This window comes from Erigeron canadensis, chromosome 2 (assembly GCF_010389155.1).
Source record: "Erigeron canadensis isolate Cc75 chromosome 2, C_canadensis_v1, whole genome shotgun sequence".
Classification (NCBI taxonomy): domain Eukaryota; kingdom Viridiplantae; phylum Streptophyta; class Magnoliopsida; order Asterales; family Asteraceae; genus Erigeron; species Erigeron canadensis.
The window spans coordinates 38,215,567-38,287,655 of NC_057762.1; the positions used below are offsets into that span (position 1 = coordinate 38,215,567).

The following is a 72,089-nucleotide window of genomic DNA, read 5'->3' on the forward strand; positions in this document are numbered from 1 at the left end:
CTGTTAACCCAAGATCAGACAAGACATTGGAAATCCAAATGATTTCACATGTAGCTGAAGCCATGCATCTATATTCAGCCTCTGTAGAGGACCTTGAAATAGTTGCTTGCTTCTTGCTTTTCCAAGAAATTAAAGAACTTCCAAGATAAACACAAAATCCAGAAACAGATTTCTGGTACTGGGGCATTTTGCCCAGTCAGCATCTGCATACACACTGAGTTTCAAGTTACTACTTTTATCAATTTGAATCCCAAAACTGGGACTGTTTTTTTAAGTATCTAAGAACTCTTAAAGCAGTTTTAACATGAGATTGTAATGGTGCATGCATATGTTGACTGAGACAGTGGACTGCATAGGAGATATCAGGTCTAGTGTTGGTTAGATAGATGAGTTTACCAACCAACTTCTGATAATGAGTGACATCCTTAAGGTACTTATCATCATACCTTTCTTTGTTATTCATGACAGAATTGGCAGGCAGAGGAGTAGCAATGGGTTTGGCTGCCAATAAGCCAAACTCATGTAAAAGTTCCAAGCAATACTTTCTCTGAGTCATACACACCCCTTTACTGTTTTCTAAGACTTCTATTCCCAAAAAAATATTTTAAAAAACCCAAGTCTTTGATTAAAAACTTTTGACTCAAGAAAAGTTTAAACTTCTCAATTTCATCAATATTGTTACCAGTAATGACAATGTCATCAACATACACTAATAAAGCAATGAAAACAGTTTCTGTTTTCTTGGTGTATAAAGAATAATCATACTTACTTTGACTGAAGCCATGCTCAACCAAGGCACTGGTAAGTTTAGCATTCCATTGCCTTGGGGCTTGCTTGAGACCATACAGAGATTTAACAAGTTTACAGACTTTGTTAGAACCATAATCAGAACAGCCAGGAGGTAAATCCATATATACCTCTTCTTCCAAGTCACCATACAAAAAAGCATTGTTGACATCAAGTTGATACAAAAGTCAAATACAAGGAAAATGGAGCAAGATCAGGAGAACCACCAAGCTGTTTGGAGAAATCTTGAAGAGATTGCAAGATCAAGGCCGACAGAGCGAGGCAGATGACAGACAAATGTATAAGGCTGCTCATGAAATCTATGACAGAACCATGGGCCAACCCGATTTCCATATGAGGAGTGTTATAACGTGCTGAAAGATTGTCCCGCATTTTGGCAAGACCATAGTATTGCCAAACGAACTACAGCTGATTTTGTTGATTTGGGTGAGGATGAGGGACAGGTTGGGGCTGGTCCGAGTGTGGAACCGGATGTGGCTTTGAACCAGTTGTTTGGAGACGACCCAATTAGGAAACCACCGGGCCGTAATGTTAGCCGAAAAATGTCTAGTGGCTCAGATGCAACTTCTAGTCGTGGTGGTTCGAGTGGGTCAGAACAGGCCTTGGGCAAGCTTGATCAAATGCTCTTGATGCAACAAGAGCAGATGTTAAAATGAGGAGGATAGGAGGAGAATAGAAGATGACCGTAAGATGAGACAGGATGATCGCTTCCGAAAGCAGGTCAGGGGGGCGTTTAAGCTTTTGCAACAGCCAATTCCAACAGGCATAGACGAAGACGGGTTGGAGCAGATCCGGAGTACGCGCAAAAACCTCATGGAGAAGTATGGAACATATTTGAAGGATATCTAATTGTAGTACTAGTGTTTTCCGATTAAATGTGTTTTAATTATTAGATTTAATATGTGTTTTTAGGATGTAATGTTTAATTTGTAAGTATTGTTTTGTGTTTATGAATAAAAATGTGTTTGTTTTAAAAAATTGAATGTGTTTTATAATTTTTTTTTTAAAAAAAATGAAATAATAAATTAATAAATAAATAGTGGAAAAAGTGGGGAAGAAGTGGTAGTATAAGACCATCCCATCGATGGGTTTTTTGGTTCGGTTGGTTGGAGATAATGGGGAATTTATGGTAGGGTCCATGCAATGTCTCACCCACCCGTTGGATGAACCAACTATAAGTTGGTCGTTACTTTATTACTTATTTATAGAATTTATTTGTTAAGTTACTTGTTACTGCATTATACTTTGATTTATATGATGATGATGGTGCCATCTGTTACCACGTGTTCAATTGAGAATGTACTGTTACAATGCAATGTTACGAGTTATGAATATTTTGTTAAATATATATGATGAAACTCAAATATTTTTTTAATCCATATTTTTAATTATGATGATAAATACCTTATTTTATTTTAAAGCAAAATGTTTTTTAACTTTTTTTTATAACTATTTTGAATATAGTAAAGTTAATTAGATAAAATTATTATTTATTAAAAATATAGTTTGGTTTGATTGTTGTACTTGTTGATGCGAGTGTAAAAATTAGATTTAGTTGGGTTGGATAAATATAAGAGAGAGAAATTAGTTTTTTAATGAATAGTATCAGTTGGTTGGTTTGTGAATGAGGATGGTCTAAGGAGTGAGGTGTTCTTGGGGTGTTCTAGGAGAGAGAAACTGATGAATAGTGAAAGAAGTGGATAAGAAATAGAGAAGAAGTAGAGTGTATAAGGAGTGGCCTTACACCTCATATATATCTATCTATAGGTTTGTATGTATATATGTATATGTTTTTCAAGTGATTGTGATTATAGAGAGACAAAAGAGTTTTTTTGTTTTGTAATTGAGGATGAAAACAGATTGTTGAAAGAGAATCTATCACTGCATTTTTGAGTTTTTTTTCCAATAGAAAGGGAAAGGAAAAGAAAAACCGTAAAAATCTATTCTTGAGTTTTATTTATCAAGAGAAAGGAAAAGATTTGATAAGAAAACCCACCTCTTTTTTGATGCTAAATTTTCTGGCCAAAATAGCCTGATTCCAAAGGAAAACTTTATCATTCTTGCAAAATGACTAATCTATCCTCATCTTCTTCCAAACAGTTTTCTCTTGCACTTGATAACCTGTGTTTTCCTTTTGCTTTTCGGCCCATTTTGGCTGCTGGTTTTGGGAAGGATTATGTTGTTGGGATATTTTAAAGTGTAGGGTTTATAGTGAAAGGACGATGAAGGGTAGGTTTTTTTCGACCCATCCGGCGGCTTTGATTCTACCGGTCATGGTGCTGAACTGCTGATGATGACGCCGCCATCTGAAACGGCTGGAGAACATCCGTGTAACCAGATCGTAATATAGATACAGATATATATATATATATATATATATATATATATATATATATATATATATATATATATATATAGGGTAACACTCCAGTAAAACAGTCTTAAAATAAGAACGGTGAGAACACTTAAAAAACATCATTTTGATGCATTAAAAGTCCATAAAACTAACATAGTGCATAACTAATTATCATTATTTAAGTGTATAACAACACATTGGCCTGTCAAAATCAAGAAAATCATGTTTTTTGTTTTGTGCATCCATCTTGGATGCATATTCTTCAAAATAATGCATCCACCAAAAAACGTGATTTTTTCGATTTTGACGGATCAATGTGTTGTTAAACACTTAAATAATGATAAATAGTTAAGCACTATGTTAGTTTTATGGACTTTAAATGCATCAAAATGATGTTTTTCAAGTGTTCTCACCGTTCTTATTTTAAAACTGTTCTTATTTGTTATAGCAGGTCATCAGGTCAACAGTCGGTCAACCATGTAAAAAATTGAAAAGTATATAGGTGATGCACATCAATAATCCAGTTCAATGGACAACATGTGAATGAGAAAAAGTACATTGTTTATCTAGTGACTTAACCCTTTATTTTTAAGTGTAATATACATGACAATACCTTAAGTTGGATTCTTTCCGAAACATGATAAACAAGCAAATGGTCTGGTGAGCCCGTAAAAAAGCGACCCATAAAATTATGTGGACCGAGACCAACCAACTGAAACATGGGTCGGTCATATGATAGTTAATGGTTCTCTGTCCAGGCTGGGCTAAGGACTGGCCGGGTTAAGGCCCATAGTATATGCCTATATATGATTATAAGTTCATATATTGCAATATTATTGTAATTCTTTAAATCATGGTTATTTTAGAAGGCCATAAAGTTTTCAAATACATTCTGGGTAACTACTAAATTGATTTGCTTTAGATGGATTAGGTTGTTACACGTCGAAATGGGTTTGCTTTGGGTTTAGAATGCTTCAATATGAAATTATATTTTATATTAGAGGTGGCAAAATAGATGGTATGAATGAGTTGACTTTTGTATTTGTCAATGGGTGGCCTGCCAAGTCCTAATTAGTCTAGATGATATGACTATAAAATGTGCATGGTTTGAGGGCTTGGTATGCGTTTTGAGATGACGGAATAACGGGTCACGAGTTTGGACTCAAAAATGTTCGAATGTATATTATGTTCAATGTGTATGAAATGTTCGTATGTATAGTAAAGTCATCTGAGTAGTTAGTAAGTTAAAAGGGCAAGTTGGCCTGTTTGGTCTAAATCTGGATCTACGTACGATTTGATATCCACTGTTGGGTATCCTGAATTACAAAAATGGGCCAATGTCTATAATAATGTGGTTGTAAAAATTGTATGTGCAATAATGTGGTCAGATTATGAGTTTTTGAGTTCTAATAGGGTTATGTGTAAAGGTAGAAATCTGCATATTCTCACATAGTAATCATGAGTTAGTGAGTCGGAAATGTAAGTTTAGTAGTATTTGTAGTTAAAAGTGAGTCTTGGATCAAATGAATAGTTAGCCTGCTATCCCATGTTTTTAACAAACCAGGTACTTACGGGGTCTTCACAGGTTACAGAAAAAAGCTAGATCGTTAATGTTGGAATTGTTTTTAACAAACCAGGTACATATTAATGTTGGAATCTTCACCAAACACACCACTATTCTTGTTGGCCTTATTTTTTGGAATTGTCTTTGACTTAGTATTTTGACTTGGGCCACATGAACTACGTGGCTTATTCTTTTTTGGGCCCGTAGACTTACTTGGCCCATCTTTAACAGGCCCAACAGACTCATCATTCTGTGGCACAATTCCTGAACCCATTGGATCAAACACTGACAGCCTTCCTTCACATATAACTCTCACCCTCTCATTATCATTTTTGATTATTTTCAACTGTCTTCTACTCTCAATTTGCATGCCTCTTAACCCTCTCTAAAACCTCCGCCTAGTTCCCTAATGTTTGAGTAACATGAAATCCTGCTTTAAAATTGTTTGCATCTCTAATTGGTCTATTTTTCCCAATTGATTTTAGCATTCTATTCCTATCTCTACTCACATCATCTTCAGGATCAGAACCACTTTCAAATTCATCATTGTCTATTACCTCAATGTCTTCATCTCCACCAGTTTCTACACCAGGTTCTGGACCCATATACTCCACATTGGGATCAACATGCAGATCAAAGTCTCTCATATCCACTTCTACCTCTTGTATTTCATTCTCCTCATCTACAATGTAGTCACTATCCTCACTGGCCTCATTGTCTGCAAAACAACTATCATTATTATGATCTTGCACTTCATCATCATCCTCACTGGCCTCATTGTCTGCAAAACAACTATCAACCTCTACTGCATTACCATCATCCACTACATGATCATCTTCTTCAAACATTGTATTTCCATCAACTCTATCATCTTCCACTAAAGGTTCTTTACCCTTGTCATTTGAATCATTTTGTTGGTTATTGGGAGTTAAAACTGGTTCCTCATCCCAACCAAGCAACAATTGCCTAAATCCACTTTTATTCTTTGGTTTCGGTTTAGGCTTAGGCTTGATTGGTTCACTATCAATTTCTTCAATTACCAATTTCTTACTTAAGGTTGGACTAAAATTAAATACCCTATATTCTTTGACTTTCCATGTTTAATATAAACAGATATAAGTCTATTATTACCAACATATTCAGACAATTTAATCACATCTTGGTCACTGGATAGAGGGTGAAGACCATCATCTAATTCAAACCCAGGTTTTAGGAAAAAATACAACATGACCTGCCTCCCTGTATACCCTAAATCCTCCATTATAGAATCCATTTCATGCACAGAAAATAAATCAATATTAACACAATCTGCATGGTCTATCTTACCCTCCATATAATTAATACCTGGCTTAGGAGTAAAAAACCCTCCATGATGAATCTTGAATGAGAACAACCCCTCATAAGGTGCTACATTAAAAAAAAAAAACAATAGATCAATATAAGAAGTATTTATTTAGTGAAAACAGAAAAAAAAAATTAAATAAATAAATAAAATATCCATAAATCTTTACACTCACCATAAATATTATCGAGATCGTCCCATCTTTCATCAGCTTCACGAATAGAGTATAAAGGATTGTTTGACATTGTTAGTACTTAGTTGCTTATTGTTGATGATGATCGGAGCATTACTTAGCAGACATTATTTTTGATGGTGGTAGTTTAGGTTAGGTTAAAAGGATTTATGGGGGATTAAATAGATTTTATAGGGATTCGATTGATTATATAAAGAAAAGAAGGGAAGAAAGAGATAAAAAAAAAAAAAAGCAGGTGGCAAATGCCATAAATACCCTCACGTGGGTTTCTCGTGTGGTAGTTGACGGAAGGGTGAAAACGGACGTTTGCATAAAGGATTGTATTTGAACCTTATCTTTCCCCAAAGGATTGCCAGTGTCATTTCCAATAGTTAAGGATGAAACTTGATTATTAGGGTGAAACACAAGGACGATTTGGGCCGTTAACTCTAAATATGATAACTGTTTAGTGTGTTTTTTTATCAACACTTTTGATTTTATATTGTTTTATAAAGCTATTATTATTATTATTAATTAATTAATCCCGGACAAAGTACGGGTATGATATTAGTTTTTATTATTTTTTTTCCCTTTTTTTGTATGTTTCGATCTGCACTTCGTGAAAAAAATGGTGTACCATCTTTTAGTTTTGCAACGGCCGGCTTTTTCTAAAACTTTTATACAGTACTCCGTATTATTTATAGTTAAAATATACTGTTTCAATTAATTATTAATAGTGATGTAGTGCTTTAAAATTTAATTTTGATATATATGAATGGTTAGAAATTACTCGTAAAATATTTTAGTGTGTAAACTACAAAAGTCCCATTAAATTTTATTTTTTTTCACGAAACCATTTAGATACGAGAACACCACTAAACGACAAAAGCGCACTTTTTAACTTAAACTTTTTTTTTTTTACAAGTTTTTCGTCATAAAAAGAAAACTTATATTTTTTGTTTAATATTTAATCTTTTTTCAACCAAAGTATTGGACTTAAATTTTTTCCCGACATTTTCTCTATCATTATAGGCTATGAACCCAATGGTATAACTAAATCGTTTACTTAAATATTCTAATTTAATAATATTATAGATTTAGACACGTATCAAATACGATTGTTTACGACATATTTAAGTTAGATTATATATATCTAATCAAAGAAAATATATGAAAAAGCAAATTGATAAATTAAAATGTGATTGAGGGGAAAAAAAGGTTCAAATGTGACCAAAATGTCAATAACTAATTAACTTGGAGGCCCTCTAATATGTATTCAAAATTCGGTAAACTTCTAAATAAGGTCTTGTTATGAAGAGTATCATCACTAAATTTCTATATAAAGAGAAAAAAATAAATAGGAATTGACCAAAATACTAATCGATTATTAGGGGAAGTTAGTAACATCATTATTAGTGTATAATGCTTAGTTGTTTAACATTTGAAGCGGGTTTTTTTCTTTCCCTTTTATTGAATTGGTGTATGTATTCGACTTCATGGTGAACAACTTAGTTGGCTTACCCGATAACGATAATTGATTTTGTAATGTGTTAAAAAAAATAATTAAAAAACCATTTTATTATCGTGATTTTCTCTACACCTAAAAAAAAAAAACACTTAACATACCCAGATTCAGTTATAAGTTGTAGCTTTTTGGTGTAATGCATGGCATGGCATATTAAATCCTCTTTCACCCATCAAAAATTAACATATTTGGTTCATGGGTCTCCGAAGACTACCTACTAATTAAACACGTACAATTCGGAAGCAACAAAAATATTAATTTAATTACACACCCGCGCGTAGATGCGCCCCCGCTTTGTAACGATGATTATAACAAGAAGGCTCATTTGATGACTAGCTACTAAACACGTACAATTCGATTTTCATTTCAAGTGAAATTACAGATGACATTAAGGACTTCATCTTCAATTAGTGACGGGTCATGCCAGTGGTCTCGATCGATCCTTGCCTACTTTTACCACGTACGTACCTCATTTGATATTCTAGAACCTCACAGCAAAGATTCCCACTGAGTTGAGGAAGTTTTTTGACTAGCCATAAAAACTACCATTGGGCCCGACTACTCGGCGATGACGTTAAACTTCTTAATTACTTACCTTTGGATACATAACTAGTGGAATTTTGTAATTGTAAAATTAATAGGGTTGGATATATAGACTTGTGTAGATCAGCTAATAAATTATTTCTCCCTAGCTTAACACAATTGCTAGCTAGCTAGAGTTTGGAAGAGGAAAATGTAAAGTGTTAGATACAAATGCATGTATCCATTTGAACATGCATGCATGACTCTTAAATTTGATTTACTCATAAATTTGTAGTAATTTGTTCTAGTATAATATATATAGTTGTAAATCATTATGATTATGGGACGTACACGTCTTGCAATAAAAAAAAATTGATGAAAATCAAGGATTAAGTCTTACACACTAAATTAGGATTAAAGGTATCAAGTATAATATAAAGCTTTATGTATCTTTCATATACATATATGTTATCATTTTTCAAACATAAGTAGTAAAAAAATAAGGGGAAATTACATGTATGGACAAAATTAAAGGTGTAGTTTTTAGTTTGGACTAATTTTGTAAAAATCTCTGATTTAGACACATTTACCTTGGGAAACAGTAAAACAAAACATGGATTATCTATGGCCAGTAATAAAAAGACACTTGGCTTTTCCTTTTCTCCCTCCCTCCTCTGTGACATTAACCAAGCCACATTCATATCCCGTGAAGCCTTTTTCTTCTTTCTTTCTCTCAAAACTAACAATTACATGAAGCCGACTCTAATAATGTTACACGTACACACCCACGTCCACGTACCCATGTTCTACTTTTCCGATAGTTTAGTTTGTTTAAATAAATTAGATTTCGTTTGTGTAGTTTGTAGCTATTTTCTATGGTCAGTAGTTTGTACTTAAGTCAAGTTGTGTAGTTAGGTTGTCATGTACGTACTCAAAAAATATTAATGATCAATCAGAGATATGATCTCATGCTTTGTATTTGTGTGTTTTTATCATTGTCTCCAACAAGAACAAGTATTACGAGTAATTCACTTGTATTAATGTTATGAGAGCATGCTGTTCATAATACAATTAATATTGGAAGGACCATTCATCAACAAGTATTGAAATATTTGAAGCATTTGATGAAGTATGCAGAAACTTCTTAAACTTCTTTAAAGTAAATCTGTTATGTAACGGTGGAAGAAGAATGAAAAGGTTGGTTTTTGGCTTAGTAATTTGGTATTTTTTGGGTAGGCCACATGAAAAACTATGGAAGGGTTGGTTTTTGGCTTCTTGTTGTGTTGCCACATGGAAAACTATGGAAGAAGGGAAAAAGTCAGATGTCCTTTTTTTACTGATCATAGATTGATCCTTGCTGTTTTTTACTGTTCACCATAATGAGTTTGTTCAAATTGAGAATTTTTATAAAAGTAGTCTAAACCAAGAACTATACCTTTAATTTGTCCATACACGTAATTTTTCCAAAAAATAATCGTGTAGGGCCACTCACTAACCCGGCCCCTGTTTTTATTGGTCCATCCAAATGAAAACAGGCTAAATTAACCACATTTGCACTGAAGTTTTAATTAAGCTAGGTTTTTTTAATGATATCTATATATATATATATATACGCATCTATCTTTAGATCGAATATATACCCATACATATATATACCGGCATCTTTTAAAATATTATGTTATACGTACAATAACTTAAAAGGTTAAGGATTGATATATATATCAACTCGTATATAATACAACTATACAAGTTCATCTTTGAAAAAAGTACGAGTGGTAAATAACTGGTAACATTGATGATATGATTAACTTGTGAACAAGTTTGGTAATAACAATAAAAGAAAACTGAGATAAAACTTAAACAAAAAATTAAAATTAAGAAAACAGATTTTAAACTACGTACAATCCTTGAAAGCTACAATTGGAATGATAACTAATCAACTACCTTTATTTAATCATACATGCATTCTGTTACAATTAATATACATTGAAAAGCTAGAAAATTACAACAGACATGCATGCGTCATCAAAGCACATCATACCCGATGTGATACGCATAGAAGAAATATATAAAATTAAAGAAATAATCCTAGAAATTGATTAAGGACGATTGAGGAAACTACCACCTAACCTAGCTAGTTATTGTAAAACAACTGAAAACAAAAGTAGCTAGCTAGCTAGCAATTGATCGATGGAAAAACATACAAAAACAAATTAATGACCAGTCTCTTAATTTGTCTGATAAAAAGTTAAGTCTAATTAAATATTTTGAAAAATTTGGGTGCCGGATCCTTCTGCTTGGGGATTTGGTTTGGGAAAGAAAGGCTCAAACAAAGTCATGATGGGCTCAAGAAACGTGATATAAGCTACAACTACAGCAGCATGCAGCAACATCTTCGGCTTCTATGATAATGAAGATCATAACAGCAAATCCTAGCACCATCCCCATGCATGAAAGCCGCTGCAGTTATGATAAAGAGCTCTTCGTGTGACTGGAAAACCGTTTCCTTGCCTTTCTTAGCTGGGTGCTTTAATGTAATCATGCTTACAAGCAGTCCGTGTACATCATACTTAGCACACCCTGTAATGCGAATGATAGCATGTACCATGACTTGCTTAAACTGCATCATTTTATATAAGAACATGATTATTAGCTAATTAAACATGCATTATTAATTTATTATATATATATAAGTACACATTATTTGTTTGTTTGTCTATATATATATATATATACACGAGAGCAAGTATCCGCACGTTGCGGCGGTGAGATGGTAGGGGTGATAGATCATAGAGTGTGATAGCCAAATGCCTCAACCGTACGGGCTCCGCCCTCGGATTTAAAAATTCGTCAAAAGTATATCGAATGACATCTCTAATAAAAGAGCATTAAATTTTAAGAACACCCATATAATTTTTATAATTTATCGATGTACGCTTTTTGAGATAAAAGATTTTGAATGAATTGGAAAAAGAAATGATTTATGGAGGAGAAAGAAAAAATGATTGGTTGAGATTTGAGGAAAGAAAAAGGGTGTTTAATAAATATAGAATTGATATATGGACATTTTTAGAAAGTAAATGTTGAAAGTTAAAATGTAAATAGGGGTGATCTGCTTTATAATATAATATAGATATATGTTATGCATATATAAAATAAACCATGCATATATCTATCTATATCTATATAATATATATATATATATATATATATATAAAGATCGATAGAAGAAAAGAAAAAGAACAATTTTACCGAGTGGTAAAAATATCCTTTTCTATAGGTTCAGCCATCTTAAGTTTTGATCGAGACGGAGGAAAGAAGTAAGAAGAGATGGAAGGGATGGATGGCAAATTTAGAAATTAAACAAGTACTAATAAATGAAAATGGATGGAACACATCCTCTATTTATACTTGAAATTAATTGAGATATAATAAATGACTAGTGTGTCTACATCAGTAGTAGTGCAGCTAGCCAATTCTCTCTTCTTCTTTTTTTAAAGTTTATTTTTCTTTGATCTCTACTTATATTATTATTATTATTATTATTATTATTATTATTATTATTATTATTATTATTATTATTATTATTATTATCTATACTATCTATATAAACAAACTACTCTCCTTAAAATTTAACACTCTACCTTTAAAATCTCTAATTTACCCTTTTAATCTATATTACCATAAAATACTTTATTCCTGGATTCCAAAAATACCCTAAAAAAAACCTTACGCGTGTCCCTTTCCTTCCCTTAAGCTGCTTACATAGTATACTAAAAAAACACACATGCGTTACCGAATTTAATAATCAATTAACATAAAAAACGCTCACTCTAAAATAATAACGGTGGTAAAAAACACTTGAGTTAAATCATACATTCATGTAATAACACGGCACAGCTACTTAACCAACGTTTTTTTCCTATGCCCGTTGCATCGTGCAGGTACAAGGCTAGTTATTATATACGTACCGAGACATGTGACTATGTGAGAGCATACTAGCTTCAATTTTCCAATTAATGGTTGAAGTGAACGCTTTCCAAATTCAACCATACTTCAAGTAATTTAAATGTTCCATATATATATATATATAGGGGTGAGTTATTTTGAGAACCATCAAAAAAAAAAGAACGCGAGAACCAATCCTGGCCATTGATTTTGATCTTGATGATATTTAATTTTCTCTCTCCTCATTTTCACCCAATTTATTCAAATGTTTTTATCTCACAAACCGTATATCGTTAAACGAAAAAAAAAGCATGGGTAGTCTTAAAATTTCGTGCTCTTTCATTAGAGATGCGACTTGATATACTTTTGACAAACTTTTAAATTTTGATTTTTTTTTTAATTTTTTTTTTTAGCGATAATCCTATACATGTGTAGGATGTATATCCTACACATGTGCAGGACATGTGTAGGGTATACATCATACACATCCTACACATGTGTAGGTTATACATCCTACACATGTGTAGGTATGTCCTACACATGTGCAGGTAAAAAAAAAATTCGAAAAAAAAAAAAAATTCGAAATTTAAAAATTTGTCAAAAGTATATCAAGTCGCATCTCTAATGAAAGAGGACGAAATTTTAAGACTACCCATGGGTTTTTTTCGTCTAACGATGCACGGTTTGTGAGATAAAACGTTTTGAAAAATTTGGATGAAAGTGATGAGAGAGAAAAAAAGAGATGAGATGTGTGACCCAGATTGGTTCTCGCGTTCTTTTTTTTTTATAGTTCTCAAAATAACTTTCCTATATATATATATATATATATATATATATATATATATATATATATATAGTCATAAAAGTTTACAATTAATAATACGTAGACCCGTAAAATGCACCCTAATTAACGCTTTTTAGGCTACTACATGAGGCAAAGTCCCATCACAATGCCGGCTGCCCCTCTCCACATTTTTTAAAAGGGCTTTTGAATGTCCCACCTTCAAAGAGTATGTAGTCCCATATCCATAAGATTTAGTCTCTTATTTAGGGATGAACTGAAAATCCCAAGTCTCGAGTCTCGTTTCGGTAACGTTCCGAGCTCAGTACCAGGAAGTGGTACCGAGTCTCAAGTGGAATCGGGACCGATATTGGAATTTGATGGTTTTTGGGATTGGGACCGGGAAAATCTCGCGAACTACGGGATTTCCCAGTACCGTCCCGACCCCGCCTTATTTGGGACCGGGACCGGTACCACATTTTTGAGATTTTCGAGACCGGTACCGTCGGTACTGGGACGGGACCGGTCCCACGCCCATCCCTACTCTTATTACTAGATAATTGCTACGGGCACTAAATTACTTCTACTAAAAAAATTAACCTTATATGCTGCTTATAATATGTTAAGTATTAGAGTTGCACAATTTAAATACCCGTAACCATATTCTCATCCACTTTAAAGTCTCTTGATTTGTAAGTCAATAAATTGATCTCGACAATCCATTTTCCTAAAGTTGATCTAGCCCACTAATGTTATCAATATACTACGAGTACTTCAATTCATCTATCAACTTTAAATATTGTCTATTTTTAATCTTTTAAGTATTACATCATTAACATATTATCCAATTTACTTTTTATTTAATATATTATTATTTCTACTGCGAAGAAATGTCCATCTAAGTATCTAACGTATCTTCTGCTTAAAGAGAGACAACGAAACAACAATGTAGGCTAGCATGCATGTGCCTAGCTACCTAAAAACACATGCAAGTATGCAACAGGAATTCTTACAACGTACCTGTTAAAAAATACATCTGTAATATCAATTTAACACATTTGTTATTGAACATATACACAAAATTAAACTAAATTAATTGTAAAATATATAATTCATGCATGCAAGCTATTACCATATTTCTATATCAATAGTTGGGGTGTTGATATATAAATTAAAGAGAATAAAACTTTGACACAAACAATATAATAATAGGAATTTCATTATATTTAATGCAAATATAGATAATACTATATTTTTATTACAAATAATATCATCTCTCTCTCTCTCTCTCTCTTATATATATACTCGTAATATTTTTTCAATGTAAAAAGGAGATGAAAACAAATAAGAGTATGATCATCAGGAGCAGGAGATGAGTTTCCCTTGTTATGAAAATCATGTTGCAAAACAAAAAGAAAGAGATGTCTCAAAGGTATGAGTTCCGACAAAGAGTTACGTGGGATTTACAAAGTCTACATGCTACTAGCTAGCTAGTGTGCAGTGCTAGGCACTAGACAACCAAATGGTGATAATGAAAATGGGCCAGATAAACTGATATTGCAAAAGCGATGGTTTATCAATTAAAGAAAATGGGGATCAAAACAAACTGAAAAAGGGGAACACCAGAGATACCTTTCCCTTTGTTCTGAAATAAAAACAAATTAATTACACAAAACAAAACAAAAAAAAAAAACTCGAAGATAATAGTAGTACTGCCCGATGTTATCAAGTCAAATCACATGCATGCCCGACTACAAACACATTAGATTATTGGCCTAAAGTGGCTTTGTGTAGTTGTGTCCATATAGAAAATAATTGGAAGTTAAGCCCAACAAGAAGGAAATTTTGTCCAAATTAATTAATTACTACTTGGATAAGTTGAGGAAAAATATCAAATCATTGAAATGTTATATCTTAATTAACTTTTTATTTTTTTATTTTTTCAAGTGTTTGGATACCATTTCCTCAAAAAACAATATATATTCAAAACAAAAAATGGAGATGAAAACAAATAAGAATATGAGGAGCAGATCGAAGATAAGTTTCCCTTATTATGAAAGTCATGTGCAAACAAAAAAGAAAGTGATGTCTCAAGGTTCAGACAAAGCGGTACTTGGGATTCAGAAAGTCTACATAATAAGAACAAATGGAGTAGAGATTTACAATCGTTGTTTGATTTACTTTGACCAAATTTGAAATCCTTTTGAAAGCAACATATAGAAACAACAAAACAAATAAAACCATATCCCCATTTATACCTCTTTTATGAAGGATGAAAAACAGAGACGAAAAAGCAGTTTTCTTACTACCACCTAGCTACTTTTGTTTATGTTGTTGTTGGCAAAAAAGATTAGTAGCCAATGGTATATAATTCGCGTATAATATCTTTTACTCGCTTATAAAGCAAAAGGCTTTTTTTTATTTTTAAAATATATTGTTTTTCAAATTACTGAAATTGTCTTTGATATTTTATTCTCTTAATAAATTAATTTACACTTCAACCCTTATTTTCTAAAATATTTTCACTAATATCTTTATATTAACTTACAGTCCTACACCAATTGACACCGCAAAAGACCTTTTTTTTATTTTTAGAATATATTGTTTTTCAATTACTGAAATTGTCCTTGATATTTTATTCTCTTAATAAATTAATTTACACTTCAACCCTTATTTTCTAAAATATTTTCACTAACATCTTTATATCAACCTACAGTCCTACACCAATTGACACTGCAAAAGACCTTTTTTTTTATTTTTAGAATATATTGTTTTTCAATTACGGAAATTGTCCTTGATATTTTATTCTCTTAATAAATTAATTTACACTTCAACCCTTATTTTCTAAAATATTTTCACTAACATCTTTATATCAACCTACAGTCCTACACCAAGTGACACCGCAAAAGACCTTTTTTTTATTTTTAGAATATATTGTTTTTCAATTACTGAAATTGTCCTTGATATTTTATTCTCTTAATAAATTAATTTACACTTCAATCCTTATTTTCTAAAGTATTTTCACTAACATCTTTATATCAATCTACAGTCCTACACCAATTGACACCGCCGCTACCACCACCAATAATAATAATAACATCACCGACATTATTAGACCGTCAATCCCGTCAGCGCCGCCGTATTACACGGATACCATGCTCGTTAATATTAATAATTTTAAATTAATCTGGAGAAATGTATTCATATAATAAGAGGCTAGATGGAGGCTGCTGTAGGGTATAGTATATATTGGCCGGATCAATCACAATGTGTCACAATAATATACTACTTGGACAAACTTTCTGCCAACTAGCTAGCAATTTAATTTGCGATATATCTTTTCTCATTAATATTTCTGGCCGGCTATATAGCTCGTAAAAACTTCAGGAAGGTTTAGACAATAGAAAATAATATATAATTAAGGATATTAATTAGTGGTAACATTAAGCAATACGGATATTTTAAACGGATAAATTAACACGTCCAAATCATTGACTCAAAACTAACTAAACTTTTAAAATGTGACGAAGTCAAAGGTAAATATTTTGGGAAAGAAAAAGAATTTCACACATGTTAATTACTAAAATATTGAAGTTTTCTTTAAAACTTAAGTCTATTTATCATCAGTAAATTGCTAGTTTTGTTTGTGCAAATAATCACTACACAATCTACTTTCTTTAAGTCAAAATGGGAAAGAAATAAAAAATAATTGATTGATGTCAAAAAATTACCCAAACCAAGTATGTTTTCAAGTAATTAATGATCGATTAGTGATGTCACTTGGTTTTCAAGTAAATGATCGATTACTGGTGACGAAGAGCGCATGTCCTCTAACACATACTCGTTGGATGAACCACGGAGTCATCACTTGAAAACCAACTCATATTTGAGCTTTCTATATATTCCAACACGACAATAACATAACCGCATGCAACACAGGCCAGGGAGAATATATCCTGTCAACAGGTCAATCTCAAATAAATCACGAACTGTGCATGCAAATATATATATGAGAAGAATTTTACACATAATTCCAATCGGCCGATGTCACAATTTAGAAACAAAAGGGCACACACTCAAGATGTGATCCATGCATCGGCACATTTCATTCAAGAGATAATAATTTGGTAATCGATTCATTTCCACCCGCTAACCAAAGATGTTGATCGGCCTCTTCTTCAGCAATTAACCACTTACACCAAGCATACTCATAGTAATCTTCCCCATTTGGACAATATTGTAGCATCCGTTTAATTATATGAAGCAACATAAAAAGTTAATCTATCTCCACCCACATCCCAAACCCAGTTGACCTAAATATGATCAGTTTGGTTAATATATAATCATTTTAGTTAATTTATTAGCCTTAAAAAAAGAATATGATGCCAACTGAATTTGTTGATCGTTTCGATCCCATGTAACCAATCTAAATAAAACATCGATGAATATGTTTTGAAGCGACATATGAAACATTATTTGACCGATTGGTGCCCGTTTTAACATAATCGATTCACTTAAAAACATTCTTAGTCTATAATATAATTTTTAAACACGTCTTCTTAATGAATAATATTAGGATTATCTATCTTGTTGCATATAAATGTTAATTTTAAAACCTAATTGTATGTGATTATTAGTGTAAAAAAAATATGTACGTACGTAATACAGTAGTTAATTAGTACATATATATCAACAAATCTTTGTGGTTAAGTATTCAATGATTCAATCTATAATCATAGGAATGATGACTTATTAATAAAGTTTTTGATTATCGTTAAAAAAAAAATTGAGTTTTACACAATCGTTTGTAACTTTTCAAAGTAAAAAGAATCTTAAATAATGATTATTCTCATATATATTTTAATCGAATAGCAATTTTGGTAACTCTATCATCGAATAAACTTTTTGCCAACTTTGTAATCTATCAACTGACCGTTGGAGTGTAGAGCTTTTAGCTAGTCAGAAAAATAAAAAATAAAAAATTCAATATTATATATATTGCACCATAATTTGGTTATGAACTTATGGTCGGTTCAAATTATGTCTTACTAGTACTGGTGACAAGGACTATATATATTGTCTTTCTTCCTTTCATATCTACAATTTATATTGCACCTTAACTAATTTATGGTTTCATTTAGAGGAATTAGAAGTTAGCTAGGTTACGCTGGATTTCATTTCTTAATCACATTAATTAGACACCGATCGAGACATGACTGATTAAAAGAGTGGATATGTATCCGGCCGTGCCCACTAACGATGACCCATCGTATTTATTACATATCTAATTATTTTCTTGTTTATCATTTTGCTGGACTGTACATGTGTAGCCATGTAGCTAGGTAAGAAATTACCTCGACGTATAGTACGGCTTTTATAATATCTCCACATATATGATTTATAATAATAATAATAATAATAATAATAATAATAATAATAATAATAATAATAATAATAATAATAATAATAATAATTTAAACCTAGCTCACAAAAAAGGGTTAAAAAGAAAAGAAAGGGAGACAGCGGCCACTAACGAAACGTACATTCTAAATTAGTGCCGAACGAAGACATTAAAAGATACTAGCTAACTAGTACATTAATTAATTAAACGCAACAAATTAATTAAGAGACAACGTACTAGAAATTACTTTCGTACTAGCTAGCTTCTAATTATTGAATACTCAAAGATTGATCGATCAGGCCTCATCATTCTCGGGAGGGGGTGATCATTATTCTTATGTAGCTAGACTTAACTAATACATACTATATAGTACTGTATAATTAAGATAACAAAAAGACGTACGGAAAGGAAACAAAAAGATATCATTAGTTAGCTGCTAGCTATATACCTCAGCTTCTTCTTGACATTAACGGGAGAGTTGGTAATGTTTCCAGGCCCCGAGCCCTCACTACTAGCAGTATCAGTATGAATCTCGTGATCTGCAGACCCAATTGGCGGGTTAGTAGTTTGAATAATGTTTTCACCACTAGTCCCCGAAACAGCGTCAAAAAGCTGATCACCACTAGTCCCCGAAACAGCATCAAAATACTGATTTTCAGACCCCATCTCCTCACTTTCGTGACCAGGATCCATCTTGTGGAAGACAATGAAGAAGAGGAAAAATCGAGAAATTAAGACAAAATAATGCCAAAACTATCTAGTTGAATCAGTTGTGGTAATTTGTGTAAGATAAGTGTACAATATATACTGTACGTAAAGATACCAACAACAATTTTTAAAACTTACACATTTCACCCCTGATAAACATAATACTCGCTTTTTAGAAACTTGTCATTTCAATATATTAAGTCAAGAATAATAGATAATATATATTTACCGAAAGAAAGTTGATTCAATGACTTATTAATTAATTAAAGTCTTAGATTTTTACTAAGTTAATATTTACTTATATCATCATAGATGATATTGTTTGAATTACTGTTAAAAGTTCTAATAAATACATCAATAAATATATCATCATCAAATATTTAAATTTTAAGTTACTATTAATCTTAAACATAATATATAATCCACCAATAAGGTTTAGAAGTTACGATTTCAAACAAAAAAATATCATACTTCTAAACAAAAACTTACTAAGATAATCAAATTAATCCAAATTATTATTTGTTTTATATCATAATTGATATTACTTAAATTTATTATTAAAAACCTATATAAATCTACTAATACATATATGTTTTCTAATATTCTATGTCTTAAACTTTTCGTGTATTTGACATGGTTTAAAATTAATATATTAAATAAACTAGTTGATAGTCCTTTCCAACAAACAATGGACTTATTAATAGATTAAAAAGAAAGTAAAAGAAAGAAACTACCTACCGCCGTCTTATATGAATTTTAGACCTCAATATCTTATCGGTGTGTGGGAAGGTTAAAGTGTAAAATGACCTTACCTATATTTAAGTAGAGAGACTGTTTACCCAAATGATAGAATATGATCGACCTCCGGCCTAATAGATTATTTATCGTAATTAATAAATATTAAATAATAAGAAAAAATGATTAAAATATTTTTAAATAGACATGTAATGCAAAAAAATTTTATACCGCACGTAAATAGATATTAAATTAAAAAAAAAAAACATGATTAAAATATCTTTTATGTGACATATAACACAATATATTTTTTTTAAACGGCTCGTAACACATTATTTAAGGGACACATAATTTTTTGTATTTACTAATATATAATTCTAACTTATAAATGCAATGTATAATTAAAGGGATGGTAATATATAATTTCTTGTATTTACTAATATATAATATAAGTATTATTTTGCAGCTTGCAATAATATGAGGTTGATGGATAACAAAGTACATTTTACTCAAAACAGATCCATACAGAAAACATATATGAAGATACAGTTCCTGCATTTTTTTCGGAAAATAATCACTAACAACTCATGAAGCAGAAAGGCTTAATGTCATCACGTACTTTAGGACCAAAGAAGCATTGAATGTATTGATCAACCGCAGGCCTGGACGAGCTCTTATTACGGGGTTGAACACCTCTATATGGTACAGTGAAAGTGTGTGCAAACGTAAACCAGAATCCATTTTTATTGATATGATCTTGTGCCTTATCATCTCCAAGCGCTGCGACTGTTTGAACTATGGCAAGATAGATCAATACAATAGCTGCAAAAGTAGAGAGTGATACCCATACATTGTAAAAATACTCGTGTTTCAGTTTCGCTCTCTTCTGATTCCAACCATCATTGCAGTAACAATTAATCTTCCAAAGAACATTGTGTAGATACGAGTCATCTTCTGCCCCTGCAACCTCTTTACAAAGTTCGTTCACAAGTTTTGCAGCTTTTTTATTTCCACCAAGAGTATGCTGCATAACGCCTGCATAATGAAGCAATTCTATGTCCTCTGCAGAATTTATCAGCCTATCAATGAAGAATATATAAGCTGTTACATATGGTTTGCAACCAAAATGACATTGCTCATAAGCCACCATGTTTCGAAACACTGTGAATTTGTAGTCATCCATGTTCACCGGAGCAATCCTTAGAACACCCTTTTCAAATGTCACCTCTAATGGCTGACAGTTCTCGGCCTTCTTGACTTTGACACCAGACTCTTTCAAATCAGTAGTCGAACGAAACATATGTGGTTCCTTAACAGCAGACTCTTTCAAATCAGTAGTCGAACCAAATAACTTCTTTGGATTAACTTCAGTGGGACAAATACTGGCTCGTAGGAGTTCAAGAAAGTGATCTGGATGTATTTTCTTTGGAACTTCAGCTTTTTGTTCACCATGTGCTTGTTTACTGGAAGAATTGTTATTTGGAGTATCCAAATCTCTGTAAAACATGGATTTAAAGAACTGAAGTGCAAGTTCTTTCAAACCCTTGTTATTTACATCTTTTTTCTTTGGAACTTGGGTATCTGGAGTCTGCAAATCCAAATCTCTGTAAATCATGGGTCCAAAGAACTCAAGAGCAAGTTTTTCCAAACCCATGATGTTATTATTTACATCTCTACAACCACCTGTCAAGTCATATACTTTGTTCAAAACAAACAAAGGGAGCTGGTTTTCCAGCATGATCAGATCACGTTGGAGGACGGGCAACATCCACCTTTTTATATGAATAGACTTTTTTCTAAAGTCTACCTCCTTAGTTTCTCTTAAAAGCTCTATGATGAAACAACTATCAAGAAGCATCATTTGGTTAAACTGATTGCTTTCAAAGTTACTCAAATCTTCCGAATAACAGCCACGAGCCTTTTTTTCCACTTCTTCTAGCCCACCAACTACTGCATCTAAGTTAGGCCTGTCTGGTTTTCTTGGATCAAAAAGGCGATGAAAGAAGTCCCATTTCGTGCTCTCCATAGCTCCTAAATGGTGACCATCTGCTCTGTGATGGTAATGGTTATATGGGCCAATAGACACAAGGTTGGGTTCATAAGCTTTAGGTTCGACTGAACGTAAACGATCTGGAACCTTGTATATGGATGGACGAATAATGCAAGTTTGTTTTGGAAGTTGAGCATTATTTAGCTTCTCATGCAGAAATGTTTTTAAATCAGAATCAGAATCGCAAACAAGAGTTGTTGATTCTGGCAGGATATGGGCTGCTGATGTAGCAATGTATTGAGACCTCCATCTACATAATGTTTGCAAAGTAATGCTGGTAAGTTTGGTGTTCATTTTCATTTCTTTGGTTACTGGTACTGAAGTCAACTTTCTTGGTCTTCTTGACAACTAACGTGCTTCGTAGATCTTACAGTGTAATGAGTAATGAATAATAAATGTTTAGTAGTACAAGTGAAAACTCTATTAATTATGCTTATGAATTCAAGCCCAAGTTTAGTACGATGTTGCTGACGTGTATTTTGTATATATATCTATACTATATGATATGATATTAAAAAACAAATTCACTTTTCATTTTCAACATTAAATTTAAAATTTCAATATTTATTTTAATCTTTAACAATGTACACATTTTAATGCATAATGTACGATACATCATAACCATATTACATTAATAACTTCTACTACTCACCAGCGCCACTACCACCACCACCACTAATCTCCGCCACCACTACAGCCGCTACCACCGCTTGCCGCCACCGCCACCCGTCACCGCCACCACCGCCGCTGTCACTACATCACCACTGCCGCCGCAACACGCGGATACCGTTCTCGTAATAACACATACAAATTCAGATATTCATATAAATAAAAATATTTTTTATGTAATAAGAGTAACTAGTGGTGTATACGCCCCGTGAGGCGAGGCCTTAGTTATCGTGTTGATATGGTTCTATTATGTGAACACATGCGTTGAATCAATAACCGCTTAATTAAGCATCACTTTGTTATGAATATGTTTGCTCAAAAATTTGTCAAAATCAAATACTATGTATCTATTTGAGGGCAATATCACATTAGGTTTTATTTGCATGTTGACGCACTTTCAATTATTGAGATTACGATTTCATTTTTGATGTGGTTACACTTATATTGTTCGTTAAAAACTATGATATGTCCAATATATCAATATCTCAGGGCAATATCATAACCACATTGAAAAGCTTATAATACCAAACACATATATTTATTTTATAAAAAAAATAAATAAACAATTATGCAAGAAAAGAAAAGTAAAACAAAACAACATGTATGTTTATTTTTGTGCATTAAAAACAAAAATCAAAAACTAACAAAATTTAAAGAAAATAAAGAAGTTGGGCGAAAAACCAATAATAAAACAAAAGTCCGAAAATAATAGAATCAGAATGGTATGTAACGTGGCAAAATCTGGTTTAAACGGGATGCGACGTGACAAAGTCCGAACGGTGCAATATTCTACTTTAATATAAAATTTTTGTTGTAGGACTAAACTAAAGATTGTTAAAAGTTTTGTGGTTAAATTTAAAACTCCTAAAACTTTGTTGTAAGATTAGATTAAAATTTTTAAAAGTTTTAAGGTGGATTTTACTTTACTATTTATTTACATTTGCTTTAATATAGAAGATAATTATCTATAAACCCTTATAAAGGGTATTGAAATTAAGTTTAAGCATATTTTTCATTCCCATAATACCCTCCTCATTTACTTTATATTTTACACATCCTATTCCTAGCTACCGAAATTACCCTTAAAAAAAATTAAACCCATAAAAATAAACAGATCTTTGATTCTTATTTAATTAACATTGATCTTTTGATATGGTTTTAAAACAATAGACAGAATCTCATAATCTATATGTTTGACACATTATGTAACCAATGTGTTCATCCACAAAAGTAGTTATAAAATTACGCTGCAACGTGTGGGTACTATGCTCGTTATATTAACCGCAAAAGGCTCAAAAAATGACTAAGTCTCCAGCAGCTGCGGGGCGGGGGATAAAGGAACAGCAGGAGCATTATAAGATCCCCGTATGAGACTCGACGTCGATCAGCTCGATGAGGGATGAGTTTTACTTGAAAGGTTTTTTTTTTTGGAATAACCTTAAAAGGATAAAGCTCCTAGCCCATTTAACTCAACGTTATTGTAAAATACCCACTCGCCAGAAGGCGCCCACTGGTGGTAAAACTTGGTCGCTTGGGTCACAACTCACAACTCACAACCACATGCCAGCCAATACCGGCCTTAACCACTCCAGCTAATTGCCATTAGCTATTTAAACGGTTTAACTTTATTAAATTTACAGTAGCTTATGGTTTTTTTTCACAATCTTACCCGCGCATTACATTGTGGTAAATGATTTTGAGTATTTATATTCAAACTATAATATAAATTTTAAAATGTTCGTAATGATTTCAATGGTTAGTCGCTTGATTCCTTGATAGAAGCTTTCGTCTTTTGGGTAAAAACCAATGTTTAGTTTTTAACATAAGATAGTATGTTTTTTTTATTCGACATTAGAGAAATCTCACCGTACAATGGTAAAGCCTTTAACGTATCCTAAGCAACGAGACCATTATAAGATATTGTGTTATATCATGTAAAAAAGTTACATACCATGATAGAACAATAGCTCTTGCTGTTGAAAAATAAGTTATTTACATTATATATAATAATATATTTTCCTTTTGTGCATATGAATTTGATCTCCAACTTTAGGCCTATGCTTATAATTAGTTTACTTTTTTACCAATACAATTATAATATAGCTGACCATATAATTTGTTCTAATTTTAAGTTTTACATCAGCCAAATTGTATAAAATAACAAAATATTTTAGATAACTGTTTGGAATCAGGTATTGTTGTTGTCTTTATAACTTTTGGATTCGACCTAGCAACAATAGTTATATGACATGATAATTAACGAATGTAGCCGTAGTGATGGTAGTACCTACTCGTCGGGCTTACATTACGAATCAAACAAGCCTAATAATAGCTTGCATAAATGATAGATACAAAGGGTAAAATTTATCCACTATGCTATTAAATTTTGGATTTGCCAATTGCATATTGAAAAAAAAAGCAAAAAAAAAACAAAAATAAGTATTAAATTGAACTAAGGAGATAAATGTCTGGTATAAAAAACCTACATTAATAAACGTCTTAAAGTGATAATCAGGAAATAGTTAGAAACCATCATGGGAATACTTTTAATTGCGTGAATATAATTACTTCGAATTACCCGAATAGTAAAACCTTATTTGTTTTCAAATTACAATTTTTTAATATATCTAATTAATTTAAAAAGAAAAATATTAAATAAACTTAACATACATAAAAATGTTATACATTTTTATATATTTTTATATCAAAATCTCACCCCTGATTTTTATAATAATTCCACAATTAATTAATGTACTTTAACAAAAGCCCTTTTAATAAAACCCATTTAAAAAGTACCGTACTAAATTATTAAGATGTTGATAATGTCTAGGAGCGAATAACGTATGGAAAGGAATATTGGGTAGATCGAGGGACACCCATGTGAGTTACTTTTCTATTTTGAATGTTTTAAAAAGAATACTAGTTTTTTTTTTTTTTGGAATAGCAAAAGAATACTAGGTTGACCATACGTTACTTGTCTTTTGCTTGCATAAGGTTAAAATTAGAGAAAATGTTACAAATGGTCCCTGTGATTGTTCATATTCGCATTTTGCCCCTTGTGCTTTTTTTTCGTTGCAACCAGTCCCTTGGGTTTTCATTTTCGTTGCCAGCAATCCCTGACACTAACTTCTATTAATTTTAGCCGTTAAATCTCACATGTGCATATCACGTGAGGGCATTTTGGTTCTTTTATCTCAAAAACACTCATCTTATCTTTACCCCCTTCTTTTTCAGATTAAAGGTCAGCATTCTTATTATAATTCTAAACCAACATCATTATCTATTTCCAGATATTTATATCATATCAAATAATAATAATAATAAAAACTAATAATTTCTTAAAACTCAAAAATTAGCCAAATCTAATCCATACACAAAGTGTTTATCAAAACCCCATTTGTCTTCTTTATGAAAAACCCCCCTTGCCTTTCTTATCATATATCAATCAAAAACCCAACAAAGGCTCTTCATTAAATCTACAAAAACACATTTCTCAAGTAATATGTTCTCAAAATAAAGAAATCATCAGAAGACTACACATACAAAATTAAATCTCAAACTATACATATCTAAATCTATGTCTATTATACATATCTATATGGTAATTAAGGAATTTAGAAAAAGCATTTCTATTTTTTCGCTTTAGAAAGGGCAATTTTAACCTCATCTAGCAGCCGGCCAAATATTTGACCATTGTCGTCGGAGTTTCAACCTATAACGAACCCCATCTTGTTTGGTTTTTCGTTCCTGACACATTTAAGGAACAAGAGGTTGTTGACTTATTGTTGATGAAGGAAGAAAAACAAGAAAAATATCTGAAAAGAAAACGAAACCCACAAACTCAAAGCATGCCACCTTCACTTTTGATATTGACAGGGAGTTGTTAGTACCGTGAATCTGATCGGAGAAACTCATAGTCTCCATCGCAGATATCTAAAGCTCGTCGACGTGGATCTAATGGTTTCAGTCACCATGAATGTTATTTTGAACAGATCTTGGCTTTTCCATAAAAGTAAGAATGGTAGACATAAATAGTTACTAACTTGAATGTGTTCATCTAGTTTTGGTGAATTTGTTTGTCCGTGGATCTAATTGTTTTGGGTCACTTTCTAGTGCTAGTAAATGCTTTTGGATGGATTATTGAACCTTTTGTATTTTTATTTGGAAACGATACATTATTTTAGCAGGTATATATATGAAGGAAGTAGGGTTGATTGATTGTCTTTATATTTTGTATTTGTGTTTGTGAATCTTACATTTATGAATATCTGGAAATAGATTATGATGTTGGTTTAGAATTATAAAAAGAATTCCAACTTTTGATCTGGAAAAGGAGTTGTAAAGATAAGATGGGTGTTTTTATGATAAAAGGACCAACATGCCCTCACGTGATATGTACATGTGAGATTTAACGGTTCAATTTAACAAAAGTTAATGTCAGGGATTGTTGACAACGAAAATGAAAACCCAAGGGACTGTTTGCAACGAAAAAAAAGCACAAGGGGCAAAATGCAAATACGAACAACCACAGAGACCATTTGTGACATTTTCTCTTAAAATTATTTCCCACTTGTATAGCAGTATAGGGTCGGTGAGGGGTGGTTAAAAAGAGAAGAAAATATCACAAATGTCATATTCTCATTCTGTTTTCTATGTTTTTTTTTTCATTACAAATGGTTTTTAGATTTTTTGCTAGTATCTGACACTAAATTTTGTTAACTTTAACCGTTAAATCCTTCATGCGCAATACACGTGAAAGTATAATCGTCATTTTAATAGCCTAGGGACTATATGTGATAAAATAAACTTTTAATTAACAATACATATAAATATATATGTATACATAAATATATCTGTATATTTGTATACATATAGGTTAAATGTATAAATACATAACATGTTGTAAAAAGACCAAGGTTCAAATTTTAGCAAAGATCTTTTTTGATGTATTTAAATTGGATAATAGTAGGTTAAAATTTGCTGTTAAAAAATAAAAACATAAACATACGCGTGTGTAGTCGTGTTCATTTAAGTAGTGGAAATTTGCAAGGGGTTTAGCCGTTTAAGATATAATATGAATTTCTTTAACTAAAAAAAAGAGTTAAATGTAAAAATGGACCATGTGGTTTTTCAATTTTTCATCGGCGGTTCCTCTCTAAGATATTTAGCATGCATGATCCCTGAAGTTATAGTTTTATTGCAATCTCAGTCCATTTTAACAGATCCGTCTAGTAGCCTCCATTAAATGCCCTATGTGCCTCTCACATGAGGGGCAATATCGTTACTTCAGACAGCATAAGGACCATTCTTGCAAATTTATAATATTTGTTTATGTTGTGTTTTCAATTTTATTCTCCTTATACCATCATAAAAAGCCAAATTAACACAATCTTTATCCCCAACATCATTATCAACCATTCTCATCTTCATACATCTTTATTTTTTACACTATTTGTATTTGTATTACAGCCACCACCACCACCACTGCTTGTATATGCTTGTTCGATCAATACCCTAACCCTCTTTACTTCATGTTTCAAATTCGACCAAAAACCCCAATAACCTGGGCTATTGTTTCGATCAATACCCTAACCCTCTTTACTTCATGTTTACCTAGCATGCCAACGAGTCTTAAATTTTGATGATGTTTTTTTTTAGGACGGCATTCTAATCTACTCTTACTCCTAAATTACACGCATGCCTGGGATGAAACCCAAAACTCTCGAAAAACCCCTATTAATCCACCCTCACAAATGTGAAAAGTGGGACTCGAACCCAAGTAGATCCCCCAAGGTCAAAGACCTTACCAATGGGCCACTTACCAATGGGCCACCAACCACAACCATATTTTGTTTAGAACTGAAGTATAGTTTTTACTCTAAGTTGGAACTTTATGGAATTACAGTCTCCTAATACATGTATGTGTGATGAAGTTTAATAATAAATGTGTGGTGTGTTTGATGAAGTTTAACAATAAACGTGTTGTATGTTTAATGAGCAAGTAATGTATAATTAGTTTCTATTTAACAAGGAATTACAAATCATCAAATGATTACAAAAAAAATTCAATCATCTCATATAGAGGTTCTAAATTGGTTCAGCCGAAAGCATCAGTTAAGTATGTTTAAGTGAAGTTAGAAGTACGACTCAAAAGCTTAAAAAAGTTCTACCAACCCTGTGAATCACTCGTTCATAATAAGCTCAATTCGATAGCTATGTACATTGTAATGCATGTTAATTACACGGCCTCGGCAACAAGTTGTATTCAATACCTTTCTCATATTTAAAGTGATTACCATTAACACTAAATTTAATGTGGGAACTAACAGGTAAGTGGAACTTAAGCAAATACAGTCATAAAAAGAAGAGGAGTATACCTGATCATAGGTGCTGCACCAACAATTTACATACCCATAGCGTCCACAAAGTGTCATGCTCCTCCTCTTCAACCTCGCATCAAATACCTGGACCGTCACCATGCACTGTCAACAAAACATGTTTGAAGATACATAAGTCATTCTCACTTTCTTGTACTACTCTTCAAGCGACCTGAAAGAGTGTTATAAAGCATACTCTCAGAGATGTCATGCATGGAGGAAACAATCATGATGTGTATATTATTTGGCCCTCAGCAGTTCTATCACCCCTACTTGCTGAAAGAACAGTTACCTTAAGTGAGAGATCGTGCTACTGCAGTTAACGCCTTAACGGCTAATTCTTTGATCAATCATTTACGTACAGTCGTACGAACTTGGTCTCTTGTAATGTGCATACAAGCTTACTTAAATCAAGGAAACTATTTGTTATGCAGATAAACAGAAGGAGAAAAAGCAAGTAGATAGCAGAGCTTAGATTGTGTAATTTATTATATAAAAAAAGAAAAAGCAAGTAGATAGCAGAGCTTAGATTGTGTAACTTATTATATCCACCACCAATCGCTATGAGATATCAACACTAATCATGTTTGTGTTAGTCCAAGAAGTTGCAAATTATCCCACCTAGCAACTAACAAAGAAACCATCTAACATAAATTTGCCTTCCAAACACCTAATCCGCAATTAAGGACTACCTTTACAGAGTTGTGCAGAAAAGCAAACACTAATGCTAAATACACAAATGACCCTGTAGCAAGCCAAAGGGGCAACACAACCCCATTTAACCACTGTTTTACCCCTCCATTTTGTTCAAACAAAAAATTATGAAACCTAAGGCAATGGTATGTTTCTGAAGGACTGGTTAAGATGGTAGTTAGGCCTCGATCATATATATTAGACAATCCAACAGCAATGCTCAGTCTAATTCATATGTCTAAATATTGGTGCTGAAGGACTGGTTAAGATGGTAGTTGTCATAAAACAAGGATTTGCTGTTCGATAATTATACTATATCTACAACAGATATAAACACCCAAAATTAGCATACACATGTATAGCTTGAGAGTAAAGAAAGATGTGAGCATGCTATCATAAGTCTTTTTGCTTCACTATTATGTATTCTAGTGATCAACCAGAAAAATGAGAGTGAAAATGAGTGGTGTGAGCTAATAATAACTAAAAGATTTCCACTGCAGGCCTGCAGCCCCAATATTATACACAAATATATATGTGTGTACATAAACTACAATCTCAACAAATGCAGAAGTTGCGAGTGTTTTTTTATTGTTTATAACCATGTGCCTTTGTACAGATCAGGTGTATATATGTATTTAGTAGAATAGACAATGGAAAATGGCTTAGACAATCAGATATAGACAAGAACTCCGCTTAATGCTGATAACAATGTAATATGGTGCATCTCCTTATAAACAAAAACACGTGCAATCCTTGAAATGCTTAATTATTTCTTCCATACCAAGCATATTGGTCTCTTAGAATGTAGCTGTAAGCATGCTTAACTAAAAGTACCCATTTGTTTGCTGATAAAAAGATACCCAGTAAGGGCTATACAGATGTTTAAATGTGGCTTATTTTTCCAGTACCTAATCAAATTAAGATACCTCTACAGGAGTTGTTCCAAAACATAAAGAGTAAAGAATAACAATGCAGAGAATTGACCCCATACCAAGGAAGCACAACACAATTTAACCAACCTTTCAATCTTCCATATGTTTCAAATAGTGTAATTGTAAAATGTTAGGACATCTTATGTTTCTCGATGACTGGATAAAATAATTTAACCTGCATTACTAAGAGATTCATATTGCCATGGTTTGGTCATCTCAGACATAGACCATAAGTATTAGAGTATCCAACTGATAACATTCGATATGTGAAAGACCATTTAACACAAATGTTTAATCTGATTCATTGTTCTAGATAGTCTAACTGATCCTTTTTCACCTAGTATGCAACTTCTATTATTAAAAACTAAAAACTAATATTACTAAAAACTATGGACTCATGAAAAGAGGGAAGAAACCGAGTTTAGTGAGAACATTGAACTCATATTAGCACAGTAAATCTATCTGATTTTAATAATCTATGTGATTCATGTAACAAACACTATAATTCTATCTGATTTTAATAATCTATGTGATTCATGTAACAAACACTATAATTCTATCAACTTGAGGTATGCTATATTCAAACGTCAAATGACCAAGGGTAACCACAAGCAATATTCTTAAAATTAAATCAATAATATACCAATATTGGTAAACTAATTTGCATCTCTTCTCTTGGTATAACTATTCATTGGATAGACCAACCATCTTCTTCCTCATCGTCACTATCCGAAAAATAATCACTTTCATCATCATAATCATCTTCCCCTTGAGAAAACACTGAAACTTTGGACTCGTTCCCTTTCTTCACTAACTCATCCAAAACACTCTCTATCCGTAAACCATTCTCATCAAAACTCGACACAAACACGCCCTCCTCATCATCATTATCATCAACAAACTCGCTATTTCTACGTCTAAGCACCAAATCCTCTTCCTTAACCTCCCCATTCTCAACCTTTCTCCACTCGACCCACAAATCGGCGTGCCTTCCCAACGCTCTATCCCAATCACCAACAACCACCGTCCCTAAATTCGCCTCTCTCGCCCGTCTCAACATTTCACTAAAATCCGAATCATCCGAAACCAAAACCAACCAATCAACCCCACAACTCATGGAGTGCATCATTTGTTTCTTCAATGCCCAATCCGCCGCTTGCGGTTTATCCTCAACTGTCTTAACAAATACCCCGGCCCGTCTCAACTCACCCGCTAACCCGTACCCGGTTTTTGGAACAATTAAACTTCTAGCAGCTTCCATATACTTATGATTTCCACTAATAAACTTCTCCTTAAAACGCTGTCGTTTCTTACCTTTCAATGACTTCATTCTATTCAACTTCTTTTCCCTTTCTTTCACATGCAAGTTTTTAAAATGTTTTTTCAAATCCAAATTAGTTTTCAGCTTCCGACCACACACACTACACACATACAATCCTGTCGGAGGAACAGCAACACCTTGTTTTTCAAGGATGTCCTGACGGCGCTGCTGGCGGCGCTGGTCGCGTACCCAGTCAGGGAGATGGATGAAGGCGTGGCGGTTGGCGTAAGCGGAAACATCGGAGATTTCGCCGAAATGGGTAGCTAATGATTTTAGAGCGATGGCGGCGTTGTAAGGTGGGCCACGTGGCGGTTTGTTGTCCAGGTCCCATAAGATAACGACTTTTTTGGGCTTGGAAATGAAGGTGCCGGATTTGGTTTGGATCATGTCGATGTCGGATGTGGATGCCGGTTCGGGTTGGGGTTGGGGGTGGTGGGTGGATTGTGGTGGGGGGGTTGTGCGGTGGCATTGGCGGAGAGAGGTGGTTTTGATGGGGTGGAGAGAGTAGGGGGTAGGGGGTGTAAAAAAAGAGAGTGTTTGGATGGATTTGCAGAGCAAGTTCATTTGGGTTTGATGGAGGTTGGTCATGTGGTGGATAACAATTTGAGACTGATAGAATGGTGCAAAAGACTCACTCGCTCGCTCAAAGTCAACACTCAACACCCGTATTAGCAAGAGCTTTTGAGAGTTTAATTTTGGGCTATTTGTTTAGAAAGTAACTCTATTTATCACAAATATTTGTTGTTAGGTTTAAATAAAAAAGTTTTTTATCTATCAATATATATATATAACAAGGTCCTAAATTCATTTATGGATAAATAAGAACCGTTAGATAAGTTAAACCCCAAAACAGGTATTTATGACAAGTTAAGGGACTTTTTAAACAAATAGCCCTTTAATTTTTAGACAAACAAAACACTTAACGGCAGGGACCTGCACGTGGGGGGACATAACGACAGGGACGAAACGTTTTAACGGAATTTAAACCACAGGGATGAAAAAAGCTCATTTTTAACGGCAGGGATGGAACGTGTTTTTCTGAAAAACCACAGGGACGCAAAATGTACTTTTCCCTAAAATTTTTAAATTTAACTAGCTTTATCTTTTGATAAAACTTTTAATTTTTAAAACTACACAAAAAACACCTCTAAAAAAATAAAAAATAAAAACTATAATTGTCAGTTTTGTTTAACAGCTACAACTATAACTACTTCTAATAAAGGTAACCTGTGTTGGCTCATGATTTATTTTTACTTTTTTACTTTTGATGTTTTATAAAGATGAAAAACCCTTTCATTTTGAAACATTTCTAATTCATATTGAATTATAATTTCAGAATGGAGCATAATTTAAAATGTTAAAAAACACTTAAATGATATTTTAATCAATTATTAACGACTAGGGTTAGCAACGATTATATTTCAAGCTAGCTTTGATGACTTGTAATTTACAGGTTTTTTGGTACTTTATGACGTATCATTTTAATTTGTGAAGGCAACATCATCGATAGGTGTCGATAATAACAACTTGCATGGCTTTTTATGATTTGTAAACTGATCATGAATGATCATAATCTATACTTATATTATAAAGCAAATATGGTTTTTGTTTAATTTTAAGTTTTAACCCTCAACAATTAAATTTTAAAATAATTTATCAAAACCACATTATATCAATAACCTAAATTACTCGTCACCGCTGCCACCACCACATTTACGCCGCCACCGTTACACTGCCACATCGCGCGTTAGTCGTTCTAGTATATTAACATATATGATTATCTATGTTGAAAAATTACTTATAAATGACGCTTACATAACCTAAAATTAAATAGTTGAAAACATAGAATAATAATAAAATCAGATAAATTTAACATGTTTTTATTAGTTTAAATAATCATTTTTCTTATAAAGAATTTATATTCCATAGAGGGAACATATAATAAAGAAGGAGATGTTATAGTCAAATCGAAATTGGGCAAATGAGCAAAGACCTACTAGGCGTGTGTACAGGTCGCAATTCAGCCCGATTCATGGAAACCCTAAGCCAGTCCGTTATCTTTTTACCCATCACGTTATCCTGGGTGGATCGGGTTCGGACAGGTTCAGTTCGATTTTTGGGTTTAAAAGACATTTGTTATTCACTTATAAAAAACGGAACACAAGTGGTCTGAACCCAATAAAGTAACAAAATCAAACCTGTAAGTTGACCCGTTACCCTATTAAATGGGTCGACTTAGATCCGATTTTGGCCGGATCACAGGTTTTTATGGTCATGTGCTCTACCCATCTAGTCATCTATGAAAGTATCCTGGTAAAACCCCTATCTATCACGTTAATGCTCACCTATATCTCTCTTCTTCTTCTTCTTTTAACCTCCACCGCCAAATAAATCCATCCATCATTTCAATCATCATCATAATCTGTATCTGTTAATAATCGAAAGAAAGGAACAGAGCTAGGAAGGAGAGTAGGAAGAAGAAGATGCGAGGAGAAAGATGTGGAAGCAGATCAGAGAAAGAGAAACAGGAAAAACATCCACAAAATCCTTCATTAATCGTATCCGTTCTTTTCGTTCTTCTTCTCTCCTTCTTTCCAATCATAAAGATTTCCTCTCTCCTCACCGCGGCTCCATTAATTCCCTTCAGGTACCCCCCCCCCCCTCTCTCTCTCTCTCTATCTCTCTATCTTAATATTAAGTTTTTTATTAGGTAAAATTATGTATTTTGCAGCTAATTGTTAATTCTCTATTGAATAGTGATACTGTAAAGATTAGTCGGATTAGCGGAATCCATTGAGATATTACCATTTGGTAGATGTGTATGCATTAACCAACAACGGTCAGACTAGTATTAAAAATCCGTAGCATACTAGGCTTTTAGGAAAGACATAGTTGAACAAATGAATGCTGTTTCTTCTATAATTTGAGTTTACCGTTTGGTTAAACGAGCAAATTTGCCATGTAAACCATACTAACGGACTATATATGCTTTTAGCTTTTTGAAAGGCTCTTATTTGTCACCAAACAAAGTTGCAAGGGCACATTGGCTACCGAAAACATATGATTGGAGTTATTTTGTCACTCGATATCATAAAAGACTTCATTTGCTGCCAAAGGACAAACTTGTTTAATTATTTCAAAACTGTCATTATATACTTCCAATGGATAGTTGTTGATGTAAATCACAAATGGACAAAACCTATGATATTAGAGGAAGTTTCAATTTTATGTGGCAAATCTGGGCCTGTAAAAGATCCGTGATGAATTTGCTCTTTTGACCTTAATGCTTACTTTAACCAATTAAGAGACAAAATATTGAATTATATATTATATGCAATGATACATCTATCCTCATCTTATTCTTCTTCATCATGGAGACGTATATGAAGCACTGCTTGGGCTTTTATAACAACATAGTTGATCCTAGTGCTTGCATATGATAAGATTATCCTATAAGCTATTTTATTATATTGGATTATTGTGGCAGTCAGTATGTTTGATCATTAAATCAGGTTGATTTGACAGAGGGGAGGTATTTGATATCTGGAGCATCAGATGCATCACTTGCTGTTTACGATATTCAACGAGCAACAGACTACGAGGGAGGTGGTCTGATTGCTAAGCATAAGCCTATACTACTTGTGGATAAGCAACACCAAAACGGGCATAAATATGCCATATCCACAGCCATATGGTATCCGGTTGATACAGGTCTTTTTGTCACAGGTTCATATGATCATCACATCAACGTTTGGGATACCAATACCACACAGGTATAAGTATGATCCTTTTCTAATTAGCTAATCTTTGCTGTCACTAGTTAATGGTGTTTTGAATTCAATTTTTCTATTTTGATGTTCGTTCTGCGTAGGTGGTGATGGATTTTAAAATGCCTGGAAAGGTTTATAGGACAGCCATGTCCTCGTTAGCCACATCACACATGCTTATTGCTGCTGCAACCGAGGATGTTCAGGTTCGTCTTTGTGATATGGCTTCAGGTGCATTTGCTCACACATTATCGGGTCATCGTGGTATGCTGATGTTATGGCAAACATTTTATCCTTCTGTCAAAGGTTAGACACACGGAACTGAAAAGCTCACATCTTGGATGTTTTGTAAATGGCAGATGGTGTAATGGCAGTGGAGTGGTCTACTTCTAGCGAGTGGGTTCTGATGACTGGGGGTTGTGACGGAGCAGTACGTCTTTGGGACATTAGACGTGCAGGATGCTTTTCCGTTTTAGATCAATCTAACTCTCAGCTTGGAAGACGCCCACCTCTACTTGACAAATCCACTATTAAGGTTGTGTTCCTTCATCTGCACCTCTTACAATATAAGTATATCACTGTACATGTTTAATGATAATAGAGTCTTATACATGATATATGTTATTCTTCAGGTTTCAACATCTAAGTCCTCTACAAGAGCACCACATAAAAAGGTGGCTTCTGGGAGTGGCTCAAAGCACTCTGGTAGTAGTAAAGTTCTTAAACATGCTAAGGGATCTACTAAACAGAGACTCCATCCTGGGCTGTTGTCTGGTCAGGATCGTGCTACAGCTCATTATGGTGCAGTTATAGGACTGAAAGCGACCGAAGACGGCATGTATCTTTTAAGTGCAGGTTGAAGCTGACTTTCAAAATGATTAATATTTTCAATCAAATAGGTTTATTTGCTGAATAATATGCATGTCTTAATTGTTTCTTGTTTTGAATATATGGCTTTTTAGGATCTGATTCAAGATTAAGGTTGTGGGACATAGAGTCTGGGAGCAATACGCTTGTGCACTATGAGATAGTGCGACTGCAAAGTAGCAAGCCGGTGCAGTTGGCCGTGACTCAGGATTCATCCACCGTCTTTCTTCCATGCATGACATCTATAAAAGTACGCCGCTTGATACTCTTTCAGGTTTCTTGAAGAGTGAGCAAGAAAGTTAAAGTAATATCTGTAGTTCTTTACATGTGTCTTGTTCTTTTTGCAGGCATTTGATGTGTGGTCAGGGAAAACTAACATGACTCTTCAAGGACACTATGAGCATGTAAATTGCTGTTGGTATAGCACTCATGATCAGGTATGCTTGCTTTTCTCTATGTGATTATCGTATACACGATTATGCTTAGACTTTCATATTTGGTACGAGTAATATGCAAGCGAAGTAATTCTACATTTCTACCTGACTTTCAGTTAAGTATTGTTCTCACACAGTAATGACTGTACCGCCAATTAGAGCACGAAGTTTTTCAAGTAAACTGATAAAAGAAGTTGATTAAGCTAATATACCAGAAAGAACAATTTTTTAGTTAATTGCTAGTCTCATGAATTAGCGAACATAAAGTGGCTGACGCTTTAGTTAAATTTAGGGCAAGCCTTCTAATTTCACATAATTAATGTGATTGTCTATTTAAGTTTTTGCTTATGAAATTTGTCAGTTGGAACCAATTGTACTTCATAGTTCATGTGTGCCCCTCCATTATTTTTATCCGTAAATCTGCTTCATCATCCCTTCATAAGTTGAAGTATATCTTTTAGTACTGGAAAAAGAAACGCCAAGTAGTTTGGTTTTTTGTAAAAACTTATCGAGCCTGGTATCGTCGCAGGAACTATACACTGGTGGTAATGACAGACAAATCCTTGTCTGGTCTCCTCCCAAATTGATTTCTGAAGAGGAATGTGATAGAAGAACAGGGCAGCCTCTCGTAGCCGACAAGGATAACTGGAGTGACTGAAATTTTCTATTTCCATACAGATATTTTATTCTCACTTTCATGGTTGATTATATTGGTTAATCTGTATATAACCTATAGTTCTTTATGTTGATGGTGTTGTTGATGTATTAGAGTGATTTTGGGTTTTTTGGAAATTATAAAAGGGCTGCCTTGTGCACCAACACTTGCTTCGGGTGAGCCCTCTTACATATTTGTTTTGTAGATCACATATAGTATTTTTTGAAATGGCACCAAGTATGTTTCAAGATGCTGGTTAATTTCATTTGGGCCTTCACTTGTCTTATTGTAATGGAAGTTATTAGCATTGTAATAAATGTGAACAGGTTCATTGTTGTAATTATTTTATGTGGTTGGTTCTCTCCTTAAACCTTAAAATAGAAACTCCTTGGTGTCATCTAGGACTACTAAGTTGCTGAAAGTCTTGCGATTTCTTTGAGGTCCCTGGACGTTGTTTGGATTATATTGAATATATGCCTCATACCTGTTTCTGATTCTCTCATATGTATATTTGTGTCTTGACATTTATTCAGATGAAGTCATAAGTTTACAAAAAGTCACAAGTACAGTATTATTTAGCTGTGAGATAGCTGGACGCTTTATAGAGAATGACTTACCACCAAAGTCTAGGATCTATTTTGGATGAGCGGGTTGAACACTTGAACGCATGCAATGACTTTTTGTTTGCGTTCAGGCTGGCTTTCTGGTTGATAGTTGAGATGGAATGGGAACCTTATTGTCTTTAATTGATTCACTTGTATATGAAAGCGCTTGGTAATTAATTTCATTCATACAGATGTTCATATTTTACCTCAGATGTCATATTGTTGGATTAGATTTCTACATAAGGCCCCAATTTGATTTTTGATTACTTGGTCATATTTTTCTTACAAACATGTAACGAAAATCAAAACATGTCTATAACAACCGCTTTATCTTTTCAATCTCTTCCTTAAGGTTTTCACAGGGGCTGCTATTTTCACCTTTTGGTTTCTTAAAAATTCACCCCTCAAGGTATAATAATTTTAGTTTATTGCTCGGTAAGATAGAGTGTATTTGGGACACCTAACAAGCTTACAAGAAGGCCACAAAATGATTCGATCAAACTCGTGTAAGATTTTTCTAAGATCCTGTTGACATTGATTGATTGATAGAATATACTGCACTAAGATTAAGATTTATGACAGTTGTGATAATTAGTTTTTGGCATGGCTGGCTGGCTGGCTTTGTCATCATCACATGGAAGAATATAAGGTTTTCCTAACTTATTAGATTTGATGATGATTATGATTTCAAATGTTATACGACTAGATTCATGCAATAATAAATAACGTTACGCCACATGTAACATATTACATCTTCGATCTTGTCAAAGGTCAGTTAATGATTATTACATCACTTAAAATGTGCTTTGGAATCTCAATATGTATTCTCACTATTCTCATCACTCCGATTAGTTAACGCTAAATATTATGCATTTTTGAAATAAGTTGTATATATATAAATTAAGGCTTTTGCTAGCCGAAAACCTAAAGACTTTGATTAAATTACATTTAAATAGTTGTATACTTATCATAAAAATTAAATGTAGATTTTTAACATAAAAAGAGAGAATTTTTCTATTACCCGAAAATAGCATTTTCCATAAATTAATCATCTAGCAAATATTAAGTCAAAAAAAATGAACCCGAGCCCGCCTTTCTTAGAAGAAATGCACGCGTTTAATAGAACTCAGCCCCTTCGCCTTCACACGTGTTCAATGTACTTTGATTGGATACGGTTGTCCACGTGTCACCTCACACCCTCGCCTTATATCAACCCCCTTCTATCCCCTATCCGTACAACATCTTGTCCCCTAAATACAACATTTTACAATTAATCAAATCATTTTCTCATTTAATTCCCAAAACTTTAATGGAAATCCAAACAAATTATTCATATATTAATCAAAATAATAATAACAATAATAATAATTTTACTATCAACGATAATTCGACCGCTTTTAGCGACTGCAATAGCGACAGATCAGGCGAATTCCCAACCACCTGGTCAGAAACCACCAGCCGTGACTTACTCATTTCATGCACCAACGAAAACTCCGACGATTTGATCAAACACCTCGTTTCCGTACTCCAATCGACTTCAATTGATGAGCAAAAACAAGCAGCTATGGAGCTACGATTACTCGCTAAAAATAAACCCGAAACACGACTCAAAATATCTCGTGCTGGCGCCATCAAACCGTTGATGACGTTAGTTTCGTCATCTGATCTTATTCTTCAAGAACTAGGTGTCACCGCAATCTTAAATCTGTCACTATGTGATGAAAATAAAGAAATTTTAGGAGGGTCGATTCGTTGGATTAAAGAGTTAGTAAAAGCGTTAAATGTTGGGACGACTACTACTAAAGAAAACGCGGCATGTGCGTTGCTTAGGTTGTCGCAACTAGAACAAAACAAATCGACAATTGGACAATCTGGCGCGATACCGTTCCTAGTGAAGCTTTTGGAAAATGGAAGTATTCGAGGGAAGAAAGATGCGGCAACTGCTTTGTATTCGTTATGTTCGACGGTTAAAGAGAATAAGATACGTGCGGTTAATGGTGGAATAATGAAGCCGTTGGTTGAGCTTATGGCGGATTTTGGGTCTAATATGGTGGATAAAGCAGCTTTTGTGATGAGTATTTTGGTGAGTGTTGCTCAAGCTAGAGTGGCTTTGGTTGATGAAGGTGGGATTCCGGTTTTGGTTGAAATTTTGGAAGCAGGTTCACAACGACAAAAAGAGATTGTTGTTGTGATACTGTTGCAGATTTGTGAAAGTAGTGTTGCGTACCGGACGTTGGTGGCTAGAGAAGGGGCGATTCCGCCCCTTGTTGCCCTGTCCCAGTCCGGTACCAATCGTGCCAAACAAAAGGTAACTCGTTAATTTGCTGATCTTTCTTATTTTTATTATTTATGTATTTCACCTAAATTAAATTGATTTTTTATTGTTTAGAAACATAATCTAGTAATGTACATTCTTAATTATAAGAGAAGTGACAACAAATGTAAGGAGAACTTAAATTAATGTACTATAGCCTTTTTAAAGCTTATATTGATTATGAAAAGAATGATTTTCTTTAGAAAAGCAATATTTAAGTTCACATATATTTTAGGTATACATATACAGTATATCTTTTGAAATGATTGATGGCTGCTTACTTTAGATGAAGTATTCATTTTTCCAAAGTTGATAGGAAAATTATGGTTTGTTAATTAAAAGTAGAATGCTTTAATTTTTAACTTAAAAAGAGGCCTAAATATAAAGTATTGAAAAAGGTGAAAACAACCCCCAAAATATCTTGATTGACTAAGTGAAGAAATCAAACAACTTTTTATTTTATCTTTTTAGAGTTGGGAAAAAAAAAAAAAGGTTCGGGGTGACATGCATGGTTTTGTCGTTTTACGAAATATGATATGATTGGCTAATAATAATAATGAGTTTTTGGATGGATGGATGGACAGGCGGAGACGCTGATCGAGCTTCTACGGAGACCAAGATCCGACAACACCGGTCACAGCCAGGATATGTCAGCTTAGCAGCATGTTCCCACTTCTTCACACCATCAAATTAAATTATACTCGTATGTAATTATTGAATAACAAATTAAACCATACTTATCAAGCAAGTGCAAATATAAAATATATATTATGGGAAAACAAATTGTATATGTTCAAGGTTACTTCGTTCAATCCTTCATATAGATCATTAGTACATGAATGAATGGGGTATATTTTAATAATTTTATTTCTAGTTGTTCCATTTTGGGGCTTATTGCTTATACGAGTATATACCAAAATTGTTCGAATCAAAGGTTGTTTATGAATTTTTTTTTTTTGCCTTTTGTTGGAATATGTTTGTGGTGATCAGAACATTGACGTAGGTAATGACATGAAAGGCTTTCATTTTTGTATGTTTATGAGGAAAAATTATGATTAATGACTTAACTATTTATTTTTAAGTAAATAGTTTATGTGTAAATTATAAATATGTTATTATTGTGAGTAAAAAATATATACCTAAATTCTTGTATTGTTCAATGGCTTTGTTCATTCATGAAACATATAACTTTATATGTTTCAGAATATATTTAACTTTTATTTTGTTTTAAGATGAGTTACCTTCATATTCTAACAGGTGGTGATTTGTACATCATTATATTTTAGTCGTACATCACTAAACACGTTTTATATTATTATATTATACAACATTTTAAAACATGTCTTGTGGTATACGGCTAAAAAATTATGATGTACGGATCATCACCTAAATTTAAATCAGGCTTTTTATTGTTTTGATTTATTAAACCCTAAAGTTAGTATATTAGTTTGAATATTTAGATAATCTGATTATCATATTCAATACTATTCAAAACAAAATTCTAAAGTATTAGATAGCTAAAGTTTTGAATACATTTCGATATCAATATTTGAATTTTCGGTTTTGACCTTTTAGGTTTTTCTTTTTAACGGCTATATATTACATAATGCTTATTTTTAATTCTAAACTATTTCGAATATTTTTTTAATTATCAATTAATTGAACTTTAGGTTTTTTTGTTTTTTTTTTTCCAAACTTTAATTAATATCCGTTATCATCCGGCCAAAGCTGGAATAACCATCCCCTGGTTATAATGCATGATGCTGGCCACTGGCCAAATTCAAAGTGAGTTATGGTGTAATGACCGAAGTTAGGGTAAGTTTTAGGTAGTGAATTTTTATTGTTTTGTAACTTGTATTTTATTTGACCCCATTCAATTAAATCTCACCATTTAATTTGGTTTTGCATAGATTTTCTTTCTTGAGGTTTTACTGCATTAGTTATATTATGTGTTTCGAATTTGCTTAAAGAGTGATAAACATGAAGCTACCATGTAACGTCTTTATATAAGGAGTTAGGAGTTTATATATATATAAACATGTATACAAGTCAATCGAACAATGAACGTGTTTAATAATATAAATTGAGAACTTCACATGTTCTTGTAAAATTTCAACAAAAACATGTGACGTTAACCTTACTTGGTTTAAGTGCTACTAAAGCTTTGCGAATAATTAGGTTGGAAGATAATTCATTGATTATCGTTCATAACCATTCTACATTTAAGAATTTTCCACCTTTTATAAAAATATAAAACATGTGATCGATTATGTGTGATCATGTATGTCAAAAGGATAGGACAACAACAAAGCCAATAACTTAAAGCAAAAGTGACTGAAACCATTTATAAAGCAATTAATTATATCAATTTAATCAACATGGTCTACCCATATGTCAATAATATTATTGATCATATCTTAAGTGATAGTCAAGCCTATGTTGAAACAATGTTTGACAAGACCAAGTTCAAAAGTGTCAATCAATGTTTTAAAAAATACGTTTTTCAATCAAACTACTGTAGTCAGATAAAAAGAAACGGTTTAATCGGTTCAAACGGGTTGACAACCTATATTTTGTAAAAATGCTTTGAATTTTCAAAATCCAAAAGGTACACTCAAAAATCAAAATACCAAATAGTTATTATCAAAAAATTTATAAATTCTAAACTCTACAAATAATCCAAAATACCATTAAGTATATAAATTATCATAAAATTAATATAAGTATTTTCTTGAAACATACCAAAAAAAGGAAAAAGTTCAATCTTCAGACAATGTAGCTAAAAAATAGATCAATCGAGTGAGTATCGTTTAAGCCGTTTTTCAAAACATATTGGTGCCAAACATGCATGGTGTTTAGACAATATATTACATGTTTAAGAAACTAATGTGTGCCAATCAATTACAACATAGGCTTTATCAGCAAAACAATCTTGTTTAGGAAGGTCGTAAAGAAGGAAATTATGTAAGTTCAAACATTGAGCATATAACAAATATAAATTTTTTCTGCTAATCTATATATTCATAGGTATTGACGGCTTAAGATTTTTGGAGACCTTAAAGGTTAGTTTTGGGGCTAGTGTATTAGCATATACATTAAAATAATCAAATAAAAAAAAAGTAGCTCGAATTATGTTATTGAACTACTAGTAATGAAAAAATGCAAATGTTGATAAAAAACCAATAATTGTGTTACTGCAATGCAAATTATATAATAGTACATAGTCTAAACTCCAAACATTAAGTCAGGTAGTATACAAAATTTTGAGACCCTATATTTTTTAGTGTCTATAACGATCGTTTAGTCCTATAATAATATTGAGCCATTTCTGTTCAAAGGTTACAAAATAGACTTAAATTATAGTACTTCATACTTGGAAGTAAACATGAAAAAGAAAATCTTGTTATTTCATTTCATGAAAGAAAAACTCGATCTGAAAAACTTGTCATTAATTAAGCGGTTTAGGTAATTAGGTTTGAGCTTAAATTTTCGACATGATTATTAAGTGAATGTGTTTGAATCAAGATATATCAACCTCAATTTGACACAACTTGATAGCCGTAACGTAAGTGGACCTCAACACCCTAATTTCATTGATCTCAAGTCCCAAAGAACACGAAAAAGATTTTTTCAAAAGTTAATAATTAACGAGCTGGAGGCAGCATTAAATTAGGTCTCCCATACTTTCCATAGTTTGTCTCTGAACCATACGATATGTTTTTCTTTTTAATATGTTTTTTATTAAAGATCGTGCCATAAGATAATGCAATGCATTTTATAATGTGGGCACATAGATATAGATCTCAAAAATATACTACTACCATTAACTTAAATAGTATGGTACCTTCGCAATACAACGATAATAGTGGTGACGAAGGTCTAGTGATATCGGTGATGGTATTATTGGCGGTGACGATGTCAAGTGATGTAGGTTGATGTAAAGGTAATAGTGAAATATTTTAGGATATAAGAGCTTAAAGTATATTAATTATTAGAATAAGGGTTTAGAGTGTAAATTAATTCATTAAGGGTAAATTTGGTAATTTATAAAAACTTTTTCCATATTAGGTATTTATTAAGGGTAATTTAGTACTTTTGAATCTAACAATTTTCTAACACTTTCTAAAAATAAGGGGTTGATAATCTATAATCCCTTATAAAACATATTGAACTCCCTATTTTAGGAAATTCAACAATGTTTTCAATATCTCAATATTGTCCCTAATTCACATATTACCTTTAATTTTATATCTCCAAACACAATCATACAATCACACTACCAAGATCTAACACACAGTCACTTTTGTCTCCTTCCTATTTAAACACACGTATATCGATTCCCCTCCCACTGTTTTTTATTATCATCATCATTTAATCGTCGTAACGCGCGGACACCAACTCTCGTTATTATAAATGGAGTATAGATAATGTATACTTGTAGTAGCAAGTATTTCCTTTTTACTAACTCTGTCATTCATATATGTACGAACAAACAACCCAACCCACTTGTTCAAATCAGGAATCGACTTTGTGTTTGATTCAACGAATTATTAATAAGACGAAGTTGACTCGAGTCGTCTAGCACTCTTAGGTTTAATTTTGAGTTATTGTCTATTTCTATCTGTTTACCCTCAAATGCGTGCGCGCGTATTCGATGTGGCTCTTTTGACTATTGTCTATTGCAGTATTTTGGGTCCGTATATGTAGTTTGCATCTCATGATTTGTTGACAAGTTTTCGTTAATGATATCCCTCCAGTTTGGTGCTTTGAGCTAAAAAACATTTTCTAAGAGCAACCAAATATTAATTTTTGCGGGGCACAAAATGGCAAAATGTTCAAGCTTATTTATCTGTTTTATTAGTACAATGCATAATTTAATCGGTGATTTGGATCAGTAAGATTCGATCGGTAAAGATTCCTTCATTTCAATCTATTGATATATGATATGAAGCACTATGATTATAAATTAAAAGTGTACAAACGCGATATAATGCACAATATTGAATGATTATTGAAAAAATAAATAAATCATAGTGTACTTAAATTTTAATAAAATCCATTTAGTACCGAACATGTATCAAAAGATGTGGCTAACAACTGATTTCGAGGACGGATAGTTTTTGATTGTTTAAGTTATTATAAATATAAATTGATAATATTACAGTAATAGAAATTTAATAGTTAGAATCTTAATAATAATAATATTAATATAATAATAATAATAATAATAATATATAATATAAAACAGTTGAATTAATGACTTATTAACCAATCAAATTGTTTGATTTTGTCAAGTTGACTCTTGGTTATGTCATCATGTAAATAAACTATAAATTAAAAATCATAATAATCATTATCCAAATATATTACTATATTAATATTTATATTAATTTGTAGAAAAAGTCTGTTTAATTTACACTTTTTTGTTTTTCATTAATAATTTACACTTTTTAGCCCTGAATACTTAATTTATATTTATTTTTAGCTATCACCCTGAGAGAATCTTTTAAAAATTTACAATCATTTAATTAATTAAAAATATTTCAATATAATCTCTCAATAAAAATGGTACATAATTTTATCCTTTTTTATATATTAGCTTTGTGTATTAATGTTTTATGTTACAATTGTCACTCAAATCAAGAGTTCCAATTGTTACCAAGGAATATAAAAACAATCATAATTTTCATTTAATTATCATAGAATAGATATTGGAAATAAACCTATTCGTGTTATAGATCCGCATCATGATCAAATACATATACTTGAATATCAACTACAGAATCACAAGTATGTTTATATTTTAATATTTAATTATCTTTCATATAAATATCACATTATAAGTAAAACTGGTTTTAAAATTTCTATGATAGATAAATTATTATAGCATGTGCCTTGTGAAATGACTACGACAAACAATTCCATCAATATGTCTCAACTAATAATGAAAGTGACGAACCTGTGATTATGGTACTACAAATTGCAAAGTATAACACTTGCAACAGTATATTTTCAAAATTATAAGCTTTTATGACTTAAATGTATGAAAATATAAAGTTAATAATATCGTAATCTTGTGTCCAGTGTTGGACACGGGTCTAAAATCTCGTATATAATATAAGACAGTTAAACTAATGACTTATTAACCAAACAAATCGTTCAATTTTATCAAATTGACTTTCACTTATGTAATCATTTTGATTAACAATAAATTAAAAATTATAATTATCATTATACAAATATATTATTATATTAGTATTTATATTAATTTATAGAAAAAAAGTCTCATTAGGTTTAAACTTTAATATTTTTCATCAATAACTTACACTTTTTAGCCCTGAATACTTAATTTATATTTATTTTTAGCCATAACTTGAGAGTGTTTTCTAAAATTTGCAATCATTTAATTAATTAAAAAAAATTAACACATGAAATATTTGTCTACAAAAAATTATTTTAAGACCTAATGACTTATTAAAAATATTAGATTAGATTTTTATAAATTATAAATATTAACATTTAGTTTAATATTTAATATAAACACAATTTGAACTCTAGATACATATCCCAAACTTGATAACAGATGACGATATACAACATCATTATCCTAAACACAATAGGAATCACAGAACATGGGATGAACACTAACAAAACAAGATTTACAACAGAAGGTTACTTGAATTCTAAATCCAAATCAATATGAGCTCCATTCAAGATTCATTATATCTCTCAATAAAAAAGGTACATAATTTTCTCCTTTTTTATACATTAGTTTTGCGTATTAATGTTTGAAGTTACAGTTGACACTCAAATCAAGAGTCGTAATTGTTATAAAAAAGGGATAAGTATCCTGGAATGTTACAAACTTTGGACGAATGTCTATAGTAGGAAATAACTAAAGTTTTGTGTATTGTATGTAAACAACTTTAAAAAATGTTCTTTGTATGTAAGAAAACATGAAAATGTATTCAATCAATTAAAATCAGACAAGTGACACCTCTATATGGTTGACACGTATGTTTTCCTAAATACAAAGAACATTATTTTCGAGTTGTTTACATACAATACACACAACTTTAGTTATTTCTTACTATAAACATTTGTTCAAAGTTTGTTACATTACAAGATACTTAACCCTATAAAAAAATATGAAAACAATCTTAATTTTTATCTAATTATCATAGGATAGGTGATGAAAATAAACTTATGCGTGTTATGGGTTCGCATCATGATCAAGTACATATACTTGAATGTCAAGTACAGGATCACAAATATGTTTATATTTTAATTCTTAATTACCTTTCATAATAATATCACATTATGAGTACAACTGATTTTAAAAAAATTCTATTATGGTTTCAAAAAATTCTATTTGTAACACGTGTCTTGTGGAATGACTATGACAAACAATTCCATCAATATATCTCAACTATTAATGACAGTGACGAATATATGATTATTGTACGACAACTTGCAAAGTATAACCCTTAGAACCGTATGTCTTCAAAATTATAAGCTTTTATGACTTAAATGTATGAAGATCATATTGATAATATCATAAACCCGTCTCCAGTGTTGGACACGGATCTAAAATCTAGTTATAAAATCTATAACTGAAGCCAAATAAATAGATATATAGATTTTAAAAGTGAGTGAATAAAGTGTAGAAATTGTAACCTGTATGAAATTAGATATTTTCACAAAGGGATAAGTATCTTGTAATGTAACAATCTATGAACGAATGTCTATAGTAGGAAATAACTAAAGTTGTGTGTATTGTATGTAAACAACTCAAAAATAATGTTTATTGTTTGTAAGAAAATGTATTCAACCAATTAAAATTAGACAAGTGGCACCTCTATATGGTTGCCACGTATGTTTTTTTTACATACAATAAACATTTTTTAAATTTGTTTACATACAATACACAAAACTTTAGTTATTTCCTACTATAGACATTCGTCCAAAGTTTGTTACATTCTAAGATACTTATCCCTTTCACAAATCTATGGTCTAATTCATAACAATTCAATTCAATTCAATTCAATAAAAAGGGGCGAGAGTGATAATAGACAAAAACCAGAAATGGAAGACTTGTGAGTTGGAACATGGCATTTTATTTTTACAATTTTACGATATTATATGAAGAATTGCACATGGTGAAGTTAGTCATTCATGTAAAGTAGTTACCCAGATAAGACCAAACGTTGACAAATGCGATGCCATTTGTGAATCAAGTGCAAGTGGAACCTCATCTCTTACTCCTTTTCTTTTTCACTAGGAAATTAATATTAAGACAACAATTATAGAAGTTTATCCATTTTAAACTTATTGGTGCTCCTGTCTTTTTTGATTAATTTAAGGTAAGCAATATTAATTGTAAAATATATATATGATAAGATCTTGAGAGAAAGTTCTTAAATAAGAATTGAGAGAAAATTCGTTTTTATTTTATTTTTTCCCCTCACTTTTTCTTTCTTTTTTAATTAACTAATTCCAAATAAAAAATCAAAAAAACAGTTACTTTTTTAATCCGAGGTAAGGAGTTATACATATAAGGGTATGAAATGGGTTTCGCTCTTAAAAATATTAATAAGGGGTAACTAGTGGATATCGGTCATGGGGGTAATAGATCATAGGGGTCATCGGCGATGACGTAATCTCTATCCTATATAGGGAAAAAAAATAATTCTTTTCAAGTATCCGTACTAATAAAGCCTAAACCCGCATGTAAATTTCTAAAAAACACGGTTTGATATTTTGAGGTGCCTAAATCATATGATAACTAGGATAAAAGTACTATATCAACATCATATAGTTCATATAAAATAAGTACGAGCATGGTACCCGCGCAATGCAGCGGCGGTAACGGCAACGACGGTATAGTGGGGTTGGTGACGCGTGGTGATGACATCGACAATTGGTGTCGAGTGGTGTAAGTTGATGTTAAGATAATAGAACTATTTTATAAGATAAGGACTTAAAATATAAATTAGCAAAATAAGGGTTTAGGATGTAAATTAATTCATTAAGGGCAAATTTGGTAATTTATAAAAACCCTTCCATGGTAGGGTATTTATTAAAGACATTTTGTGAATTCGTATGTGATATTTTGGTAACACTTTTCATTTTGAAGAGGGTATATAATCTTTAATAAGGAGTATAGATGGATATCCAATTTTCGTACCAAAGTAAGTTTCACCCATTAGCTATTTCTTTTATAATCTTTTATAGGGGATCTTTGCGAGTACTTGAAGAGAACGATGGTTTAAAAGTAATTTCTTAAGAAAATGAGCATTGCGGAGTAGCAATTGGGTCAGCATCCGGTCAAGTTGGAAAAGTGTGCCTGCGTGAGTTTTCAACAAATATACAGGTTCTAAAATAAGTAGATAACCCCACCCCACCCCACCCCACCCCACCCACCCACACAGACCCCCCCCACAAGGCCACAACGGATGAACACATAGTCTACTGTGTGTGTGTGTTTTACACTTTTACTGTATGAATTCTTTCCCAAAAACCTGGTCAACTCAAAACTCATCATCTCCCTCTCTCTAATTTTCAAAAAAATATCAAAACAATCAAACCTAACATCATTATCTACCTAATCACACACACACACACCGAAATTTTAGATCCGAACCGAATCGATGTCAATTTAAAGCTTATATATACAACAACAAAGCATCGGTTATTTTGAAACTGAAGCGGCAGTTATGGAGAGCTATCTGAGTGATAACTTTGAAGTGAAGCCGAAAAACTCATCGGAAGAAGCTTTACAGCGATGGAGGAAACTGTGTTGGTTAGTTAAAAATAAGAAACGGCGGTTTCGTTTCACTGCTAATCTCTCCAAACGATTCGAAGCTCGAGCTATTCAGCGATCTAATCTGGTACTTAATTCCTTTTCTCGATTTCGATTTCGCTTTCGGTTTTGTATCTATAGTTTTGTGATATATATTTTAGTCTTAGATAAGTTGATTTGAAGGTTTAGGTATTGTTAATTTTGCTCTAGTGTAGAGAGATTTATATATATGAGATAGTGAATGGATCTAGTGATGCTAGAGCTTCAAAATTTTACAATTAGATTCGATAAAAGCAGTTCGTCGTGTTTTTTGATTGTGCGTATCCAACTTTTGAACGGTTTATTGTGTGTATCAGACTTTGAGTTTATTGTTATTGAATGTATATGATTACCTCTTCACGAGGTAAGTGTTGTTAGCATTTATTTTTAGGTGATGTGATGGGAATATAAGTTGTCGTATGATCTAATCCTGTGTTTACAAGTTATAAGAGGTTAACCACGTACACTAGCTATGGATTGAGATTTTATAAACTGTGCAGTATAGGATAGAAATAAAATAGAGCACGAATTACGACACTGATTTGAAGGAATAGGTGTTATGTTAGTTGAAGAAGTATCAAGTATGTAGAATGCATCTAGTACTAAATTGAGGTTGTGGCGTTGGATAGAATAGAACACCTATTTTCATAGAGGATTGTTAGTGAGGTTTTTATCAGTTCATTTACTTTGGAATGAGTTTTATTCAGTAGTGAGGATTTATAGATTGGAATCAGATGTTTCTATTTTTGAAAATATGAAACTACGTATGTTTAAGAGTTTGAGCATGCCTTTAATGTTCATGTGATACTAGTTGGAACACTCAGTTGATTGAGGCTTCTGTATAAGGTAACTTATAGATCTATAGCTCAAACTTAATTCTGAATCACCGTGGTCCGTGGATGCATCAATGGAAGGACCGGAAAATTTTTACATCTTTGCATGTGGTTGACACATCTTCTAAAAATCCAGTAGTTACATCATCGTAGTGACAGAGCTGAACGGTTGCATCTATTGTATTGTGATAATTTTCAGCCTTAGATAAGTTGATTAGAAGGAATTGGTGTTGTTAGTTAAGTGTTAGTATAGAGAGATTTATATATGAGGTGGTGAATGGATCTAGTGATTTGACAAAAGGAGCTTATTGTGTTTTTCTATTGTGTGTATCTAATTTTTGATTGCTTATTGTGTGTATCCGAATTTTATTTTATTGTTATTGTATGTGTCTGGTTACCTTTTTTACCAGGTAACTGCGGTTAGTATTTTTTTGAACTTGTTGTCATTGCCGTATAAGTTGCCACGACATCTTTACAAGTTAGAGGTTAACTACATAAATTAACAATGGATTGAAAGTTTATGGACTGCATAGTATTGGATAGAAATAAAATAGAGCACTATTTACCACATTGATTTGAATGAATTGGTGTTTTATTAGTTGAACAAGTTTGTGGAATGGATTGACTACTAGATATAGGTTGTGGCATTGGATAGAATAGAATACTATTTCCATGGAGGATTGTTAATGAGGTTTATCAGCTCATTAACTTTGGAATGAGTTTAATTAAGTAAAGTGAGGATGTATAAATTGGAATTAGATTTTTCTATTTTTGAAAATTTGAAACTACATGTATAAGAGTTTGAGCATGCTCATAATGTTCACGTAATCCTAGTTGGAACACTCAGGTGATTGAGGCTTTTGTTTAAGGTAACTTATAGATCTTTAATTCGAATGTATACTTCTGCACTTATCTATGAATCCTCGTTGATGAATCAATGGAGGGACCGGAAAAGTTCTACATCTTTGCATGTGGTTGATATATCTTCCAAAAAAACTAGTATCTACATCATCTTGGTGACATAGAGCTGAATAATTGCATCTAGCTGCTTTTTATAGATTGCATCTCTGAAGATATTGGCTATATCTTATGTGATCAACTTATCAGTTTTTGTTTTGAGAATATTGATAACATGGAATTCTGATCAATTTTGAGATCCCAGGAGCACATTTCTGTTGTGGCTATCGTCTTATATAATCCTGCTCAATGTTTATTTTATTCTGATGCTGTGTGAGATACAGGCTTGTAAGGTTCTTACTAACCACAATGCAGGGTATACTAGACAAATTTATATATTATGGATACCTATATTAGCATACATAGTTTTTCCACTGACATATTGCATATTGGTATGATGTCTTTAACGAGTGCATTATTAACGTTAACTCTTACTTGAGACCATCTTTGTTATTAATGATGCATTTAAATTTGTAGGAGAGTCTAAGAACATTGATGCTGGTTTCGCATGCGGCAATTCAATTTCTTAATGGTATGCATCTAGTCAATGTATTGAAACTTCTGTTTCTGCTTTATTGTAAGGGTTTCTATTTTGACCTTTGCATGAATGCTTTCAGGTATAACTTACAGCGTACCTGAAGAAGTAAAAGCTGCAGGGTTTCAAATTGGCCCTGACGAATTGGGATCAATAGTTGAAAAGCGCAGCATGGAAAAGTTGAAAGCCCATGATGGGGTTGCAGGCATTATGAAGAAGATCTCTACATCCATATCCAATGGAATTCCTACCTCTGAGGATTTACTTAACACAAGAAAAAACATTTATGGAATTAATCAATTTGCTGAGAGCCCGTCCAAGGGTTATCTTGTTTATGTATGGGAAGCCCTCCAAGACACAACCCTCATGATACTTGGATTGTGTGCTTTTGTGTCTTTGATTGTTGGCATTACAATGGAAGGTTGGCCAAAAGGTGCCCATGATGGTCTTGGGATTGTTGCAAGCATTCTGCTGGTTGTATTCGTGACCGCCACTAGTGATTATAGACAGTCTTTACAGTTCAAAGATCTGGACAAAGAGAAAAAGAAGATTACTATTCAAGTTACCAGAAATGAGTGCAGACAGAAGATCTCAATATATGAGCTTCTTGTTGGTGATATTGTTCATCTTGCTGTTGGGGATCAGGTCCCTGCTGATGGACTTTTCGTTTCTGGATTTTCCTTATTGATAAATGAATCAAGTCTGACGGGAGAAAGTGATCCCAAAGTTGTAACTGCTGAGAACCCCTTTCTCCTATCTGGAACTAAAGTTCAAAATGGTTCATGTAAGATGGTTATTACCACTGTTGGAATGAGAACCCAATGGGGCAAATTAATGGCAACTCTTAGTGAAGGTGGAGATGATGAGACCCCACTGCAGGTTAAACTAAATGGAGTAGCAACAATTATAGGGAAAATCGGGCTGTTTTTTGCGGTTATTACCTTTGCAGTTCTGGTGCAAGGACTATTTGTACGCAAGATGCAAGAAGGGTCCCACTGGACATGGTCTGGAGATGAAGCTCTTGAGATGCTTGAATACTTCGCTATTGCAGTAACAATTGTAGTGGTTGCAGTCCCCGAGGGTTTACCATTAGCTGTGACACTTAGTCTTGCATTTGCCATGAAGAAAATGATGAATGATCGAGCTCTTGTTCGTCACTTGGCAGCTTGTGAAACCATGGGATCTGCGACAAATATATGTAGTGACAAAACTGGTACCCTAACTACCAACCATATGACACTTGTTAAAGCTTGGATTTGTGGGGAGACTCGTGAAGTCAATGGGTCAACAGGGGCGTTAACTTTCTGCTCTACAATTCCCGATTCTGTTGTTGGAGTGTTAGTTGAATCTATTTTTAATAATACTGGTGGAGAAGTGGTGAAGACTGAGAAGAACACTATTGAAATTCTTGGTTCACCAACTGAGACTGCTCTTTTGGAATTTGGTCTCATGCTTAAAGAAAAACAAGCAGAGATTCAAACATCAAAGCTTGTCAAAGTTGAGCCTTTCAACTCTGAGAAAAAGCGTATGGCAGTTGTTTTAGAACTCCCTGGAGGAAGTTTCAGGGCCCACTGCAAGGGTGCTTCGGAAATAATTTTAGGTGCTTGTGATAAGGTCTTGAATGCAAATGGTGAGGTTGTTCCTCTTGGTGAAGAGTTAAACAGTGATCTAAAAGATACCATTGAACTGTTAGCCAATGAAGCTCTTCGAACTCTTTGCCTTTGCTACAAGGAATTAGGAAGCGAATTCTATGAAAAAGATCCAATTCCCTTTGGGGGGTATACTTTAATCGGTATTGTGGGTATCAAGGATCCTGTTCGTCCAGGTGTGAAGGAATCTGTAGCAATTTGCCGATCAGCTGGTATTACTGTGCGTATGGTAACAGGTGACAACATACACACCGCAAAGGCAATTGCCAGAGAATGTGGGATATTAACAGATGATGGGATAGCCATTGAAGGCCCTGATTTTCGTGAAATGACCGAAGAGGAGCTCTTTAAAATTATTCCTAAAATCCAGGTGCTTTTTGCATTTCTTCGTGTCATTTGCTTCTTTTTCTTTGAGAAAGCATTTATTAATTGACTGGTCTTTGTATCTTTTAATTATACCAGGTGATGGCTAGATCTTCTCCAATGGATAAGCATACACTTGTGAAACATTTGAGAACTACATTTGAGGAGGTTGTTGCCGTGACAGGAGATGGTACAAATGATGCTCCGGCACTTCATGAAGCAGATATTGGGCTTGCAATGGGAATTGCAGGGACAGAGGTAATACTTCAGTTCTTTTAGGCACTTGTTAGATAAATATAAAAATCTACACCAAATTTAATAGTTTATCATCCTAATTAATTGCCTTTGTATCATTCAGGTGGCAAAGGAGAGTGCTGACGTGATCATTTTAGACGATAATTTCTCTACAATTGTGACTGTGGCCAAGTGGGGTCGCTCAGTTTATGTGAACATTCAGAAATTTGTCCAGTTTCAGCTGACAGTAAATGTTGTTGCTCTAGTTGTCAACTTTTCTTCTGCCTGTCTGACTGGTAAAGCATACAATAACCCGTTGCATCTTTTAGAATTCCCTGTTCAACATTTTCAAAGTTGTAATGCGCTTTATGTTTGCAGGACAAGCTCCTCTGACTGCTGTTCAGCTACTTTGGGTTAACATGATAATGGATACGCTGGGAGCACTTGCATTAGCTACTGAACCTCCGACTGATGAATTAATGCAGCGTACACCCGTTGGAAGGAAAGGAAACTTTATTACAAATGTTATGTGGAGGAATATCATGGGACAGTCATTATATCAGTTTGTGGTAATATGGTACCTTCAGACAAGTGGAAAGATGACCTTTCACCTTGACAAATCAGACTCTGATTTGGTTCTGAACACACTTATCTTCAATTCGTTTGTCTTCTGTCAGGTTAGTAAAATAATGGTTACATCAATTTACGTCTTTCGTCCCAAAAAATGTAACGCGTAAGCTGACATATTGTTTAATGAAGTTATTTGATTATTGATCAAGTATTTTAAATGCCTTTTTAATACAGATGCAACGAGGAGAATCTTATGAACCGGATTTAATTTGTATTTTGTGTTGTTTTGAATTGCAGGTGTTCAATGAGATAAGCTCTAGAGAGATGGAGAAGATAGACGTGTTTAAAGGAATGCTAAAAAACTATGTGTTTCTGGCTGTTTTAACTTGCACGGTCATCTTCCAAATAATAATCATTGAATTCTTGGGTACGTATGCAAACACTAGTCCTCTCACCCTCCCCCAGTGGTTTGCAAGTGTCACCATTGGTTTCCTAGGAATGCCCATTGCTGCTGCTGTAAAGATGATCCCTGTTGGATCCAGATAGAAGACCAAGTTTCTCTTAAACCTTGATACATTTCAAACATTGAAAGCTTATTAAGGAAACAAATTTTTGTAACCATTCTCTTTTCAAGTTTCATATGTTGTTTAAAGGCGTGGTAACTGGTAACAAAGATTAGGATGACCAAGTTATTGATATTTTTTGTTTTGTAATTTGACCCGTCTTCATTGTTGCTCAATGCTCTTATATTCTTGTGTTTGGTTTGACGAGATGTTCCATGAATAGATTTAAAATAGAGACTGAGAATGATTATGAATTTATGAGTTTACATTATGTCTATCGATACCGTTGAACTACAGAACACTTTCATCTTTTGTACAAGTTATTTTGGTTTTATCCAATTTAATCTAAACACCGATATTATTCATAATTACAACTGTATGTCTTTCAAGATGAGTAGGGAAGATGTACATACTGCATTAGTTACATTAAACTTTTCATGACCAGTGACAATTTGTCTTTGAAGTAGCACTGAAATGATTCAAGGCGAAATGCAACATCTAAATTCTACCAAGCACAAGTTAGGTGCCATGAACACACATGGTTAGATAATGTGTAAACCCATTTATGGAACTAGGTCTCTCATTTAACATGTTTCGCGATGAGCCAATGCCAAAACACATCCAAATGACACTTGCATTGCAGCATTGACATGTTAAAAGCAAATATGTGATTGAATTATTTACTGGAAATGGATCTCTCAGAGACGTGATAGTTTAACTCGAATGGTGAAATGGGATGAAAATTGAAAACCGTACCTAAAAACAGAGCTGGTCAGATTGGTTATACCAGTTAAATACCACTTAAGAAAGTATCAAAATAAAAGTTTCTAACATCATTTGTTCGACACCAAGGTGCTGGTGTAAAAGCTTATTCAGGCTGAGATCCTGACGCCAAGGATTGCAGGACCGGTGCGAAGACCAGCATGAAGGACCGGAAGCAAGGAAGTTCGCAGAGAGCAAAAGCGTATGTGTATATGTTTATGTGTGTATTTTGTGTTTTGTGTTTTGTCTATTGTTGAAGATGACATGTTGGTAGATTTATTTTATTTTTTATGGTTTTATTTTCATTCAAAATTTTGAAGTTTGTGACAATTTAAATTTGAAAAGCAGTTTGAATGATTGCAGGAAAAAAAAATGTTCAATATGAATGTGAGTGACCCAGTTTGAAAGTTGACTGGAAACCTATATCCTCAGCAAAATCATCACTCAAGTAATCATCCAAAACACGAAGTATCAAGTTTAACTTTTTCTCTTTAAATGTTCATAAAATCCGAAACTCGACCTAGTTTGTAACATCTAGTTAAATGGATGTTTTTTCTAATATTATTTTTATGCTTTTAAGTTTTAACTGATGATGATGATATAACTATGTAAATTAGTTGACCATATCAAATCATGAAAATATATAGAACGTATCAAGTTAAGTTTTTTTCAGCCGGAACGCACAATCTCGATCCCTGGGGCGTTCTGACATTTAAAAAAGCGTGCCCCGTTTGATTTTGGAACGCGTCCGATTGTTTGGAGTTTTGTGGGAGTAATGGTTGTTGATTGCCTCGTGAAGGCCAAAATCACATTTTCTAATATTTTTTTCCAAAACAAACTATATATGGTGGTGGGCGGAAGTTGAAAAAATCTGACCGGAAAAAATGGTGGTGGGCGGCAGTAAGAGAAAGACGTAAACAGAGATATTATGCAAGGAAAATTGTAATGAAGATAAGGTTATGAAATTTATTTAAAAATAAGATAATAGAATGTGTCAAATTTATGGAGTTAATACTCAAAATGGTGTGTTTGGAAAAAGTAATTACCAAAATAATGTACTTTCAAAAATATTTGCTAAAATGATGTTTTTTTAAAAGTTATTTACCAGAATGGTGTTTTTGTAAATATTTGATTATTTTGCTTAAAAAACTAGATTTTACTAATTTACCATCTTTAATAGACCATTCAAACTTAAAAGCTTGAAACCAAACTAATATTTTAACCAATATATTTAAAAACTTATCATAAAAATAAATTTTAATATTTCGTGATGTAAAGATAATCGATCAACGTAAAAAAATAAAATCTAAAATATGATACATATTAATGTATCATTCTCTTCTTAGTTCTATAGATAAGTAGTAATCTCAAATTACAACATTCTACCAAAAAATGTTAAGCAAAATATATAATAATGAGAAAAATCCATAAAAATCAATATTTTTACCAAAAGTTCCTAATAGGTTCCACTTAATAGATGAAAATTAAATAAGTTCCTTTTAATAAAATTTAATGTAAAAAGGTTATCTTTTATGAATTTTTCCATATAATAAAAAACAACAAATTAAAGAACGCAACGTAACTTCTGTTTGATTTGTAAATAAAATTTGAATAAAAGAAAAGTAAGTTAGCTTTTGTTTAATAGAACAAAAGTTCCTAACATATGTTTTTGCAAGGACAATAACTACTTTAAAAAATTGGTTTCAAACTTTTAAGTTTTAATGGTCTAGTAAAGACGGTCAAATAAATAGAATTTAACTTATAAGTAAAATAATACAAAACTTACAAAAACACCGTTATGGTAAATAATTTTGAAGAAAACACCATTTTAGCAAATATTTTTAAAAGTACACCAATTTGGTAATTATTTTTTTCAAACACACCATTTTGGGCATTAACTGGATTGCTAGGTATGGCAACTTGCTCATTTCTTTTTTATTTTTTAAAGTTTGCTATCTATATCTATATTTTTTTTTAAAGTTTGTATCTATATCTATATATATGTTATATTTTATATATATCAATGAAAACAAATTTAATGTATATAATCAAAATAATATATATATATAATATATAAGAAATTTTTTAAAAAATTTGTTACATAAACCGCTCTTTTTTTTTCAAATCGAAAAAATATATATATATAGTATTAATAATATAAATAATATATATAACATTTATTTTTTAAAAAAAAGAAAAGAAAAGAGGAATGCCCTCTCCAGCCCAAGTGGATAGGGGAATGCCATTTATGATTAGTGAGTGCAACATGTCAATGCATGATAGGAGGATGGACATTCTCATGAAGGGCTACTCCTCTGAGTCTTAAAGTAGCATTTATAAACTAGTAGGACAAGTAAAGTTATTATTTTATCCATTCATTGATTTTTTCTTTATTTATTATGGAAAATGATCCCTACACAACACGATTTTACCATACACAACAATATATACATTAAAAGGTTGTACAATACAACTGTCTGATGCATGTATTGTTGTGTATGGCAAAATTGTGTTGTGTAAGGATCACCTCCCATTTATTATGTGAAGATGCAACCCAACTAGGACTCTATAAGGTTACCATTCTTTCCATATACATTACTTGTGTTAGGATGATTAATCGGGTGGTTTATTACAACTCAACTTTGTGTTGGTTATTTTATTTTATTTTTTCGTTTTAATTATTAAAAACTTTTATGTTTCGGTTTTTAGTAAATTTTTTTTCTTTTTAACAATTAATATTATTATATTAAATAAAAATAAAAACTAATAATAATAATTTTTAATAGTAATAAAAAACTAATGATAATGATAAATAGCTAAAAATAATAAATATTAATATAATATAATTAATAAATTTTAATAATAATAAAATATAACCAAAATATTAATATTAAAATTAATAAATACAATTAAATACGTTACAAAAATAATAAATATTAATAACAACAATTACAACAACAATAACAATATATTTACTAAATAAAAATAAAAATAATAAAAAAGTAATAAAAATCAGTAAAAAATAAAGATTTAAATCATTATAATAAAATAATATTATATATATATAATAATAAATAGATAAAAACATATTAAAAAATAATATAATAAAAGTAATATAAATAACTAAATAATATAAAAATAATATTATAATTAATTAAAAAATTAATAAGATAGTTAATAAAAATATAAATAATTACTATAAATAATAATAATAAAGTTAACAATATGAAAAGTATAATTTAAAATAATAAGGAATTACTTAATAAACAATAAAATAAATTTATATATTACATAAATATAAATAAATAATATAAAAATTATAATATAAATAATTAATAATATAAATAGTTAAAAAACTAATATAATAATAATAATAATAATAATTAATAATACAAAAATAAATAATATAACAAAAAAGATACAAATAGTTTACTATAAATAATAATAATAGATATAATAATATAAAAATATAATATAAATAGTATAACAATAATAATAAGAAATAAATTAAAATAGTTATAAAAAAAGTTTATTATTAATAATAATAATAATAATAATAATAATAATAATAATAATAATAATAACAATAACATGGAATGGTCTTTTTGTCAAATATTGGAATTCAAAACATTTCATGGGTTTTGTGATGAAATTCTAACGGGCTGTTTGGTTGATAGGAATTCAAAGGAATTCAATGGAATTGAAATTCAAATTTCATTCCTTATATTGTTTGGTTGGATTATTTAAGGAATTTGAATCTAAAACATTTTTTTGAATTCCTTGAAATACAGAATTTGGAAATCCTTCACATATGTGATGGAAAGTTTTGAATTCCTTAGGAATTCACAATATAGACCAAAACACCCCTTTCTCACCTCTATCGGCCACCACTTGCTGTCTTGCATTTTCGTGATGATCTTTACCGTCACACTTCCATCACCACTCGCACTCTCCGGCAACCTCACACCATTTTTACCATTGCACTACGTTCACCAAGGCACCACCCCCAACAACTCTCGTGAAACAACAGTTAACCTCATGGAAAAGAACACATCAGATCTACAAACAACGATGGTTACCTTGAAGAAAGAGATCTACTGACCGCTACCTACCTGCGATTTTTGCTTGGGAATTCCGGTCGCAGCCACTGCTGCCTAAGATTTTTGGCATCTTTATGCAAACTCCATGGAGGTTTTTGTGTTATACATAGTATGTTTGTTTGGATTGGAATATGAGATCCGTATAAATCAATCTCATCAATTAAAGAAAGAGAATTTAAAAGAGAAAAAAAAATTGATGGAAGAAAAGAAGCTGCAGATCTCGGTGAAGTGAAAGACTTTTGGAGGAAAGTTGATTATCAATTTTTGGTGTGCACACATATTTGTATGGGTCGATATATCTAGCTATGTTATTATTGTTAATTCTCATTATCATTATTTATATATTTTACATTTTTATTGTTATTTGTATACAAGACTCATTAATATCATGTTATATTATAATGGAAAAAAACTTGTAAATATTTAATAAAGGGTAATCTTGTCATTTGTCATTTTTAATTTTTAACTTTTAATTCATTTAACTGAATTACATTAAATTTCGTCAACCAAACACACAACATATTTTAAAACTTTCATATTCTAATTCCTTCGAATTTTAATTCCTTTGACAGATTCTAATTTTTTTAAAAACATTCTGCGAACCAAACGCCCGCTAAATTTTTTATTTTAAGGAATTTGATGGAAAGTATTAAATTTCAATTCCATTCATTTGTCCAATCAAACATGATAAAGCATGAAATTCAAATTCGAATTCCATTGATTTCCTTATGATTTTGTGAACCAAACGCACCTAAGCAAAATATTTTTTTTTCCCAATTAAAAAACTTACGTAGGATACAAGTTTTACCAAAGTCGACATACGATATCTCAAACGTGAGGGTTTTCTGTAAAGTAACGTAGGTCTAAGTTTGCGCCTTAAACTAGAGTTTCATAGTCAAACACGTTTTTAACAAGTCCCACCGCCTTATCTCGATCCGGAAAAAAAAAAAGAAAATTAATCCAACGGCTGAGATTTACCCCTCTATAATATATTCGCTTGGCTATTTTGCGTCTTGTATAAATACACATAAATTAAATCCCACACGCTATTCGAAAGTCGAATATTCGTCGCCACACAGATACAAATACTAATATTTTTCGTTCTTCGATCGTCTTCTACAATTGAATTTCTAACCAAAACCCTTTCCTTAAAACCAATTTTCATGTCAATCTTAGTTCGTCGTCACCCAGAAAATTTGATTTTCTTCCGTTTTATGGATATTTATTATTATTCAAGAAACGTTGATCACGCCGATATTTCTTCTTTGATATCTCATTATTTTCTACATAATTTTAGTGGAATTCCTAGTAAACCTTGTAGTGGTAGTCGTCCAGTTTTAGTTTAAGTTTTATTTTAATTAACTAAATTAGTTTCCAATTAATTCTATTCAATTCAACTTTGTCCTCATGGGTAAACAGCGTAAGTACAACTTCTTGTCATTCATATATTTTTATTATGTTTTGTTTTATCGATTTAGTTTTTGTTTTTATTATGTATATATAGATATATGTATATAATTTTTAGCATAGACATGTATTCAATAGGGGCCTAATCATTATTTGGAGTTTGAGATTTTTGCTAAAAATAGTAAATTTTTATGCAGTAATTTAAATTGGTATTTTATATCTATATATATTGTTTAGCTAGCATTGATTATATATAATTGGAGTTTGAGATGTTTTTTAAAAGAATGGATTTTTATGCAGTTTATTAAAGTGGGTGTTATCTAGATTTGTGTATAATATTGTAGCGATTTTTTCGTTATTAATCAGAGATATTGAGGTTTTTCGTGTTGTGATGTGATTTTTGCAGGTGCTACTCAACGTAAGAATGCTGCAATGCTAGATAGTGATGATACAGAGAGTGTTAGTTCTGATAATAATATGATGAAGTCTGCTGCTGTGGAGGATGTGCAATGCGATAAGGAAAGCGTGTTAGATGAGAGTTTGGATGCTTTGTTCGTAAAACGGTAGTTTTTCTGTTCCTAAATTTATACATGTGCACATGAAACCTTGTCAGCACGATTTAGTATTATCATCGATTACTATGTCTAGTAGAATTAGAACTCGATTTAGATTATGTAGCTAACGATCCAGCATTGAATTGAATGGTTTATATATGTATATGTACCATCATTCTTTGGGTAATTGATGCTGATTTAAAGAGTATGATTCAAATTGGATACTTTCTTTTTGCTTACTAAATTTACTTAAGTTTAGTATCTACTTATATATACTGTAAAATATCTGTTCTATGTTAATTTTATTTTTTGTTTTTAAAGGGGGTCCCTAAGGGTGAAGGCATTGGCTGATATCGTAGAGGCTTTTAATACAAGCTTGCCACACAAGTTTGTTGAAAAGAAGTAAGCATTCATTATTAAATCTACGGTTTTATTAGTTGCTTGTTGAAACTTGGTAGTTATCTTGGATTAACGATGTTTGTTTGTTTGTCTCTGTAGGTGTGCAACATTGCTGCATCAATGTCTGAATTCTGTAAAACGGGGGTCTGCAAAAGAGACCGCTTTGGCGTCTCATGCCATCGGTATATAACATACATTTTTAAATCTTTTGTAATTAATTGAATGGTTCATGTTAACAATGAGATCTAAATGTTGTTGTCTCCGTACAGGATTATTGGCTTTAACTGCGGGTGAGGGTGAAAAATCGCAAGAAATACTGGAAGAATCAGTTACCCCTATTTTTGAAGCTCTGAGATCTCGTTCTGAAGTATCAAAGATAGTATCGGTATGTATGTGCATTGACTAGTGTAATATAACGTGTTTTGCTTTTAACTGTTGTGTATCAACTGTTACTTTATCATTTTAATTTGGTAATGTTGGTTTGTAGCTATTGGAGGGGTTGGCTGTGTCCGCTTTTGTCGGTGGAATTGAACCTGAAGAAACTGAGAAATGCATGCAAATTGTGTGGCAAGTGGTTCATCCAAAGCTTGGCCCCAATGTACGTGTCCCTTCGTCTGTCAAGCCTTTTTTGGCATTTTGATCAATCCATCTAGAGGTGGCAAAATGGAGGGGTTTATGTGCCCTGGGTGATGGGTTAAAATAGGTATTTTGGTACTGGAAACGGGTTGGTTAGTGTAGAACCAGAACAGTTATTGACTAAAACTTCTGAACTTTCTAAAAGTCATTGGGTTGAACCGTAATCGACCCTTAAGTCAATGGGTTGAAATTGCCACCTCTAAATTCATAGACCTTTATGCCTATGGTGTATATTAAATCTGTGCAAGTTTCAGGTCGTTGCCACTAAGCCGTCACCAGGAGTAATAACAGCGGTTGTATCTGCTTGGTCGTTTCTGCTTACAACAATGGATGGGTGGATACTAGATCCTAAAAGTTGGCAAGAGTGAGTTAAATTTGCATTTTTCCATTTTTGAGTTTGCGATCATATAGTTTGCCAAAGCCAGCTTACCAAATGTACTTTGCAGGTCCGTTTCTTATTTTTCGTCTCTTCTAGAGAAGGATGACAGATCTGTGCGAATTGCAGCTGGGGAAGCCCTTGCTTTGATATATGAGAGGGGACATTTGGAAAAGTTTTGTGGTTCCTCTAAAGGAGATGGCATTAGTTCCCGGAATGTTACCCATATACAGGGTTTAAGATCCAAAGTCTTGAATCAAGTTCGTGACCTTTCTGCTGAGGCTGGAGGGAAGGGTTCTATCAAAAAGGATCTCAACACTCAGCGTAACACCTTTCGAGATATTTTGGAATTTCTCGAGGTACACTTCTATCCAATTCCTAAAATAATTTTTATTGGAGGGTAGCAAAGTGGATGGGTTGACCAAGTTGGGTTAATTTTGTATGGCCTTATGAGTGGCAAGTTAACTTGGAACACTGTATGCTTTTTTTTTTATCCGACTAATTCGTTTTCAAGTCTGATTACTATTGTTATATTACTTCAATATGCATTTATTGAATAATTTTAGGATGTTATATATATTATAAAATCACACTTTGAGTGTCTTTCAAACTGTTACTTGACCAATATCTTTTTAAGCTGGTGTTTCTTGAAAATGTTTGTTTGACACGATACCAATAAAAAATAAAACGTGAATTCTCCCGTAATTCGGTCAAATTTGATAGCTCCAGGACGCTACTCTATATGCATGTAAAATAATCATTTATCATTTTAATTTGTTACAACCAGTATGGGCACACTCCGGAAACCTCAGTGAAGATTGGTGGAGAGTCGCTTACAACTACAACTTGGTCTCAACTGATACAGGTTTGTTTCGTGCTCTTCTTGTATTCGTTTGTTATTTTCGCTTTAGGTATCTATTACTATTTTTTACTAATTAAAATGTTTTAACAGCTGAACTACATAAAGGGATTTCTTGGTGGAGGATTTATCAAACATATGCAGGTTTGATTAGCATTATCTTTAGATCTTTTCTATTTTTATATTTAGTTTAAGAATGATTTACTGCATAAAGTAGAGTATTTAGTTTCTTGGAAGGGCCAACAAACTATCTCGATGATTTAGTGAAATTATTGATTTATGTTTGAACAGGAAAACGAATTTCTTCATGAGGTATTTAGCATTGCACCGAAGAAAAAGTCTCTATCAGGTGCTGTTCATGTCTCAGAGGCCGAAAAGGTTTGTTCATTCTCTTTACATCTTAAACTACAAGCATATTTCCATCACTAAAAGTTTTAGGTTGTGAACAGTTTTAGATATAAATAAATGACTGTTGGACTTATTAGCAAGATTTATTTGTGAGATTTAGTGATGGAGACTGAATTTGGAATGATATATTTGAAGCAGGAAAAGTAGATATTAAAAGTTGAATTAGTGTATAAATTAACTCAACTCATATACATCAGCTGTATAGCTGGTATGCAAAACCGAAACTCCTAAATGATAGCAAAAATTCCCTTTTACCGGGAAGACTAGACCATGTAAAGTAGACTTTTAATTTTCCCAACCCAACATCATTCTTATCATGACTAATAAGTAACAATATTTAACATTAATTTTGAACACTTGATATGGTATCAAGAAGTTAAATGCTATTCCCGTAACTAATTATGTATTAATCCAAACTCGAAGTTCAAGTTTTAAATGCGCAGATGTTCTGTAAACAGTTCTTTCCTTGTGTACCAGTTTTTTTTATTTTTTTTATTTTTTATAAAAATAAATTTAGCACAAGTTTTCTTGCCATGGGGCCTAATAGCTTCTTTACTGCAACAAGATTACAATTTCCTTTTTACCCTTTCCAATACAGAGAATGTACAGATCTCCGAACTCCATCATGAACAAGGCAAGGACCCAGTTTCTGAACAAGCAGCGAATGATACGGGTAGGCAAACTTTTTTAAATTATACTTTGTGCTGTAGCCTATTCAAAAAGACTTGGAAAGAGTATTCTGATTTTTTCTGTTTATGCTTGCAGGATATGAACAATGGCCACCTCGCATCTGTGATGGACGAGGAGTAACAGTTGCAACATCCAAAATATGCTCTACGACTCTGGTGTCATATTTTTATCATTATTCATTCAAGACTCAGATTTATAAAATCATTAATGGCTTTAGTTATGGTGATAGTTTAGGGATTCATTTATGCAATGACAATGAAAACTTCATGTTATTTTATCTTATTCTTGTACCGCTACATTGGTTGGTAACATTTATAAAGTTCGACTTTGGAGTTAAATGGTCTTGCTTATGTCGATAATTGATTTAATTGGGCCTCTTGCTCACCATGTGACAATGAAAGTATGTGCTTATCTAGTTACGGAGCATTTGGATGTAAGTAAACAATTATACTTGATAAGAGTTGGGTATCCTGTATAAGTAGGGTCCATTTTTGAACCCAAAAGAAGTCCGAGACTCTGAAGGGTCTGTTTTTTACAGTTGAGGCGAGTTGTAAACAGACCAAAAATATGTGTCCTAACTTTAGTATAATCGAGTTTTATACGATAAGCTCCAATTCCTATTCTTTGCTATAGTCACCAAAATCAGTTGGGGTGCCCCTGCTTTATTTGTATCTAGACGGTTGTGAGTTCTATGCCGTTGCCTTAACACTTGGATGATATGTGTTGAGTAAAAATAAGAAACTGTAATGCGTGAAGTATTATTTTGCTTGCAACAATATGAAATCAATGGATAACCAAGTACATTTTACTCAAAACAGAGCGATACAGAAAAACATATATGAAGATACAATTCCTGCATTTTATTCAGAAGATAATAACTAACAACTCATGAAGTAGAAAGGCTTAATGTCGTCGCGTACTTTAGGACCAAAGAACAATTGAACGTATTGATCAATCTCTGGCCTGGACGAGCTCTTACGGGGCTTAACACCACTATATGGTACAGTGAAAGTGTCTGCAAACGTAAACCAAAATCCATTTTCATTGATATGAGCTTGTGCCTTATCATCTCCAAGGGCTGCAACTGTTTGAACTATGGCAAGATAGATCAATACAATAGCTGCAATAGTAGAGAGTGATACCCATACATTGTAAAAATACTCGTGTTTCAGTTTTGCTCTCTTCTGATTCCAACCATCATTGCAGTAGCAGTTAATTTTCCAAAGAACGTTGTGTAAATACGAGTCATCTTCTGCCCCTGCAACCTCTTTACAAAGCTTGTTCACAAGTCGTGCAGCGTTTTTATTTCCACCAAGAGTATGCTGCATAACGCCTGCATAATGCAGCAATTCTATGTCCTCTGCAGAATTTATCAGCCTATCAATGAAGAATATATAAGCTGTTACATGTGGTTTGCAGCCAAAATGACATTGTTCATAAGCCACCATGTTTCGAAACACTGTGAACTTGTAGTCATCCATGCTCACCGGAGCAATCTTTAGAATACCCTTTTTAAAGCTAACATCTAATGGTTGACATTTCTCGGCCTTTTTAAGTTTAACACCAGACTCCTTCAAATCAGTGATCGAGCGAAACATATGTGGTTCCTTAATAGCAAATTTCTTTTGATTAACTTCAGTGGGACAAATACTGGCTCGTAAGAGTTCAAGAAAGTGATCTCCAGTGTATCCTTTTCCACCTAAAGAATTGTTATTTGGAGTATCCAAATCTCTGTAAATCATGGATTCAAAGAACTTAAGTGCAAGTTCTTTCAAACCCATGTTTTCTTTATCTCTACAACTTGTCAAGTCATATACTTTGTTCAAAACAAACAAAGGGAGCTGGTTTTCGAGCATGATCAGATCACGTTGGAGGACGGGCAACATCCATCTTTTTATATGACTAGACTTTTTACTAAAGTGTATCTCTTTAGTTTCTCTTAAAAGCTGTATGATGAAACAACTATCAATAAGCATCATTTGGTTAAACTTCTGGCTGCTAATTGTGCTCAAATCTTCCGAATAACAGCCACGAGCCTTCTGTTCCACTTCTTCTAGCCCACCAACTACTGCATCTAAGTTAGGCCTGTCTGGTTTTCTAGGATCAAAAAGGCGATGAAAGAAATTCCATTTCGTGCTCTCCATAGCTCGCAAATGATCTACACCGTGATGGTAAGGGCCAATAGACACGATATTGGGTTCATAAGCTTTGGGTTCCACAGAACGTAAACGATCTGGAACCTTGTATATGGATGCACCATTATTGCTGGTTTGATTTGGAAGCTGGGCATTTAGCTTCTCCTGCAGAAAAGTTGTTAAATCTGGACCAGTATCGCGAACAAGAGTTCTTGATTCTAGCTCTGTGTGGGCTGTTTTTGTAGCAATGTATCGAAACCTCCATCTACATAATGTTTGCAGAGTAATGCTGGCAAGTTTTGAGTTCATTTTTCTTTTTTGACTACAAAACAAATCAAACAAGGCTAATAACTTACAAGTCTTGGATCCGTTCTCCTTCGATTCGAGTGCACACAACTCGTTTTCGCCAATGTCAACTCCCACACTTAAGTCTACAGGTTATTATATTATATATGATAACAATTACTCGTATTTATAGATTTCTTGAGTACGCTTCTATGATATACAAATAGCAATAAAAAATGACCAAAACAACATGACTTTGAATTTTCTGCTAGGCCCATAATGATTATTTAGATATTGATTAATAAATTAATATCGATCTTAACACCTTTGTTTATATTATTTCCGTTCTCACCTAACAATTTTTTCAACTTTACTTTATTATTCTTAACTTCGTTCTCACTTACCAAACTCTTTATTTACTTCGTAGTAAGAAAGTTCCATAAAATATTATTACATATACCACATACGAACCAAATGCTATGTATCGAGCCAACCGTTTTAACTAAAAGCTACTATACAACTATACAAGCTTCGACTAGTGTAACAAAATATACACAAATGATAAGAATTTTCTTCTATATACAACATTTGAAAAAATACTTACGTAACGCTCGGACAATAATTGTTTTCAGAAAATAATCATTAACAACTCATCATGTTCTTTTGAACTAGTGATCAAGAACCAACAAATAAATCTATCGATACGAGTACCAATATCATCCATGCTTTCCTGTTCTCCATCAATCGAAAATTTATCATCGGCACTCATGGATGATGAGTCCTTATTTGATGATGATGTTGTTGTGCTAACACCTTTAACCGGCACAAAAAAAGCCTCAACAATCGCCATCCAAAATCCATTTCCAACGATATGAGCTCGTGCCTCATCATCTCCAAGCGCCGCAACTGTTTGAAGTATAGTAAGATAGATCAACACAATGGCCGCAAATGTAGAGAGTGATACCCATACATTATAAAAGTACTCATATTTCAGTTTTGCCATCTTCTGATTCCATCCATCATTGCAATAACAATTTATCTTCCAAAGAACATTGTGCAAATAAGAATCATCAACTGCCCCTGCCACCTCTTTACATAGATTATTAACTAGTGTTGCCGCGTGTTTGTTTCCTCCAAGAGTATGTTGCATGACACCTGCATAATGAAGCAATTCTATGTCGTTGGCTGCGTTTATCAGCCTGTCAAGAAAGAATATATACGCGGTTACGTATGGTTTGCAAGCAAAGTGAGATTGCTCATAAGCCACCATGTTTCTAAACAGTGTGAATTTGTAGTCATCCATACTCACAGGAGCAATCTTTAGAACCCCTTTTTTAAAGCTCACATCTAATGGTTGACAATTTTCGGCCTTCTTGACTTTGACACCAGACTCTTTCAAATCTGTTACTGACCGGAACATGTTGGGCTCCTTAACTGGAAACTTATTTTGTAAAGCTTCACTTGGACTAATACTAGCCCGAAAAAGGGCTAGAAAGTGGCTGATTTCTCCATCCCTTTTTACCACTAAATCCATCTTCTTCGGGTTATCTAAATCTTTATACATCATGGATTCAAAGAATTGGAGTGCAAGATCTACCAAATTACCCGACTCTTGTTTACATCTTATTAACTCATAAACTTTGTTTATAACAAACAAAGGGATCTGATTTTCAAGCATGATCAGATCACGTTGGAGGACGGGCAACATCCATCTTTTTATATGACTTGACTTTTTTCTGAAGTCCAACTCCTTTGTTTCTTTTAAAAGCTCTATGATGAAACAGCTGTCTATAAGCATTATTTTGTTGAAATTCAAGCTACTAATCTTCAACTCCTCTGAGTAACAACCACGAGCCTCGTGTTCCATTTGTTTCACTTGGTCAACTACTTGTTTGAGGTTAGGCCGGTTGGGATTGGTTGAATGAAAAATGCGACGAAAGAAGTCCCATTTTGTTTTTGCCATGGCTTGTAAACGATATGCTCCATGATGGTAAGGACCAATGGAAACAATATTGGGTTCATAAGCTTTTGGTTCAACTGCACGTAAACGGTCTGGAACCCTGTATATGGAAGCCCCAGTGCCAGTTTGTGTTGGAACTTCAATATTGAGCTTCTTCTCTAACAACGCTGCCAAATCCGAATCAGCATCCAGGCTGAGATTTTTTAATTCGGGTTCGGTGTGAAATAATGCTCTTCTAGCAGTGCTCTGAAACTTGCGTCTACATATGTTCTGAATAAGTATGCTAGTAAGCTTCCTTCCCATTTTCTTGGCTAGCTACCTATTGATTTTATATTCAACCTTTCAAATCAAACCTACTTTGCTATGTGTTTTATATATCTATAGCTACTACAGTATGGAGTACTTTTTATATTTCCAACTTTTAGTGTAAATAAATATCCTACTACAATAACAACGATAATCAATCCCGCCAGCAGAAACAAAGAAAACTAGTATATATGTCTAACTGAATTATAGATAGAAGCACCACATTACCATTGTAGCGCTTTAATTTCTTATCTCCGGGTAGCCTGAATGAGGATCCTATCCTTTTGTGTTTACATGATTTCGTTGAACACCAAACTTCCTTTTACCATACTGGCATTGCATTGTAAAACATATTATAGACTTAGTTTTGGTCATACACCAGCTCCCATAGATAGGCCGTAAGTATATATCACCATGCTCATATATTATCGATCTCCCATTTATTCATAATCATTTGAGCACACATATGTATTTGAAAAAGGTAAAATGATTTTCTTCTAGTGTGGATTTTCTATGATCATTTGAGCTAGCAGATGTATGTGTCGTGTGGTTTGCTTTATACTAATTGTTTGGATTTGATTTCGTGATACTGATTATGTTAGTGAGGGATGGGCTTCAAAGGATTATCATATCATAGCCTTTGATAAACCAAAAAATAATTTAAAAGATAAGGTAATGGTATGATTATTAAGTTCTATCTGCTACTATACAAGAATGTGGGTTCTCATAAAAATGTCTGGTGGGGCCTGCAAGCATTACCAGACCACTCATTTACTGGGCTTTTTTTCTTGGGCTAAGACTTCGGCCCATTTCCCTTCACTGTTTGCAAAATATGTATGCTTTTTCCTTCATTTTTATCCCCTGTCAAATGATAATGAAATTTAAAGAACTCAAATTTTAACAACATGCAAAAAAGTCAACATCTTTTATAAATATGAATAATTATTATACGTAGTGATGTCAATTATTCAAAGGGCCGGAACTGAAATAGCTAGATTCATTAATTGGATATCATCATGCACATAATAAGTCAACAACTTAAAATGGTTAACTACCACTCCAAGGATCTTGTCTTGCAATCAAAGTTTTGTAATAATCAGTCACCGGCCACATGTTGTACTA

At 32.7% G+C, this 72,089-nt stretch overlaps 8 protein-coding genes across 11 annotated transcripts; 4 read left to right on the plus strand and 4 right to left on the minus strand.

The window, feature by feature from the left end:
- Positions 1–20,344: 20,344 nt before the first annotated feature.
- LOC122589781 (UPF0481 protein At3g47200-like) lies at positions 20,345–22,205 on the minus strand. The gene has a single exon (XM_043762104.1). The coding sequence runs from the start codon at positions 22,203–22,205 to the stop codon at positions 20,439–20,441; it is 1,767 nt and encodes a 588-aa protein (XP_043618039.1). The 3' UTR covers positions 20,345–20,438.
- A 3,816-nt stretch (positions 22,206–26,021) lies between these two features.
- On the minus strand, positions 26,022–32,494 carry LOC122589208. Of its 4 annotated transcripts, XM_043761459.1 has the most exons (4): positions 31,226–32,494; positions 28,958–29,062; positions 26,418–26,534; positions 26,022–26,327 (listed from the first exon to the last, which is right to left on the minus strand). In XM_043761459.1, the coding sequence occupies exon 1, from the start codon at positions 32,489–32,491 to the stop codon at positions 31,271–31,273; it is 1,221 nt and encodes a 406-aa protein (XP_043617394.1). In that variant the 5' UTR covers positions 32,492–32,494; the 3' UTR covers positions 26,022–26,327; positions 26,418–26,534; positions 28,958–29,062; positions 31,226–31,270. The 4 variants fall into 4 exon arrangements, 3 of the variants coding, with proteins under 3 accessions (XP_043617394.1, XP_043617393.1, XP_043617392.1); XR_006322239.1 differs by lacking the exon at positions 31,226–32,494 and adding an exon at positions 29,250–30,884 and having other exon boundaries at positions 26,022–26,534; positions 28,958–29,129; XM_043761458.1 differs by lacking the exon at positions 26,418–26,534.
- Positions 32,495–34,200: 1,706 nt separating this feature from the next.
- On the plus strand, positions 34,201–37,889 carry LOC122587479 (WD repeat-containing protein ATCSA-1-like). The gene is made up of 8 exons (XM_043759666.1): positions 34,201–34,550; positions 35,416–35,676; positions 35,775–35,934; positions 36,030–36,205; positions 36,303–36,525; positions 36,633–36,787; positions 36,885–36,974; positions 37,501–37,889. Exons 1-8 carry the CDS (start codon positions 34,401–34,403, stop codon positions 37,627–37,629), a joined length of 1,344 nt encoding a protein of 447 aa, XP_043615601.1. The 5' UTR covers positions 34,201–34,400; the 3' UTR covers positions 37,630–37,889.
- Positions 37,890–39,486: 1,597 nt separating this feature from the next.
- Positions 39,487–41,412, plus strand: LOC122589585 (U-box domain-containing protein 4-like). The gene is made up of 2 exons (XM_043761890.1): positions 39,487–40,539; positions 41,130–41,412. The coding sequence occupies exons 1-2, from the start codon at positions 39,541–39,543 to the stop codon at positions 41,202–41,204; spliced, it is 1,074 nt and encodes a 357-aa protein (XP_043617825.1). The 5' UTR covers positions 39,487–39,540; the 3' UTR covers positions 41,205–41,412.
- Positions 41,413–50,031: 8,619 nt separating this feature from the next.
- On the plus strand, positions 50,032–56,294 carry LOC122586759 (calcium-transporting ATPase 1-like). The gene is made up of 7 exons (XM_043758747.1): positions 50,032–50,435; positions 52,654–52,708; positions 52,794–54,730; positions 54,823–54,981; positions 55,082–55,253; positions 55,336–55,634; positions 55,825–56,294. Exons 1-7 carry the CDS (start codon positions 50,262–50,264, stop codon positions 56,071–56,073), a joined length of 3,045 nt encoding a protein of 1,014 aa, XP_043614682.1. The 5' UTR covers positions 50,032–50,261; the 3' UTR covers positions 56,074–56,294.
- A 5,767-nt stretch (positions 56,295–62,061) lies between these two features.
- Positions 62,062–66,619, plus strand: LOC122589627 (interferon-related developmental regulator 1-like). Its single transcript, XM_043761935.1, has 13 exons — positions 62,062–62,372; positions 62,766–62,922; positions 63,235–63,315; positions 63,412–63,494; positions 63,582–63,697; positions 63,800–63,910; positions 64,203–64,312; positions 64,395–64,683; positions 65,112–65,189; positions 65,277–65,327; positions 65,475–65,561; positions 66,190–66,264; positions 66,357–66,619. The coding sequence occupies exons 1-13, from the start codon at positions 62,360–62,362 to the stop codon at positions 66,399–66,401; spliced, it is 1,296 nt and encodes a 431-aa protein (XP_043617870.1). The 5' UTR covers positions 62,062–62,359; the 3' UTR covers positions 66,402–66,619.
- Positions 66,620–67,159: 540 nt separating this feature from the next.
- LOC122588218 (UPF0481 protein At3g47200-like) lies at positions 67,160–68,725 on the minus strand. The gene has a single exon (XM_043760342.1). The coding sequence runs from the start codon at positions 68,723–68,725 to the stop codon at positions 67,160–67,162; it is 1,566 nt and encodes a 521-aa protein (XP_043616277.1).
- Positions 68,726–69,222: 497 nt separating this feature from the next.
- LOC122589109 (UPF0481 protein At3g47200-like) lies at positions 69,223–71,628 on the minus strand. Its single transcript, XM_043761352.1, has one exon. It carries the CDS (start codon positions 70,962–70,964, stop codon positions 69,330–69,332), a length of 1,635 nt encoding a protein of 544 aa, XP_043617287.1. The 5' UTR covers positions 70,965–71,628; the 3' UTR covers positions 69,223–69,329.
- Positions 71,629–72,089: the final 461 nt, after the last annotated feature.

Coding starts and splice junctions, on each gene's coding strand:
- LOC122589781 (XM_043762104.1), bottom strand. CDS start 22,205: ATGAACACCAAACTTACCAGCATTACTTTGCAAACATTATGTAGATGG.
- LOC122589208 (XM_043761458.1), bottom strand. CDS start 32,491: ATGACCAACCTCCATCAAACCCAAATGAACTTGCTCTGCAAATCCATC.
- LOC122587479 (XM_043759666.1), top strand. CDS start 34,401: ATGTGGAAGCAGATCAGAGAAAGAGAAACAGGAAAAACATCCACAAAA. Junction 35,935..36,029: donor CACATTATCGGGTCATCGTG/GTATGCTGATGT, acceptor TGTAAATGGCAG/ATGGTGTAATGGCAGTGGAG. Junction 36,206..36,302: donor TTGACAAATCCACTATTAAG/GTTGTGTTCCTT, acceptor GTTATTCTTCAG/GTTTCAACATCTAAGTCCTC.
- LOC122589585 (XM_043761890.1), top strand. CDS start 39,541: ATGGAAATCCAAACAAATTATTCATATATTAATCAAAATAATAATAAC. Junction 40,540..41,129: donor CCAATCGTGCCAAACAAAAG/GTAACTCGTTAA, acceptor ATGGATGGACAG/GCGGAGACGCTGATCGAGCT.
- LOC122586759 (XM_043758747.1), top strand. CDS start 50,262: ATGGAGAGCTATCTGAGTGATAACTTTGAAGTGAAGCCGAAAAACTCA. Junction 54,731..54,822: donor AAATTATTCCTAAAATCCAG/GTGCTTTTTGCA, acceptor TAATTATACCAG/GTGATGGCTAGATCTTCTCC. Junction 55,635..55,824: donor ATTCGTTTGTCTTCTGTCAG/GTTAGTAAAATA, acceptor TTTGAATTGCAG/GTGTTCAATGAGATAAGCTC.
- LOC122589627 (XM_043761935.1), top strand. Junction 63,698..63,799: donor AAGTATCAAAGATAGTATCG/GTATGTATGTGC, acceptor GTTGGTTTGTAG/CTATTGGAGGGGTTGGCTGT. Junction 64,684..65,111: donor ATATTTTGGAATTTCTCGAG/GTACACTTCTAT, acceptor TGTTACAACCAG/TATGGGCACACTCCGGAAAC.
- LOC122588218 (XM_043760342.1), bottom strand. CDS start 68,725: ATGAACTCAAAACTTGCCAGCATTACTCTGCAAACATTATGTAGATGG.
- LOC122589109 (XM_043761352.1), bottom strand. CDS start 70,964: ATGGGAAGGAAGCTTACTAGCATACTTATTCAGAACATATGTAGACGC.